The sequence below is a fragment of the Setaria viridis genome, chromosome 9 (assembly GCF_005286985.2).
Source record: "Setaria viridis chromosome 9, Setaria_viridis_v4.0, whole genome shotgun sequence".
Taxonomy (NCBI): domain Eukaryota; kingdom Viridiplantae; phylum Streptophyta; class Magnoliopsida; order Poales; family Poaceae; genus Setaria; species Setaria viridis.
Window position 1 is genome coordinate 29,881,306 of NC_048271.2, and position 71,375 is coordinate 29,952,680.

At 45.7% G+C, this 71,375-nt stretch overlaps 3 protein-coding genes across 7 annotated transcripts; all 3 read right to left on the reverse strand.

Moving 5' to 3' along the window:
* Positions 1 to 41,316: 41,316 nt before the first annotated feature.
* LOC117836377 (uncharacterized) lies at positions 41,317 to 47,404 on the reverse strand. Of its 5 annotated transcripts, none has more exons than XM_072290839.1 (11): positions 46,027 to 47,404; positions 44,459 to 44,508; positions 44,301 to 44,372; positions 44,161 to 44,216; positions 43,884 to 43,958; positions 42,695 to 42,784; positions 42,446 to 42,598; positions 42,262 to 42,363; positions 42,093 to 42,185; positions 41,702 to 41,885; positions 41,317 to 41,608 (listed from the first exon to the last, which is right to left on the reverse strand). In XM_072290839.1, the coding sequence occupies exons 6-10, from the start codon at positions 42,759 to 42,761 to the stop codon at positions 41,707 to 41,709; spliced, it is 594 nt and encodes a 197-aa protein (XP_072146940.1). In that variant the 5' UTR covers positions 42,762 to 42,784; positions 43,884 to 43,958; positions 44,161 to 44,216; positions 44,301 to 44,372; positions 44,459 to 44,508; positions 46,027 to 47,404; the 3' UTR covers positions 41,317 to 41,608; positions 41,702 to 41,706. The 5 variants fall into 5 exon arrangements, with proteins under 5 accessions (XP_072146940.1, XP_072146938.1, XP_072146941.1 ...); XM_072290837.1 differs by having other exon boundaries at positions 42,446 to 42,622; XM_072290840.1 differs by having other exon boundaries at positions 41,702 to 41,935; positions 42,446 to 42,622.
* A 769-nt stretch (positions 47,405 to 48,173) lies between these two features.
* LOC117835813 (putative F-box protein At3g25750) lies at positions 48,174 to 49,831 on the reverse strand. The gene has a single exon (XM_034715131.2). It carries the CDS (start codon positions 49,671 to 49,673, stop codon positions 48,588 to 48,590), a length of 1,086 nt encoding a protein of 361 aa, XP_034571022.1. The 5' UTR covers positions 49,674 to 49,831; the 3' UTR covers positions 48,174 to 48,587.
* A 10,643-nt stretch (positions 49,832 to 60,474) lies between these two features.
* On the reverse strand, positions 60,475 to 62,856 carry LOC117835017 (glucan endo-1,3-beta-glucosidase 11). Its single transcript, XM_034714366.2, has 2 exons — positions 61,553 to 62,856; positions 60,475 to 60,889 (listed from the first exon to the last, which is right to left on the reverse strand). Exons 1-2 carry the CDS (start codon positions 62,735 to 62,737, stop codon positions 60,824 to 60,826), a joined length of 1,251 nt encoding a protein of 416 aa, XP_034570257.1. The 5' UTR covers positions 62,738 to 62,856; the 3' UTR covers positions 60,475 to 60,823.
* Between the last annotated feature and the right edge of the window lie 8,519 nt (positions 62,857 to 71,375).

The following is a 71,375-nucleotide window of genomic DNA, read 5'->3' on the forward strand; positions in this document are numbered from 1 at the left end:
TGTGGGATGCCAGGGTGATGTGCTCGTACCTTGGTGGTTGAGCAATGTCGGGAGATATCCATCTTGTCGTGGTTAAGGACCGAGTTGATGTGTCATCTTGCCTAATTCAACCATCGTGCAACCACTCGACCGTTGTATTGGCAACGCCTTAGCATAAATCCCACTAGCTGAACTGTTAGTCTTCAGTGGTGCTGGTGAGCAACGGGGGCCCATGGAAAAGGAGTAAGATCTTGGTGACTTAGGTTCCGGTTACAGTCTCGTGGATGAGCCATCAACCCCTTGGGTGCTCCTGTGATGGCTAGCCAGTCTTAGCTAAGGTGGGTAATGGCTTTGTTAGGTTCCGCACCAGCACTAAGGTGATCGTACTGCGGTATCTTACTTGTGGGAAAAGTGTACAACCTCTGCAGAGTTAAAACCTATCCGGGTAGCCGTGTCCAGGGCATTGGACGAGTTACGGCTTGGTCACATAACTAGCACTTGGGAATGGATGTCGCGCGCGTGTGTGTGTGTGTGTGTGTGTTGGATTTTGGAAGTGTCCGGTAGTTGTGCAGTGGGCTATGGCGGACGGGGTGTCCGATAGCAATAAAAACTTGGATCCTTTGTGTAGGATCAACCCCACTTAATGTTTCGGTTACTAAAGAAAAGCTTTACGAAAACTTGTTTGAAAACGAGCCCATGCATGTGTTGAAAATCTAGCCTTATTGCAAATAAACCCTAGCCTATCCTTGATATATCCTGTGCATATACTTTCTTGTATCCCCCTCCGTGGATGGGGTTGGACTTGTTGAGTATGTTCGTACTCACCCTTGCTTCGTTACTACAGAGGAAGACCCGGACTTCATCGCCGAAGACCTTGAGTAGAGGTTGTGTCCGCACCCAACGCTGCCTGTGGTGCCGGCCTTTCCAAGATGCTTCTGCTGCCGTGTAGTCCCGAGTGCTGTCTTTTGGTAGTCGCTTGGTTAGCCGCTGTTGTTTATTTATTTCTTATCGCTGCGTGGCTTTCACGCCCACTCCCTTGGGAGTTGTACGGTAACTGAATTATCTGTCGAATAAATGTGTTATCAGCCTCCTGGGACTGATATTTGTATTACATTTAGTCTCTACTTATGTGGGGATGCTTCATCTCCGTCATCCACTCTTTCTTTTTCCTCTCCGCAAGTCACGCCACGTGTCAATCAGAAGATAGCCGCAGCCGCTCCTGCAAAATCCATTGTCTCCCTCTCTATCTCTTTAACCTGTCAAACCGATTAAATTCTACCTTTTTGCTCCGGCATTTTCCTTTTTTACCTTAACCCCTTTTTTTCCTTTTACCCCATTCCCTTTTTCCTCTGTTTTTCTTCCTCCCTTTTTCCTCTTTCTTTTTCCTCTTCCTTCTTCCTTCTCTTTTATTTTTCCCTTTGTTCTTCTTCCTTCCTCCTTCTTTCTTCCTCCTCCTTTCTTCCTAGCGCCCAGCACCACCCTCCTGGCCAGCCCCAATGCATGCTACCCCCTGCGCCCAGCACCTCTCCCTGGCCCCTGCCGCGCGCGCCTCGACCCCCCTCCTCCATTGCCTCCTGCCACGCGCTCGCCTGATGCCCCCCCTCTCTGGCACCCCCCAGGACCCTCCTGCCCACGCAGCGCCATCTGCCCGTGCAGCGCGCCCGGCGCCGGCGCCGGCGCGCTGGCTCGCCGCGACGCCACTCGCTCCCCCACCGGCCAGCACGCCGCCCGCCCTCCGTCGCCCGACCCCGCCCCCTCTCTAGCACCGGCCCTTACTCCACCACTGCGTCGAGCCCCGCCAGCATCCCCTCCCGTCGCCGGCCCCTACCCACACTGCCGGTCATCCTCCTTGCACCGGCTATAAAAGGAGGTGCCACTCCGGCCTCCGTTGCCACTCATCTCCCCAGCTCGCCACCCAATCTCCAAACCACCACTACCACCAGAGCGCCGCGCGCCGCCGCCGCCCATCCACCACTGGCCGTCCCCTTCCCAACACCAAATCCCCAAGGTAAGGGGCAAAACGGGTTCCCCTCACCCTCCTCCACCTTGCCCCGCTGCCCAATCTCGCCGCCGGCGAGCCATGGCCGGCCGGCCCCCACCGGATTCCCCTCCTCTGTAACACCTGGTGTTTCAATAACCAAAGGTGACTAAGAAATGTTAAAGATGCATTATGGAGAAAAAAGGGAAGAAATTGAATAAAAGTCAAATTCAAGTCAAATTTGACCAAAATTTGAATTTTTGAATCTAAATTCAGAAAAATTTGGCAAAAATATGAAATGGAGGCTTGAGAGTGTTTAGAACTTCAGGGATCAAGATTGGAGACTAAACCTAGTCCTAAACATCTCAAGAAATGCAATTGAAAGATAAAAATAGAAGGATACTATTCACTATCCAAAAATACAGTTTCAGAAAAACAGTGCAAGTACCCATTTTGGAAATTGATTTCTGCCAAATTTCCCAAATAAGTGGGTAAAAACAACTACACATCGATGAAGTATGAACTTTGGACAAGTATAATAGGGTGTTGTTGGTTAAGAAAAGTAAAGGGATCAAATTTAAATTGGGGCCCAAAGTCAGCACTTTGCCACGTTTGACCTAGCTGCTGAAATGAACCTTTTTTTAAGTCTGAAAACAACAATCAGTAGCTAAGTTTGGAGCGAAATTTAGAAGGATGGAGTGCAAAAGGTATAAGTGTTTATGAGCAAAATGGGATCTCTGATAGTTGTAGAGCATAAATGGTTAGTAGTTGGACTAAGAGAAAGGAGTTTGGGCCACTGAAAATGATTCAAAAGATGGGTAAATGACCATGCTCGGGTGACTGTCGAACTGAATCAGTAATTCAGAAACTTTTCAGTTGGCCCGAGCTAGAAGCTCAAAAATGTCGGTGTTGGGATGATTATCTCGAGTAAGATCCAAAATATAAATTGAAGGGTTCAAGTTTATCTCCAAGTTTGCCTAAGGACCTTGGGACCGTCAGATGCAAAATCGGCCGTGGGAAGGATCTGAATTTTCTGACGCAAGAAAGAAAGGGGGACAAAGGAAACAGAGGTGGCGAGACGTGTCACCGCCGGCGCCCTTGCCCGCTGTCCAGCTCAACATCTAGGCCACCTCCTCACAACGCCAGCCTACGACTAGGCCACGGTGTCACCCATGCGCGCGGTAAGACCTTCGAATAACTACCGCTCCCGCCGCCGCTTCTTACCGTACTGCTTTTACCGCGACCCGTGAGTCCTCTGCACAGCTGCCGCCACCGACCAAATTCCACCGCCACAACACCTCCCCCGTCGATTCCTTCCATCCACACCTCCACTCACACTCTACCAACAGCCCTGTCAAATTGTTGTCCAGCTTCTCTGCCGACGCGTCCTTAACCGCCGCCGTTTCCGTCCGCCGCCGTCAGACCTCCTGCTCACGGTGAGCTTCACTTTGCCATCGTTGTCCTTCCTTGTGGTAAGCCATATGTAAGCGTTTGGGGTACTAGGAAGCTGAAGGGGTAGTTGGAGAGGTGAGTTACGCCATCGCCGTGCTTGCCCACGGCCGGCCGTCAGTCCCGCCGCCCGCCGTCGTGGACAGGGTAGCTCCGGCCATCTCCCGGGGAGCCGCCGCCGCGCACGGGTGCGCTATGGCATGGGGATGCTTCCCCAGCTCGGCCCCGTCGCCAGTGGGGCACCGGCCGGCGAGCCGTGCCGCCCCCTGTCGCGCTCGGTTTCTGCGCGAGGAGGAAGACGGTGCTGGCGTCGGGGGCCCGCGCGTCAGAAGAAAGGCCGGCCAGAGGAGGGGTTAAGGCCGGTGGGTCGGAGTCCAGTAGGCCCAAGCGCCGGTGTGGAAAAAGGCCATCAAGCCGTTTTGGCAGGCCAGGTGCCGCGGAAAAAAAGAAAGGGAGAAGGGTGGGCCGTTAGGCCGGCAGGGAGTAAAGAAAGGAAGAGAGAAGGAAATCGGCCCAGTGGGCCCAGTGGCCAGCGAGTAGAAGGAATAGGAGGGGGAAGTGAACCCGAGTCACGGGCCCAGCGCGAGTGAGAGAGGGTAGAGAGGGGGCGAGTGAGAAAAGTTGGGCTGAGGGTTTTGGGTTAAAATTTAGATTTTCTTTTGTTAGAATAATAGATTAAATTCGTATATCATCATTTAAATCACAGAAATTTCTAGGAGTGTCCAAAATTAGTGAAACCAATTTTGTTAGGATTGTTTTATTTGTTTAATAAAAACTTAGGTATTTGTTTAATGCCTTATTCATTAAGGTATTTAAATAAATACTTAACCTTTATTAAATGCATAAAATATGGAATAATGTTTTCATGTTCACAAATTATTATTAACCCATAGGAAATTAGGTTTTGAGACTAGAAAATAATTATAATGTTTTCTAAAAATAAAAGAAAAGGCCTAAGGTAGGATTAGTAAAGGAAATAAAAATGGTGGGTTAATCTTTTCGGGTTTTCGTGTGTTGGCTTGCAACTTTATCATGATAAATTGTGTAGTCACTTGTTGGCTTGCAACTTTATCATGAAGAAAAGTTGTATAGTCTTGTATTCAAAAGGTTGCATCACTAACCCATGCATATGCTATATCGTAGAAACCAAAGTACCCGAAGAGGATTTCTTGGAATTACCAGAAGGATCTTCGGAGTTTGAAGAGATCGTTGAATTGATCCCCTGCGAAGCCAATCCGTCGGACAGTGCTAACATTTTTATAGAACAAGGCAAGCTGCGGTGCATTTATACCTATCTACTTTGGAATTATTATTTCATGTGTCCAATTATCCGTTATTTTCTATATGAATGCATTAAGTCTAGGAGTTGATTGAAACCCATTCTTGTGCATGATCTTACCTTGTTTAAGGACGTCTTTGCCACTTGTTCAAACAATTAGTAAGTAACCCAAGTTTAGAAATGCTTAGATGCTTAAAGTAACTTGGTTACCGAACCTTAAGGTGAAATGTTGAGTCATACATGCTAAGTATGGAATGGTGGCTTGGAAATTTTGAAAGGCAGGCAGAAGCTAGAGATGTTAGCTCTATCTACTAGATTAATCTGGTTAAGGCCCGATCGTTGTCTTAACCTTTGATCAAGTGAATGACACCTGGTTACTTTCTGGGTATGGGACCAGTAAAGCCCGGTAGGTTAGTAGACTCTCTGATCGGGAATATTTCGTACCCGTGCTTGACGTGCTGGAGATTGGCAGGGGCGTAGCCTGAAACTCACATGGAGATCAGGCCAGACGTGGGGTCCCATGTGGGGGTACGTCCCTGGGTTCGGGTAGTCTTATTCCCAATCCTTGGGTTTGCTAATCGAAAGGTCATTACGTACGACCCGGACAGTCGTACATAGCTAGTGATCAGGGTGCTCTCCTGTAGGATGTAAATTGATCCGGATCACTGCAATTCTCGGTTATGAATGCACTTGATGACTGTTGAGCATCGTAGTATAATTTCATGAATGCAATGTCTTTCCAATAATAATTTATTGTATGACTTAAATTCTTACTGCTTGCAAAAGTATCTTTTGTTATCATTTAGATTGGTTAGGTAATAACTTAATTGAGTTAAAAGATATAGCTAAGATCTCACTTTTTAGTAAGCTCTTTTGGCAAAAGGTGAGTCAGCCAGTACACTAAAACAGCTATCATGTAGTTCCAGAAAAACTATTATATTGGTTAGTTGGGTAAGCCTTACTGAGTACCCCGTACTCAGGATTATCCCTTGTGGCTATTTCAGAAGCACTGCAGGAGTCCGCAGAGGAGAAAGCCCCGAAAAACTAGGGTATTTTTACGAGTCTCGCAATACCCTCAAAAGAAAAACTTAAACGTTCATCTCTCACCTGGACCAGTTTATGTTTTAAACTCCTAGAATCTCTCTGACCTGCACTGTTAAGTTTATTTCAAACTATGTTTTGTAATAATTCGTACCCCTGTATGTATGTAAAAATGTAATATATGTTGATGTTTTCCCATCGTGGAAACGATCCTAGTGTATGGCTATGAGACGTGACGTGGATCTTTCGAGGAGTCCTAGGGACACTCGACGGACTACCGGACTTATACTATTTTAAGTGCGGTTCGGATAATTGCTGTCCCGACAGCGATTAGGCACATTTAAACCAGTTTAAGTTGGGCGGTTCCGCTATAGCTGGTATCAGAGCTATAAGCTGGGATAATCAACAGATGTTACTGTTTAAAAACTGAGACTCTATTTTAAATGAAGAAAATATGAGTCATAGGTGGAAGTAGTGTTAACTGGTTGTTTGTTTTGCAGATGCTAACTGTTTGCTGCGTGTCGCTAGTATTCGATAGTATATTATTAGGGAGAGATTACGATGCCACCAATTTTTCTACGAGTGTGTATATGAGTCTGAAAGTATGTAGGAATCGTTGCATCATGTTGCATAAGCATGTTTTAAAAACTTTTGGGTTTGGTGAGTGCCGTTAGACCTAACCCCGTTTCTTTTATAGGATGTTCCAAGAAGGATATACTAATCAGGACGGATGAACCCGGGGGCATTACCTGGACAAGCCTGGGTTTGTATAGCTGTTGTGGAAAACGCTGCAGGAGCTAGGCTTTCATAACCCTCCAGAATATTATTGGAGAAAGGAGACACCTGTCATAAGTAGTGTTGTACTGTTTATGTCCATATCCCAGATGAAGACACAAACCCTAACTGGCGTCTTGATGAAGTTATGGAGTAGGGTTTCAAGTTCAATGATACAATTGAAAGGGTAGCTATGACCGCCCTCAAGGACTTATGCGAGAAACATAAGGTCGAAATAGGATCGAGCTCGGCTCGATTCTATCCCATAAAGCATCAAGATGATGGGATTTGGAAAAGGAGGATTAAAGCATTGAAGAATTCCTCTCACGTGGAGCATGATGTTCTAGTTGCTGCTGCCTCCGACTATATGACTGCTATGTATAACCTGCATCAATCCTGCATCAGGGAATATTATAATGAAAGAAAGAGGAATGAGGATGTCAAGATGGAGGTAATGGGTGCCAGACATGATAAAAGAATTATACAAGAGAGCAGCACTAGCTAGGGAACATGATATGGAAAAGATTATGAGAGAACAATCCAGAAGAATAGATGAATATGAAGAAAAGCTCAGAACAATGAAGGAATTCATGGATGCTAGTAGAAATATGGCAGAAAGGGCAAAGGAAGTGGCTGAATCAAATGTTAATAGACTAGAGGCGGAGAGATTCTAGCAGGTGGACGAAATATTATCTCTTCGTCTGGCTTTAGAAAAAATGCAGGCTCAAGTACCTGCTCAGAACATAGTAAATGTTCCACCGCCTCCACCACTAGAAGAACCACAACCGCCAGTCCTAGAAGAAGCAGTTCAGTTTGTGGATATTGTGGGTGTTGAGGCTAACATAGCTCCACCTGCAGCTTCCGAGATTGACTTGTATGCCCATGAGAATTTAGAAGGGTTTGATATTGACATGGAAGATAATCTAGGGGAAGCTCCAGTGGAAAACCATCAATTTGCATGGGCCGATGCAAATGCAGATGGGTTCGATCCACAAGGCTATGGTCCTATGGAATAGTGGGGTGAAGCTGAGCAAGAAGGCGAGGAAGAAGAAGAGGACCCAGAAGAAATGGAAGGAAATTCTGGTGTTAGCACCTCCGCATCATATTCATCCTATACCTCAAGTGATCCTGGACCAGAGTCAGAGAGTGAGAACTCAGTGAATCAGCCTCCACCTGTCGCTCCTCCAGGACAAACGCTGATGACGGTGGATCAGGATATTCTGCAGGCTGTGATGGCATGACTAGGAATAAATGCTGCAGAGCTGGGCATTTATCCCTATGATGGCTGAGAAAAGATCAGGGCCAGGGAATGTTGTGATGTATTTATGTAAGATAAATGCAGTGGGACGGTGTAGTGAGGTTGCTTTGTAAAAAATTAAACTCCAGTTCATGTAATATAAATAATGATGTATATAAGTGTGGTTTGTATGTAACTTCAATACCTGTGTTGTTATGTGTGAAATATAAGCATGCTCATGGAACTGCTGACAAACTATGGGTTAGATATTAATACTCTGTTTGATTTTTGACAGAATGACGGATCCGAGAGGTCCTCGGGCTTCGGGTTTAGGGGGCCACGAGGAAAGTTTACCTAGGGCCCCAACGCTGGCTGATGCCATAGCCAGCCTCATGAATTCAGGAGCTGAACAAGCCCAACTGCTTCAGATGATTGTGCAGAACACTGGAAATGGTGGGAACAGACGGGACCCAGAACGTGGTGTATCTTACACCCAATTTTTGGAAACTCATCCTCCGATATTTCTGAAAGTCGAGCACCCACTAGAGGTGAATGAATGGCTTCAGACAATGGAGCAGAAATTCCAGGTAATTCCACAATGCACCACCACCCAGAAGGCGGAGTTTGCCGGGCTCCAACTCCAGGGTCCCGCTGGGACCTGGTGGACCAGTTATTTGGCAAGGCAACCTGCTGGAAGGGAGATCACTTGGGAAAATTTCAAAGAAGCGTTTCGAACGCAGTTTGTACCAGAAGGGATTCTGCGGATGAAACTAGAGCAGTTTTTGAGGTTACAACAAGGAAATCGCAGTATTCCGGACTATACCAATGAATTTGATCACCTGTCCCAGTATGCTTCGGAACACGTTAACACGGAATCCAAGAAAAGAGACTGTTATCTACGGGGACTTAATGCACGAATGCAGGAGAAGTTGTCTACCTGCACCTTTGCCGACTATAGTTCTGCGGTAAGCGTGGCTATTACCGCAGAAGAGAAAATGAGAATTTTAGATGAAACTTTGAAGAGAGAAGAATCTATGAAGAGAAATAATACTTCTTTTGGAACCTTCGGGAATGCCCCGCAGAGGATGAAGGTGGTATACCGAGGTCCTCCTCAACCCGCTTATCGGCCTTCTTTTTAGCAGAGGCCGTTTCAGCCCTGGAATATCAGAAATCCTACCAATATTCCTCGTCCTGTAAGTGCGCCGCCTCTTGGGTTTCGCAGTCCTACTCCTCTGGGGAACCCACAAGTTTGTTTTAATTGTGGAAAGCCGGGACACTTTGCGCGGGATTGCCGTTTTCCCAAAGTTGGGGGAAATGTGAATATGAAGGCTCAAACCTCTGGCCAGGGTGTCGGTCAAAAGTTTGTTCGCCGCAAATTTCTGAATACCAAGATGGGACAAGCACACTATATGAATGTAGAGGAGATTCCAGAAGGCAAACCTATTCTGGCAGGTACGTTCCTTGTCAATGACTACCCTGCAATGGTTCTGTTTGATTCGGGTGTATCACATACTTTTATAAGTAGAGAGTTTGTTAAGCAACACCAATTAGAAGTACACACCTTAAACATCAAATATGCTATTCAAGCCACTGGAGCTACTCAAAATACAAATTAGGTAGCTCGCAATGTGATTTTGAATTTAGAAGGAAATAAGGTGGGTGCTTATCCTTTAATTTTGGAAGACCAAGGAATAGATATTATTTTGGGGGTAAATTGGATGAAAGAACATAAAGTTCAAATTGATGTGGATAACCGGATCGTTAGTATGAGGGACAACCAAGGCCACCTTTTTAAGCTTCAATTACCCGCTCGTCCTTGTCTGGACCAGATGGTTAAAAAGACTAGAGCGGTGACTCTAGAATCTATTCTTTTGGTTAATGAGTTTGTAGATGTGTTTCCTGAAGATCTTCCTGGATTACCGCCTGATAGAGCGGTAGAATTTACTATTGAGTTAGAACCTGGCACTGCTCCCATCTCCAGAAGGCCATATCGAATGCCACCTAAAGAGTTAGAATAATTAAAAGTTCAACTCCAAGAATTACTAGATAAAGGTTTTGTCCGGCCTAGCACTTCCCCATGGGGCTGCCCCGCACTGTTTGTTAAAAAGAAAGACGGCACATTGAGGTTGTGTGTGGATTACCGCCCCTTGAATGCGGTAACCATTAAGGACAAGTATCCATTACCACGGATCGACTTGTTATTCGACCAACTAGCTGGAGCCAAGGTCTTTTCAAAAATCGACCTTCCGTCAGGATATCATCAGATTAAGATAAAGCCCGAAGACATACCTAAAACAGCCTTCTCAACCCGATATGGATTATATGAATATTTGGTTATGTCCTTCGGACTGACAAATGCCCCAGCGCATTTTATGTACCTCATGAATTCAGTATTCATGCCAGAATTAGACAAATTCGTGGTCGTCTTTATTGATGATATCCTAGTCTTTCTAAAAATGAGGAGGAACATGCGCAACATCTGTGTATTGTTCTAAGTAGACTCCGGGAACACCAGTTATATGCCAAGTTTAGTAAATGCGAATTCTGGTTAAAGAAAGTTCCATTCCTTGGGCACGTTCTGTCCGAAAAAGGAATTGAAGTAGATCCCGAAAAGGTCAAGAACATATTGGATTGGAAACCACCAACATCTGTCCATGAAGTGAGGAGTTTCTTAGGAATGGTCGGGTATTATCACAGGTTCATTCCCAACTTCTCAAAAATTCCAAGGCAATCACGGAGTTGTTAAAGAAAGAGGTGAAATTTGGATGGAGCTCCAAATGTGAGGAATCATTTCAAACATTAAAAAAGCTATTAACTACAGCCCCAGTACTGGCTCAACCTGATTTAGAGAAACCCTTTGATGTGTACTGTGACGCCTCAGGGACAGGGATAGGTGTGTTCTTATGCAAGAAGGTAGAGTCATTGCTTATGCTTCTCGACAACTGAAGCGACATGAAGAGCATTACCCTACCCATGATTTGGACCTTGTTGCTATAGTCCATGCATTAAAGATATGGCGGCACTACCTTCTAGGTAGTGATTGTCGTATCTTTACAGACCACAAGAGCTTAAAGTACATTTTCACTCAAATGGACTTGAATATGAGGCAGAGACGGTGGTTGGAATTAATTAAAGATTATAAGTTAGAAATCCACTACCATCCTGGTAAGGCTAATGTGGTGGCTGATGCTTTGAGCAGGAAAGCCCAATGCCACTGCACCACTATTCAATCTAGCCTTAAGACCCTGTGTGAAGAATTAGAAGATTTAAGTCTGGAAATAGTAACACAATGTACCCTCCAGAACATTATCGTGCAAGACACTCTAAAGGAAAGAATTATAACAGCCCAGAAGGAAGATCCATGGATAAAGGTACTTCAAAACCAAAAAGCAGAAGGAAAGATTTTTGAACTCACTCAAGAAAAGGATGGAGGGCTATATTTCAAGAAGAGGATAGTAGTTCCTAAGGACGAAAACCTAAGGAAGATGATCTTGGATGAAGTACACTTATCTAGGTTCGCCATTCATCCCGGAAGCAATAAAATGTACCAAGATCTGAAGTAGAGATTTTGGTGGGCCATGATGAAGCCTGAAATTGCAAGATATGTAGCGGAATGCGACACCTGCCGAAGAGTTAAACCGATCTTACAAAAGTCGGCTGGTTTGCTTCAACCTTCAGAAATTCCTGTCTAGAAGTGGGAAGATATTTCCATGGACTTCATAGTTGGGTTGCCTACTACTTCAAAAGGGTATGATTCCATATGGGTTATTGTTGACTGACTCACTAAGTCAGCCCATTTCATTCCGTCAAGACTACATATCCAGTATCAATGTATGCAAAAATCTATATGGCCTGGATTGTATCTCTGCATGGGGTACCCAAGACAATTATTTCCGATCGAGGCTCCCAGTTTGTTTCCAGGTTTTGGGAACAACTGCAAAAATATATGGGGACTACTCTGATTAGAAGCTCTGCCTATCATCCTCAAACAGGGGGACAAACAGAGAGAGTCAACCAAATCTTGGAAGACATGTTACGAGCTTGTGTCCTTACTTTCTCAAAGCTATGGGACGAATGTTTGCCCCTAGCTGAGTTCTCCTATAATAATAGCTATCAAGCTAGTATTAAAATGGCACCTTTCGAAGCCTTGTATGGTCGAAGATGCTGAACCCCCTTGAATTGGTCAGAAGTAGAAGAAAGGACACAATTGGGATCAGATTTGGTTATGGAAACTGAAGAAAGGGTTCGAAAGATTCGTAAACATCTAGAAATAGCCCAGTCTTGACAAAAGAGTTATTCAGATAAAAGAAGACGGTGTTTGGAATTTCATGTCGGAGACTTTGTATACCTGAAGGTATCTCCGATGAAAGGGGTGCAACGTTTTGGAGTGAAAGGTAAACTAGCCCCAAGGTATATTGGTCCTTATGAGATTCTGGAACGAAAAGGTCCAGTGGCATACAAGCTTTCATTGCCAGACCAACTTGCTTCCATACATGATGTATTTCATGTATCCCAGCTTAAGAAGTGCTTAAGAGTTCCAGAAGAAATTTTAGGAGATTCGGAAGTTGAGCCCGAGCAGACCTAACCTATGAGGAAAGGCCTATTAAAATTCTGGATCAAAAGACAAGAGATACACGAACTTGAAGTATTAAGTTTTACAAGGTACAATGGAAGAATCATACTCCACATGAAGCTACTTGGGAACAGGCTGAAGACTTAGAGTCCAAATATCCTGAGTTATTTGAGACTGTCGAAGTCAGATAAACAAGAGCAACCACCCCACCACTTTCTTTATATAGAAAAGAGAAAAATGTTTTATCTGACGCAGTTTCCTTTCCATTCTCCAAACTGAGAGTTTAACCCCTGGAATCTCGGGACGAGATTCTGTTAAGGGGTAGAGGCTGTAACACCTGGTGTTTCAATAACCAAAGGTGACTAAGAAAAGTTAAAGATGCATTATGGAGAAAAAAGGGAAGAAATTGAATAAAAGTCAAATTCAAGTCAAATTTGACCAAAATTTGAATTTTTGAATCTAAATTTAGAAAAAATTTGCAAAAATATGAAATGGAGGCTTAAGAGTGTTTATAACTTTAGGGATCAAGATTGGAGACTAAACCTAGTCCTAAACATCTCAAGAAATGCAATTGAAAGATAAAAAAAGAAGGATACTGTTTACGCCAGATTTTGACACGTATGGAATCGACGTCAAGAAAGGAAGAAATCAGGAGATGTGGCAAGACACAGAGGTCACGGTTGGAAATCGGCCGATTGGTGCTACAGTTGAGGATCGGCCGATTGGTGCTACAGTGTTTCCGCGAATGGAGTTGGTAGAAATCGGCCGATTAGGAGGCTGGAGCAATTGGGCCGGTATGGGCTTAAAGTGAACTATGAAGATAAAGAGGGAGTCAGCCCATGAGAGCATGATGATCAACTCCAGTACGAATCATACTTGTAAATATTCGTTTTCGTTTAAAATTAGAGATAGAGTTCTAGTCGGTTAAGGAATCGTTTGTAACAGGCTATAAATAGCCGCCTTCATAGATCTGTAATCACGACCAAAAGCAATACAACAAACTACTATTTCCTCGCACTTACTTTCGAGCAGGCGACTTCGCCAATACTTTTCTTCTTTTCACGAGTTCATACGGGTTGGCGGGGCTGAATCAAATTGACCTCCGGCCGATTCTGTAAGTTCCGTCTATCGAGTAATATCTAAGATTTAACTTCGGGCGCATCGCTGTCGTTTCGTTTAGATTTATTCACTAGTTATCGATATTCAGTATAATCCTAGGTCTTGCCTGTTGTTCTAGTTTTATCACCAGTTATCCAGCTAGGAATTGGAACTTTTGGCTTTCTTGTACTTTGTCACTCAATCTATTGTTTTCTGCATAGCCGATTCAGATCTGTTCCTAGTGTTGTTTCTGTAGCGTCATTTAGATTACTCTAGCAGTTTTCTTTACTAACGTTGCCCGGTAATCGACCGCATTATAGCCAATTTCTTTATTGCAGCAAATCGGCCGATTCGCTGATAAGCTCTCTCGAGATCGAAACCTTAGCCGATCGCAACCTCTGGGATCTGACACGTTTCTTTCCTTGCCAATCAACAGGTCAGATTGGCTGGCACGCCGCGTGAACCGCACCAGGGCGATCACCCGAACAGGAGTTAAGCAGATTCTCCTGGGTCGTGTGTCTGACGCTGGAGATTCGATCAGCCGATTTCTAGCGCCAACAGATACTATTCACTGTCTGAAAATAGAGTTTCAGAAAAACAGTGCAAGTACCCATTTTGGAAATTGATTTCTGCCAAATTTTCCAAATAAGTGGGTAAAAACAACTACACAGCGATGAAGTATGAACTTTGGAGAAGTATAATAGGGTGTTGTTGGTCAAGAACAGTAAAGGGATAAAATTTAAATTGGGGCCCAAAGTCAGCACTTTGCCACGTTTGACCTAGCTGCTGAACTGAACCTTTTTCTAAGTCTGAAAACAGCAATCAGTAGCTAAGTTTGGAGCAAAATTTAGAAGGATGGAGTGCAAAAGGTATAAGTGTTTATGAGCAAAATGGGATCTCTGATAGTTGTAGAGCATAAATGGTTAGTAGTTGGAGTAAGAGAAAGGAGTTTGGGCCACTAAAAATGATTCAAAAGATGGGTAAATGACCATGCTCGGGTGACTGTCGAACTGAATCAGTAATTCAGAACTTTTTAGTTGGCCCAAGCTAGAAGCTCAAAAATGTCAGTGTTGGGATGATTATCTCGAGTAAGAGCCAAAATATAAATTGAAGGGTTCAAGTTTATCTCCACGTTTGCCTAAGGGACCTTGGGACCGTCGGATGCAAAATCGGCCATGGGGAGGATCTGAATTTTCTGACGCAAGAAAGAAAGGGGGAGAAAGGAAACAGAGGTGGCGAGACATGTCGCCACCGGCGCCCTTGCCCGCTGTCCAGCTCAACATCTAAGCCACCTCCTCACCACGCCAGCCTACGACTAGGCCACGGTGTCGCCCATGCGCGTGGTAAGACCTTCGAATAACTACCGCTCCCGCCGCCGCTTCTTACCACACTGCTTTTACCGCCGCCCGTGAATCCTCTGCACAGCTGCCGCCGCTGACCAAATTCCACCGCCACAACGCCTCTCCCGTTGATTTCTTCCGTCCACACCTCCGCTCACACCCTACCAACAGCCCTGTCAACTTGTTGTCCAGCTTCTCCGCCGGCGCGTCCTTAATCGCTGCCGTTTCCGTCTACCGTCATCAGACCTCCTGCTCACGGTGAGCTTCACTTTGCCGTCATTGTCCTTCCTTGTGGTAAGCCGTAGGTAAGCGTTTGGGGTACTAGGAAGCTATAGGGGTAGTTGGAGAGGTGACTTACGCCGTTGCCGTGCTTAGCCACGGCCGGCCGTCAGTCCCGCCACCCGCCGCCGTGGAGAAGGTAGCTCCGGCCATCTCCCGGGGAGCCCGGCCCCGTCACCGGTTGGGCGCCCGCCGGCGAGCCGCACTGTCCCCTGTCATGCTCGGTTTTGGCGCGAGGAGGAAGACGGTGCTGGCGTCGGGGGCCCGCGCATCAGAAGAAAGGCCGGCCAGAGGAGGGGTTAAGGCCGGTGGGCCGGAGTCCAGTAGGCCCAAGCGCCGGTGTGGAGACAAGCCAACAGGCCATTTTGGCAGGCCAGGTGCCGCGGAAAAAAAAGAAAGGGAGAAGGGTGGGCCGTTGGGCTGGCAGGGAGTAAAGAAAGGAAGAGAGAAGGAATTCAGCACAGTGGGCCCAGTGGCCGGCGAGTAGAAGGAATAGGAGGGGGAAGTGGACCCGAGTCGTGGGCCCAGCGCGAGTGAGAGAGGGTAGAGAGGGGGCGAGTGAGAAAAGTTGGGCCGAGGGTTTTGGGTTAAAATTTAGCTTTTCTTTTGTTAGAATAATAGATTAAATTCGTATATCACCATTTAAATCACAGAAATTTCTACAAGTGTCCAAAATTAGTGAAACCAATTTTGTTAGGATGGTTTTATTTTCCTTTATACATTAAAATTCTTATACCTTAGGAAAAATAATAAAAACTTAGGTATTTGTTTAATGCCTTATTCATTAAGGTATTTAAATAAATACTTAACCTTTATTAAATGCATAAAATATGGAATAATGTTTTCATGTTCACAAATTATTATTAACCCATAGTAAATTAGGTTTTGAGACTAGAAAATAATTATAATGTTTTCTAAAAATAAAAGAAAAGGCCTAAGGTAGGATTAGTAAAGGAAATAAAAATGGTGGGTTAATCTTTTCGGGTTTTCGTGTGTTGGCTTGCAACTTTATCATGATAAATTGTGTAGTCACTTGTTGGCTTGCAACTTTATCATGAAGGAAAGTTGTATAGTCTTGTATTCAAAAGGTTGCATCACTAACCCATGCATGTGCTATATCATAGACACCGAAGCACCTGAAGAGGATTTCTTGGAATTACCATAAGGATCTTCGGAGTTTGAAGAGATCGTTGAATTGATCCCCTGCGAAGCAAATCCGTCGGACAGTGCTAACATTTTTATAGAACAAGTCAAGCCTCAGTGCATTTATACCTATCTACTTTGGAATTATTATTTCATGTGTCCAATTATCGGTTATTTTCTATATGAATGCATTAAGTCTAGGAGTTGATTGAAACCCATTCTTGTGCATGATCTTACCTTGTTTAAGGACGTCTTTGCCACTTGTTCAAACAATTAGTAAGTAACCCAAGTTTAGAAATGCTTAGATGCTTAAAGTAACTTGGTTACCGAACCTTAAGGTGAAATGTTGGGTCATACATGCGAAGTATGGAATGGTGGCTTGGAAATTTTGAAAGGCAGGTAGAAGCTAAAGATGTTAGTTCTGTCTGCTAGATTAATCTGGTTAAGGCCCGATCGTTGTCTTAACCTTTGATCAAGTGAATGACACCTGGTTACTTACTGGGTATGGGACCAGTAAAGCCCAGTAGGTTAGTAGACTCTCTGATCGGGAATATTTCGTACCCGTGCTTGACGTGCTGGAGATTGGCAGGGGTGTAGCCTGAAACTCACATGGAGATCAGGACAGACGTGGGGTCCCATGTGGGGGTGCGTCCCTGGGTTCGGGTAGTCTTATTCCCAATCCTTGGGTTTGCTAATCGAAAGCTCGTTACGTACGACCTGGATAGTCGTACATAGCTGGTGATCAGGGTGCTCTCCTGCAGGATGTAAATTGATCCGGATCGCCGCAATTCTCAGTTATGAATGCACTTGATCACTGTTGAGTATCGTAGTATAATTTCATGAATGCAATGTCTTTCCAATATTAATTTATTGTATGACTTAAATTCTTACTGCTTGCAAAAGTATCTTTTGTTATCTTTTAGATTGGTTAGGTAATAAATTAATTGAGTTAAAAGATAAAGCTAAGGTCTCACTTTTTAGTAAGATCTTTTGGCAAAAGGTGAGTCAGCCAATACACTAAAACAGCTATCATGTAGTTCCAGAAAAACTATTATATTGGTTAGTCGGGTAAGCCTTGCTGAGTACCCTGTACTCAGGGTTATCCCATGTGGCTATTTCAGAAGTACCGCAGGAGTCCGCAGAGGAGGAAGCCCCGAAAAGTTAGGGTATTGTTACGAGTCTCGCAATACCCTCAAAAGAAAAACTTAAACGTTCATCTCTCACCTAGACCAGTTTATGTTTTAAACTCCTAGAATCTGTCTGACCTGCGCTGTTAAGTTTATTTCAAACTATGTTCTGTAATAATTCGTACCCCTGTATGTATGTAAAAATGTAATATATGTTGACGTTTTCCTATCGTGGAAACGATCCTGGTGTATGGCTATGAGACGTGACGTGGATCTTTCGAGGAGTCCTAGGGACACTCGACGGACTACCGGACTTATACTGTTTTAAGTGCGGTTCGGATAATTGCTGTCCTGACAGCGATTAGGCGCATTTAAACCAGTTTAAGTTGGGCGGTTCCACCACAGCCTCTCTCCTCTCCAAGTCACGGTTCAAAGGAGGAAGAAGAAAGCCTCCTCCTTTTCCATCTAACCCCTTGTTATCCCCTATTCGCAAAATAACCCTCCCACCTCTCTCAAAGATTGTCTCACAGATATGCCCTTCCACCTCCCAAGAATCTTTACAAACAAGTCCTTGGTTCCGCAGTTAAGCCCCTAAGCCCTGCTTTAACCCCTAAACACACAGTTATCTCGTCATTTCATGCGCCAAACTTCCTCCAATTAATCCGAAATTCAACCACGTCATCCTCCAATATACTTTCGCTGAGTCATATCCAAATCTCATGAGAATACTCATTCCTTCTATTTTCCGTTCACGTTCTCTGTTCGAAGCTCAACGGGTCAAATCTTATTTTCTTTTATTTATTGTGTGCCTGATTGTGTGTGCCATAGATCGTGGAGTACCTGAGGAGGAGCACGAGGAGGAGTTTGACCATGAGCCCGAGCCTGAGGACCAACACCGTGAGCAAGAACTCCCAGCCAACTACGAGGACGGCAAGTCCAATCTCACCCTTTGATGTATATTTATTCCTAGTTTTTCAAACACAACCTATTAGCCTCTTTTACAAAATTGCATATTGTTTTCCTGCTGAAATACGGTTGGATAGCCACCCCTTGATTGTTATGAACATTCCTTGTTTGTCTTATAATTATCTCTAAATATGATTTGCTCTGTTTGGATGATAAATACTGCTAGAATGCTTAGGACCTTGTTACTCAAATCCAATCATGGCTACAATGGTTTATTTAAAGGATAAATGTGTGAGTGTTTTTGTTGACGCCAGATTTTGACACGTATGGAATCGACGTCAAGGGAAGAAAAGATTGGCCGATGCGGTAGATTAAAAGGTCACGACTGGGAATCGGCCGAATTGTGCTACAGCTGGGAATCGGCCGATTAGCGTTACAGTGTTTTGGCGGACGGAGTTGGTGGAGATCGACCGATTGGAAGGTTGGAGCGATTAGGCCAATATGGGCTTAAAGTAGGTCAGAGAAAGAAGATGGAGAAAGATTGGCCCGTGGGAGTACAATAACCAACTCCGATACAAGTTGTGTTTGTAAATATTCGTTTTCGTTTAAAATTAGAGATAGATCCTAGTCGGTTAGGAAATTGGTTGTAACAGGCTATAAATAGCCATCTTTAGAGATTTGTAAACAACACATCAATCAATACAACAATCTACTATTTCCTTGTATTTTACATTCAAGTCGGTGACTTCGCCAATACTTTTCTTCTTTCACGAGTTCGACGGGTTGGCAGGGCTGCATCGACACGATCTCCGGCCGATTCTGTAAGTTTCGTTTACCAAGTAATATCTAAGCTTTAACTTCGGGCGCATCGCTATCGTTTCATTTAGATTTATTCACAAGTTATCGATATTTACTAGAATCATAGGCTTTATCTATTGTTCTAGTTTTATCAGCAGTTATCCAGCTTGAGATTTGAACTATCGGCTCTATTGTTGTTATTCTCATTCATCATTATCGCATAGCCGATTAGATCTATTTCAAGTGTTGCTTTCGTAGCTTTGTCTAGTTTACTCTAGTAGTTTTCTTCACAATCGCTACATGATTGTCGGTTGTATCATAACACATTATCTTTATATAGCAAATCGGCTGATTCACTGATACGCTTTTCGAGATCGGAACCTTAGCCGATCGGAACCCCTGGAATTTGACACGTTTTCTTCCTTGCCAATCAATAGGTCAGATTGCCTGGCACGCCGCGCGAACCGAACCAGGGCGATTACCCGAACAGGAGCTAAGCAGATTCTCCCGGGTCGTGTGTCCGACGCTGAGGGTCAATCGACTGACTTTTAGCGCCAACAGTTTTCAAATGGGAAAATGGGTTTTTTGAAATAAAGAAAGGAAATGCTTAGATGAGATGGATGCATGTTTCCTGTGTGAAATGCCAATAAGTTGAGCTTGTACCTTTGTGGTTGAATAAGGTTGGGAGATATCCATCTTGTCACAGTTAAGGATCGAGTTGATGTGCCATCTTGCCCTATCGTGCAACCAATCGACCGTTGTGTGGGCGGTGGCTTAGCATAAACGCCACTAGCTGGTCTGTTAGCTATCAGGAGAGCTGGTGAGCAACGGGAGACCATGGAGAAGGACTAAAAACTTTGTGAACTTAGACCCCGGTTAAGACCTTGTTGGAAGGTCACTAACCCCTTGGTTGCTTCCGTGTTGGCTAGTCAGTCTTAGCTAAGATGGGTAATGGCTTTGATAGGATCTGCACCGACACTAAGGTGATCGTGCTGCGGTACCCTACTTGTGGGTAAAGTGTACAACCTCTGCAGAGTTAAAACCTATCCGGGTAGCCGTGTCCACGGTATTGGACGAGTTACGGCTTGGACACATAACTAGTGTTTGGGTGATGAATGGTTTCCATGGTGTGAGTTGAATTTTGGAAGGTGTCCGGTAGTTGTTCCATGAGCTACTGTGGATGGGGAGTCCAGTAGCATTAAAAATTGGATCCTTCATGTAGGATCAACCCCTCTTATTGGTTTTGGAAAACACTTTTGAAAATGTTTTGGAAAACCCTTTTGAAAATGAACCCTGCATGTGTTGAAAAACCTAGCTTTATGGCAAATAAACCTTAGCCTTATCCTTGTTATATCCTGTGCATATTCTTGATTGTATCCCCCTCTGTGGATGGGGTTGGACTTGTTGAGTACTTTTGTACTCACCCTTGTTTTGTTGCTCCAGAGGAAGACCCGGACTTCGTCGCTGAGGATTTTGAGTAGGAGGCCGCTTCCGCATCCAACGCTGCCTGTGGTGTTGGCCTTTGCAGAATGCTTTCGCTGCCATGTAGTCCCGAGTGTTGTCTCTTGATAGTAGCTTGGCTCGTTACTGTGATTTATTTGCTTATCATTTCGGCGTGGCTTTCGCGCCCACTCCCTCGGGAGTTGTACGGTATTTGAACTATCTGTTGAATAAATGTGTTATCAGCCTCTTGGGACTGATATTTGTATCACATTTAGTCTCCGCTGATGTGGGGACGCTTCACCCTAGGAGTAAGAGTAATGTAGCTTCTCAACGAGTTCCTTCTAGCAAGCTGGGCTGCATCGACTTTGATCTCTGACAAGCTGCAAGTTCTGTCACCAAGTGTTGTAGGCTTTAACTATCGGGCGCATCGCTGTGGTTTCATCTAGTTTCATCTACAAGTTATCGAATATCTTGGATCTTTGACTTACGGCGCATCCCTTCTATCTTGATCTACGGTATTCACTAGTTATCCTGCTTTGATTAAGTTTGCATCGGCTGATATTTATCTGTTCTATCGTCTTGCCGTTCAGTTTGCTTTAATTAGCTTTAGATCGGTTCATCATAGATGATAGATCGCTTAATAGCATGTTGCATTTTAATCTTGGCTACCCTTCGAGTGCTGTTGGAATTAAGTTCCACTATGATTGGATTCATCGGCTGGCGGGGTTCAGATTGACATCCTGCTGAGTGTTTATAGGCTGCAACTATCGAGCGCATCGCTGTGGTTTCACCTAGACATATTGGTAGCGACATTAGTTTGAATCTCATCAGCTTGTGGCTCTGGCTATGGTGGAGCAAAGAGCTCAACGATGCTCCGTCTCCTATCGGCTTTCTAGCCTATGGTTATTGCTAAATTATGTTGAATCGGCTTGAATAGCTGATGAGCCACTTGCATTCATCAGGATGTTGGAATCGGCCTCATGGCTGATATATTTATTTATTAAGATTTATTTTGCTATGTCATTGTCACCGGAGTGAAGCAAATCTCCCAAGCCTTTCGTGTGTTAGTACATGAAGGTCACCGCCTAATTTTTGTGTCAACAGTTTGAAATTGTCTAAAGTGTTAAAGTGCTTCATTTTAACCTTTCGAAGGCCAATAAAATTTTAATTTTACTAAACACTCAACGTTTGCCCACATGAAAGTTGTACTATGAGGTATTTATTTCAACATAGGTATGTTGTGGATCTGTGAAATTAGTGTTTGAGTGCTCAAATTGATAGTTAAACTTCGGTCAAACCCCTGTTTCCAAACCATCCTTGAAATTTTCCAATTCTGGTTGAAAACATGTTTTTCCCTAAACTTTGACCGCCCCGATCTACTTTCTGTGCACTAAATCAAAAATATTTGAATACAATAACTATAGTTGTTGACGCCAGATTTTGACACGTGTTTTGAATTGGCGTCAAGGAAGGAAAAGATTGGCTGATGCGGCAAGCTAAAGGCTACAGTTGGGAATGGGCCGATTGAAGCTACAGTGTTTCGGCCGATTTGCAAAAGGAGTCAGCAAGGATTGGCCGATTGGGAGCTGGAGCGGCTTGGCGAGTATGGGCCTAAAGTGGGCCGGAGAAAAGATTAGCTAGAGAAGAAGGTTGGCCCGTGGGATATGATAACCAACTCCGATACGAGTTGTGTTTGTAAATATTTATTGTTATTTAAAATTAGGGATAGATCCTAGTCGGTTAGGAAATCAGTTGTAACAGGCTATGAATAGTCACCTCTAGAGGTTTGTAAAGAACACATCAATCAATACAACAAATTTACTTATTCCTCGCACTTTACTTTCAAGTCGGCGACTTCGCCAAAAAACCTTTTCTTGTCACGAAAACGTACGGGTTGGTAGGGCTGCATCGACACGATCTCCGGCTGATTTGTAAGTTCCGTTTATCGAGTAATATCTAAGCTTTAACTTCGGGCGCATCACTGTTGTTTCGTTTTGATTTATTCACCAGTTATCGATATTAACTAGAATTATAGGTTTTATCTATTGCTCTAGTTTTATCACCAGTTATCCAGCTTGAGATTCGAACTATCGGCTTCATTACTGTTATTCTTATTTATTGCCATATAGCCGATTAGATCTGTTTCAAGTGTTGCATTTGTAGCGTTGTTTAAATTACTCTAGTAGTTTCTTTACAATCGCTACGTGATCATTGGCTGCTCTATAGCCGGTCATCTCTATAGTAAATCGGCCGATTCGCTGATACGCTTCTCAAGACAGATTGGAACTTTAGCCAATCGAAGCCCCTGGAATTTAATACTTTTCTTTCCTTGTCAATCAACAGGTCAGATTGACTGGCACGCCACGCGAACCGCATCAGGGCAATAACCCGAACAGGAGTTAAGCAGATTCTCCCGGGTCGTGTGTCCGACGCTGAGAGTCATCGGCCGATTTTCAGTGCCAACAATAGTATTATGATTCTATGAGATGTAGTCCAAAAGTTTTTGAACTTAGAATTTGAAATCACGAGTAAGATTGATTTGAAGCTTGGCACCTCGGGCTGTTTTGGAACTGAAACAAGCTTCAGTAGCGGTCATGGCCAACCAGGGCAGAAACTCGACGCCACGTGCTCGTCGCCCTCCGGCCAACGCCGTGCTCCCCCAACTGGTGAGCCGCTCGCCACGCCAGCACGCTCCTCCCCTGAGCCTTATCTCCTAAGCCCGGCGCCTCCCTGCTCCTTCATCCTCCCCATCTCTTGTTCTTCCCTATAGAACCGCGCACCGAGCACCCATAGCCGTCGGCCAAAATCCTCCAGCCGTGCGCCGCCTCAACCCAATAGCCGCAGCCCTCAACTCCAGAACCCCCTGCGCAACCTTCCTTGCCCCTCCTCGATGCGCCCTGGCGACTGAACCACCGGGAAATCAAAGTTCCCCGCCCGCCAGTTCCACGCCGCCCCGAGCTCAACCTCGCCGTGGAGCTCTACCATCCCGGCCACCTCTTCTCTATGGGACGACACAAACCGACTCAAGGTGATGCCCTAATGCTCCCGCGCTTGTTTCCCCGTGCTACCACCGGCGTAGTCGCCGAAAATCCGGCCAAATGCCGCTGCCGTTGCCCGTCACCGGCTGTGCTCCGGTCGTCGTCCGGCCCTAGCGACTAGGCACGTGGATGCGCCTCGCCGTAGTGGTCACGTAGACATAGGCCCCCTCGCCGGAGACCTCAACTCCGGTGAGGAATCGTCGGTCAAAGTCCGGCGGCGCTTGGTTTGACCCAGCCAAGGTCAAGTGGACCTTCGGCCCATTTTGTCAGTGATGCTTCTAGGAAGTGGCATTTTTTTTATTTTTAACCTTTTTTTTATTTATTTTTAAAAATAACCTCAGCGGGACTTTATTTGAGCAAATAACCCTTTTGGCCGCGCCAGACCGCCTGGCGCGGCAGGAAGCCTCTGCCGCGCCGCATGCACTGGCGCGGCGGGCCCCTGCCACGCTGGCGCGGCAAGTCGCGGCGCCAGGTGCGCTGACATGGCAGGCGCTCGCCGCCCCAGCCCACCTGGCGCGGCAGCGGTGCCGCGCCACACCGCCTGGCGCGGCAGAGCCTTCACTACAGCCGCGCGCTGGCTCCCTTCCTCCTCCCTCCCTCCTTTCTTCCTCCTCCAGACACACCAGCGCCCTTAGCTTGTTGCGCCGCCCCCCGCCGCCCCACCCCCAAATCCACCCAAAATCCGGCGATTTCGGTGGGGGAAAGTAGTGGAAATCGATCCCTGCTTCGTATGGAAGGTATCCCCATACTTTTTCTCGTGTTTTACCATTGCATTTGGTAGATCGGAGAATGTTTAGGTGACTTAGGGTTAGGTTGATGATTTCAATTTTGAATGAAATGCAATGGTGTTTTGTGTTAGATGATACGTAGTTCATATGCAATTGAGTCTCTGCCCGCGATATTGACGTGTAGAACTTGTTGAATGCTTCGATTTAGGTATATATTCATCCAATTGTGTGGTTTACATGACATGTATTTTTTTATATGTTCAATTAATTAGTCTCATATTTTTGTTCCTTAATATAGTTGCTATAGTTGATATGTTTCAGTGTTTGTATTTTGTAGATGGAGTGTTTACATTTTATCGAAATGATGTATATAGCTCGTATGAATTATGTGTGTAAAGTTTATTTGTGTATTAAATTTGTGGCACTTGATGTCCAGGTGAGATGACGTCGTTTGGTTGTGAATACAAGCGGCGTAGGTGGTATGTGCGTTATGTGGGCAAGTCCAATGGTGCTGGTCCCGTACCTCCTGCCCTTCCGGTACCTCTTTGTAGATGTGGCGTGCAAGTAGAGGTGAAACAATCAAGGCATCCAAAGACAGCCGGAAGAGCCTTCTATGTATGCAAGTGGACTTTTGATCCAATGCCTGCCGCACCTTGTGATTTCTTTCAGTGGATCGATGGACCTGACAAATATGATCCTAGGATCCGCCTATTCCCATATCATAGCACAGTGCTTAAACCGTACCATCAGTTTAGGCGTTGGGTTCCTCCTCCACCAAACCCACCTAGGATGACAGAGGAGGAGAAGCAGGAGGCTGCTTGTAGGCGTGTAAGGGATCCTCCCATGTGCAAGTGTGGTGTTCCTGCTAAGCTTATGCGTCCTAACTTAGGGGATCCACCTAAGTTTACTCCATTCTTTCGATGCTCGCTAAAGACTCATGTAAGTATATTATGAGAATATAGTATGTCGTTTAGCTAGCAGTTATAATTTTGTAGTATATTGTTCATACTTTTACTTGATGTTATTGCTTGGAAGTTGGACCAGCGTTTTCTAGTTACTTTATGTATGAGTAGTTCACGTCACCATTTTTTTGCAGGATGGGTGGCCGTTGTGTGATTTCAATGAGTATATATACGGCCCAATGGCAATGTGGCCAACGGAGGAGCAAGTGTGGGAGTTCGAGAGTGGAAAGGCACCGTGGCCATGTGTGTCCTCTCCTAGTGATAGATGCAAGTGTGGTATATTGGCAACAGAAGGTGTGGTGCCTTCTGAACTTGGATATAGTTTGTTCTGTGGAAATGCACATGGCGATTACTGGGTTAGTAACTACTCGTCTCTTGTGTGTTATTAAGGTTGGAACTTGTTTCAAATTTGTAAGAATATGAAATTGTTGTTGCAGGAGGGAAGGACATGTGATTGGTAAGATTTTTCTGGTCGTTATGATTTGTTATTAAAGTTGGGTAATACATCAGAACCATGGAAGTCCAGGAAACAACAAGAAATTAAAGAAAAGATTAGGAAGGAGTATGATGTGCCTATTCTTGACAACGACTTGCTTTGGGGGAAAATATATCAAGATATGGTGCATGAGACTGGAGTGGATCCTGAAGGACTTTATGCAAGGGAAACTATTATTAAGTATTGGAGGCAAAATAGATCCAAGTATCCACGACCTCTAACTGAAAATGAGAAGAGAGAAAATAGGAGGAAGTTGTAGGAGGAGAGGGAGTTGGAGAAACAAAGGTTGAGGGAGGAAAGAGATCGCTTAGGTTATGTGGTTGATCCGAATGCGAAATACCCTAAGGGTTTATGGGAAGAATATTTGCAGCAAGTTAGGGCAAGAAAGAGAAGGATTGAAATGGAAGAGTTACAACAAAAAGCAGAAGAGGCACAGATGGAGACCATGAAGGCTCTTGTTGCCGATTTACCTGTTGGTAAGGTTAATGTCGGTAAGAAAGGGAAGGGAGTTGTTGTTGTCAGAAATGATGATGATGATGAGTTACTATATGAAGGTGACTCGGACTAGATGAACGTGGTGATGTAGCTGGATCATGTTTCTCTTTAGTTGTGAAAATTATGTTTATTTATGAGAAAACTATGTTTATGTTTATTCTGAGAACTATGATTAGTTGTCAAAAACTATTTTCATTTATGAGAGAACTATGTCGAAACGCATCAAAGTTTCCTCTCTGAGCTAGTAGTCAACGCTAGAGTGTGAAAGAAATAGTAGTAGCTTCGATCAAAATTTCTAGCATACTCGCAAGTCACGTGAGAACTGGTCTGATATAATCCCATTGTAGAACACTCCGTGGGCATCTTGTTAGTACCCTCTGCCTTGTGTTAAATGTAGTCAGAATTACCGGGCCTACTACTAAACATTATTTTCTATCCTAACCACGGGCTTGCCGTGCCACTCCGCCTGGCAAAGCAGAAATGGGAGGGGGCTTGCCTTCAGCCCTTGCCGCGCCACTCCGCCTGGCGCGGCAGGAGTGCGTTCCCGCGCTAAACGAACCGAACTTTCAGTAGGTTTTAGCCGGGAGGGGCCTTGCCGCGCCACTCCGCCTGGCGCGGCAGGAGTGCGCTGCCGTGCCAAACGAACTGAACTTTCAGTAGGTTTTAGCGGGGCGGGGGAGCCTTGCCGCGCCACTCCGCCTGGCGCGGCAGGAGTGCACTGCCGCGCCAAACGAACCAAACTTTTAGTAGGTTTCGCCGGGGGCGGGCCTTGCCGCGCCACTCCGCCTGGCGCGGCAGGAGTGCGCTGCCGCGCCAAGCGAACCAAATTTTCAGTAGGTTTGGGGGGGTGCTAGAGTTCCGCTGATGAAACTTAAATAGCTTTTTTTGTTCTGATTTTTTTAAAACTAGTTTGAACCACGAATACGCGATAGCCTACCAGTGCGAACATTTACGAAAAAATACACAAAACACAAGTATATCATGGAGCAAACATATAACATTGTACGGACAGAAATAAACCTAACATCCAACTTAGTCTTTTACACACGTGACAGAAATAAACCTAACAACCAACTTAGTCTTTTATACACGTGATGGTTCCAAAAGTCTTGCACGCACATATAATATAAATTGCACACCTAGTGCATCACACTTGAGACATGCAACGTTCAGTGTCGTGACCGCCGCTCATCCGAAGGGCTAAAAGGATCTCTTGGGCGACGCTCCCTCCTTGGATGCGTGGGCAGCACATTGGCGCTGCCAACGTCGGTGTGGTCCCGAGAACGACGCCGTCGGCGTGGCATCCGGGTATGAGGTCCAGGTTCCTATGGAATAATTGGGCACAAAGCATAAAATTTGTATGACACTTCGGGAGTGAACATTAAAATCTAGAATTGAATTTGGGGAAACTTGTGAATGCACCTGGCTAGACTCTCCCTGCGTCTGAGTCACAGGTGGAGCATCGATCATGGCGGAAATCTCCAGTTCCTCACCATATGTAGGGTCGTCATCCTCAGACTGCTCACCTTCAGAGTCCTCGCTTGCCTGAGGGGATGTGGGTTCCTTGCCTCGTGATCCCCTGCTAGGACCTGCAGCAGTGGACGGTGTTGCAGCCCTGGGGGTAGTCGCCAATGGAGTCCGACGTGATCCCGAAGAAGTACCCTGGCCATTGCCCCCGTGGTGCACATCTGAGGATGACATGCAGTTCATCCTCATGGCCATTCGCTTGCAGCTTTTCTGAACCCTCTGCCACATGTAGTGATGGTTACAAAGGTAGTACGAGTATAAGTGGAAATTAGTTTGGGCTTCTACCTCTGCAAACTGACGAAGTAGACCATCACCTTCTCCGACGGCGTGCTCCATAATCACGCCCGCCTCGTTTGAGAGCCTTGCAAGCTGCTGTCCCTGTACGCATAGTTTTCATTCCATGAGTGATCAATGTCACGATACTATGATTACAAACCGAAATCTTACCATGTAGTCGTGGAGAGGTGCATGCTCAGTCTGTGTCCCATAGCGTGTCACCGTGTCGTACGCGTCAGCTATGTCGGCGTCTGAGTCAGACGGTGCATCCTTAAGGGGCACATTACTCCAAGATGGTTTCACTTTAGTTCTCGTCGAAGTACAGTACCATCGTATGTACTCATTGTTTGGTCGTGGTCGCCAATACGGTCTACCTTCAGGATCGCATCCTTGCTTATTTTGCCACATGACGAGGTACTGACCATGCTTCACCCTCCAATCATTCTCCTTATACCTCTTTCTGTGGTTGATCCTGCATCAGAAATTAGTGAAGTATTAGTATAACATGTTAAGTACGTTAATTGAATAACCTCCAATAGTTATTTATTCCTGCGTACCTGTGCAGCTGCTGCGAAGTCGATAATTCCAAAGGAGGGCACGGTTCCATCCTCCCAAACTGTCGCATCACCCTATGCGGCATATGAAACTCTACGACGTAGTACAATATCATTGGCGTCGTGCACCTCCACAGCTCTCTGTCTCTATAGCATGTCGGTGAAAATACGATCTAGCTTAGCTGCTCACGGTCGTACGGTTTCCATTCAACCTTCAAAAATTTTCACGCAATACTTATTTCATCTATCATTATACAGAAGTGAGTTTAAAAAACTATGGTGAGCAAATTACCTGGTGCTGCGTGAGAACATCAAACTCGTTTGTGTAGGCCCTGTAGCGCCTATCAGGATTGCCACGAATGGGCCACACATGCTTCCACACATGATAGAATGTGGGATGAACATCGTCTCGATGCCATGGCTAAAATTGCAAGTAAGTCCAATTGGTCACATGATACAATAGTTTTCCGAACATTAAAGTAGAAAAAGGAATTAGCCGTTGTGACTGACATCGACACGGAGACGGGAAGGTCAACCCACGGGCACTCGCTCCCAAATCCAAATCTGCAGCATATAAGTGCACCCTCCAACATTGGAATCCCTTGCTGTGCGCCTGCAAGCCTCACATAGATGTCTGTACAGCCAGGCAAGAGCCGCTGAGCCCCAACTATAAAGGGCTATGTTGTCCCAATGCTGACCCAAAATGGGGAGAACCATCCAAGATACTGTTTTCCCAGCTGCATCTGGAAGGAGGAATGTGCTGACAAAGTGCCATAGCCAAACTCGAGCATAGCGCTGCACAACCTCATCATTTGCTCCCGGAGGACAGACGTTGAAGTGCTCCCTCAACCATGCCGAGCTGACACCGGAGGTCTTCTTCGAGTTTTCTCCGTCCTCTGGCTCTGGCGGCCTAATCCCAATATGCATTTCAACCATATCATGCCAATTCTCATTCTGTATAATTCCCGTCACTGGCTGCCCATCCAGTGAAAGGCCGAGTATTATAGCGACATCCTGCATTGTGATGGCCATCTCTCCGAACGGGAGGTGGAACGTGTGAGTCTCCGGACGCCACCTGTCGACCATAGCGGTCAACAGCGGTCCGTCCATTGGAGGGAGATCCTGACAACCCGAACAGCGAGATCCAAAAAACCTGCTCTCTGCAAGTACTCCGCGTACCGCTCATCCCACCTAAGTGGTGAGTGCACCCTAGCCCTGAGTGGTTTCAAATCCTAGAAAACATTATAAGATTATTAAAAAATGAGAAGTCAATCCATTTGAGAATAACGGGCTACTAAAGTAGTAAGTACAAATGACATTTCCAGTATGAAATTGTTTACATTGTACACAAGCAAATAGTAACGATATGCACATCCTCAATTTATAAGAACATTTCATACGAAAATCTTGCAATTCTCATCCTAAGGTATGCATTCATCAGCAAAAATTAGCAATCATTGTTAATAACTGATGTAGTACCTCATTTAGGTCCGCGAGGTGGTGGGCACGGTGTTGCAAGTCGTAAGCAGACTCAAGAAGAGGGTACACCGGGGCCGCCATCCTAAAGAAACAACAAACAAGATCGTTAGTAAAAAGCTTCATTATATGATAAGTACGGTAACTATGATAATTTACTACTATAAAAAAAGATAAAATGATAACCATGCAAAATACAAGCAACGCGCATACCCTATTGTTCAAAGAACGCGGCCTATTACTGTTCGCCCTAGATTTTGTGCCTTTAGATTTTCTATTGCAGCACGTGCAATTCCTAATGATCTTGTGGCACTTGGAGCAACGATTTTCCGACTTGTCCACATCAAAATCACCAATGTCATAATCTGCAGAAAGCCTCCCTTCCGACACGTCCATGTCGCCTGTGAAACGCTTCTTCTGCATCGTTCCTACTTTATTTCTCATCAAATTGGGGTTAGGCACGTACCCTACCCCTTCATATGCCGGCCATTGTGACGGATCAAGGTAAGGTTGAAAGCTTGATTCCCATATTTTGATGGTGTGCTCCCTTGAGTACAACGGTGACATGTACAAGGGGCTTTCATAGTTAAGACCTCTTGCCTTGCAAGCTGTAATGAAGTGTGAACATGGAAGGTGCAACAATTGAGGAACATTGTAGGTGCACGAAACTTCGTTCAGATCCACTCTGTAGTGTCGGCCTCCATGAGTCTCACCCCCAATGTTAGTCGTATCGTAACTTCTTATAGAATACACCATCCTTTCTGGCCCATACGGTTCTGCTAAGTGGTGCACGGATCTAAGCTCAGCCTCTGATAAATAATAATCTGCAACTTTCCCAATTCTATAGCCTTCATCCAACATTGCACGTGCCTTTTGCCATCGGTTCACAAAGTAGGCATTGCATTTTTTGAATGAGTATTCAATAATTCCAGAGACGGGCCTACTTCGGATGCCTTTGAAAACTGCGTTGAGTGATTCCGAGTAGTTCGTGGTCATAATACCCCAACGCATCCCTCCCTCATCGAAAGCCTGCGCCCATTTATCCTTGTCCTCCATTTCACCCTTCAACCATTCTTTTGCGTCATCGTTCAAGTCCTTCACTAGATCTTCTAACTTCTCACTAAATTCCCTCTCCGTATGAACCTTGCATAAGAACTTCAATTTTCCAATCACACGATTGCTCTTCTGCCGACACGACATGTTGGCAGCAAAGTGCCTCGTGCACCACCTATGCACAAGCGGTGGAAATCCATCCATGTGATCCTTCGCACAATTTAGGAGCCCATGATGCCTATCTGATATCATACACACTATCCGTGAAGGTCCAAGAACATGTAGCCGAACAAGTTTCATAAACCATGACCAACTCTCATTATTCTCACTCTCGGTCAAGGCAAAAGCAAGAGGCACAAGCTGTTGTTCTGGATCTACACCAACTGCCATCATTAATGTATCCTTATACTTGCCAGTCAAGAATGTACCGTCCACAAGTATCACAGGACGGCAATGTTGAAATACCTCACTACATTGAGGGAAGCACCAAAATACCCTTTGCAGTATATGCTTCAAAACACCATTGTCAGGATGCATCATGCCACATGAGTCGATGCACCATTTAACCCCGGGATTGTAGTAGGTTATAGCTGAGAGTACCCTAGGAACCATGCCGTACGACTCCTTCCAGTCGCCCCAAAGCAGGGCAACGGCGTGTTGCTTCGTCCGCCAAGCCTTCGAATACTTCACACGGTAACCACTAAAGGCGAAGATGGACTCCACGAGTGATAGCACCGATGTCTCACTGTCTTTACGGATAATGCCTAGGATACGCCGCCCAAGGTACTTTGCTGTGCACTGTACATGCTCTCGCTTCGGCTGTGACGACCGACAAGTATGCGGTTGCACAACATTTGAAATTCTCCATTGTCCGGTGCTTGATATTAGCCGAGACCATACACGCCAATGGAATCCTTGCTTGCACATCACATTGTATCTTAAGTTCTTGTCAGAGTGAACTACGCTAAAAGGTCTATGCAACCTCACTGCGTAGTCAGCCAAGAAAAACTTCAGCTCCTCAAGACTATTGAACTTCATCCCCTTCTTAATCACTGGACTCTCACCAACGGACGTCCCTTCGGCATTCACCATACTAGATTCACATATTACTTTGTGAAGCATACTGATGTCCTTATCATTGGGAACGGATGGCAGTTCGACATCACATTCTTTTAACAACCGCAACTCGTACTGGGTGTAAGAAAAACAATCATCCATACGACGAATGCCTTCTACATCATGCATGGTTGCGGTGTCAAATTGCAGTCCATCCTCTTCATTTTCTACCCCGTCGTTCTCATATTCATGCCCACCACTCTCAAATAGTGATTCCTCCTCTACCTCCACACCTACTACCCCATCTTCCTCCAATTCACAATCTTCGGAACCCATAGAGACATTATCAACATCTATATTTGCTTCATCCCTCTCAAAAATGTTATTGGGAAAATCATCATTGGCAATAGCCAAGTCAAAATCACGTTCTGTTTCACCTAACACGTGATGCAATATTTCTGACTCCTGGGTACCATTATGGTTCACTACCGCCACTTCCTCCCTCATGACAACATTTGGGCCAGGCATACGAACAATTTCGACTATAACCTCCAAACATGCAACATTAGCTTCGTGCACTACATCCTTATAGTGCTTCCAATTCGCATCGGATGCTAACTTCATGAGAACATAATGAGCTCTAGCTTTCCCACAATCAAAACGACCTCTCAAACTGATCTCATCCACTCTACATCCATACTTCCTCATTACACGGTCAACTAAATCACTAAAACTTGGAGGACCCTCGAAGAATTCAATTGACTCATTCATATTCTCTAACTCCCCATTTTGTTTCACAACACCACCATCAAAAAATCGAACTAAACGATCCATCTACAAAATACAAATATTTCACCATGTCATATACACTACACATTGCACATATTCGACATATCAACTAGACACATTACATATATTGGACAAATTGCAAACAAAAAATATACATGTCATATTAACTATACAATTCAATGAATATATACCTAAATCGACAAGTTCTACACGTCAATATCGCGGGCAGAGACTCAATTGCGTATGAACTACGTATCATCTAACACAAAACACCATTGCATTTCATTCAAAATGGAAATCATCAACCTAACCCTAAGTCACCTAAACATCCTCCGATCTACCAAATGCAATGGTAAAACACGACAAAAGTAGGAGAATACCTTCCACACGAAGCAGGGATCGATTTCCACTACTTTCCCCCACCGAAAACACCGGATTTTGGGTGGATTTGGGGGTGGGGCGGCGGGGGGCGGCACAGGAGCTTCGGGCTCGGGCGGGTCTGGAGGAAGAAGAAAGGAGGGAGGGAGGAGGAAGGGAGTCGGCGCGTGGCTGTAGAGTAGGCCCTGCCGCGCCAGGCGGGCTGGCGCGGCAAGCGCCCGCCCACGTCAGCGCCCACCTGGCGCGGCGAGTCGTTGCGCCTACGTGGCAGGGGCCCACCGCACCAGTGCATGCGGCGCGGCAGAGGCTGCCTGCCGCGCCAGCCGGTCTGGCGCGGCCAAAAGGGTTACACGCTGCAAATTAAATCCCGCTGAGGTTATTTTTAAAAATAAAAAAAAAGGTTAAAAATAAAAAAAATTCGGGAGTGGTTGGGGTAGAACTAAGTAGAAGAAGTTTTAGGGGGAGCTTTTCGGATTTTGTTTTCTGGTAATTGTTTAAATCGACTGATAAATTGAAAAAGGCATAGAAAAATGTACAAAAATTTTAAAAATATAAAGCCATTTTGTTGGCTCTGTCGTGAGTAGATCTACGCAGGAAAAATACTAGATCTGGTGACATTTCCATTTTGCCCTTGGTAAAAATCAGAGCTTGTTATAGTGTATTTAAAATACGTTAATACTTGTGCTTGCTGAAAAATCTTGGAAAATTCACAGTAGGATGATTAGATACCTTTTTAGCTTCTGTGAATTTATCATGACCATATAGCATAGTTTGGTTTTGTTATAATTTTGTTCCTCTATTAAGTGGTTTATGATTTAATAAATGGTTTCTATCAGCATTAAATCTTGGTAAAATCATGAAAAATACTTTATCAGTTGTAAAGTCATGATAGTTTCCTACCTTTAATAGAATGTGTTCACAAAATTAATTAAGTGTTTTGTTTGTTCCTAGCTTTAAAAAACATGTTATAAAGAAATGCCTTTAATATGTTTTCAGTTAATTAAAATCCTGAGAGTTCAACTTTGCAAAATATGGAATCTAATGGATCAGTTCTGGAACTGAGAGTTGGCAAGTGTAAACTTTTCAATTTATTTCAGTTTTGCACATCATAACTTGTTAATAAAAGAAATTCTTTCTTTAGCATCTTGTTTGTGTAATCAAGTATAGTTGGAAGTACTTCAGATTAAATAAAGTCCAAATCTGAATACACTCTTGTGAACCCATGATTGTTTGTGAAGATGTTTAAGTATGCTCATACTCGTCTAATGTATCATTTTGATTTTTTGCATTCTTTGATATTGCATCGCATCCTCGCATTCATGTAGAGCTCGCAGCAGAGGACGTAGTGTACGAGCTGGTTGCAGAGGAGCAGCGGCAGCAGGAGTTGCAGCAGGAGTCGTTAGAAGACCCGACCCAAGGCCTTGATAGTGCTAACATCGAGTTGTAGAAAGGCAAGCCACGGAGCATGACCATTTAAGTATTATGCATTAAGTTCCTAGGTGTTGATTGAAACCTTAGATGCATGATCCCTAGGTTCCCTCAGTTGATCTACTAGTATGTGTAGGTCGTTAGAACTACCATGCTTAATTAAGATTCAGTAGAAGTCGAGTGATTTCCTGTCACTCGTGAGATATAGAACCATTGTTACTTATGCCAAGTTCTTGATAATGAATCATTGTGAGAAGGAACAAATGGAGACCGGGCGGAGATGAATTGGTTAAGTTACAATATGGATTGAAAGTAAACCTCCACCTGCGTTAGTTAAGGCTCGAACCGTTGTGTCACATTGATCGGGGATTGAACAGTACTAACCACATGCCAGGAGTAGGAGGTAGTCAAAACCAGTAAACCTGGTACCTTCGTGCGCGAAACTGGATTGAGCTTGATATCGTACGTCTGATCAAGGCTAGACTGGAATCCATGCCTGGCCCTTGGTGGTACCGGTGGATTCATGAAACTCATGGCTAACCCTAGGAGGTATATTACTGGGGACTAGTACTTGAGGAGCTGCGAGGCAGTTCAAATGCTAGCGTTCATGTAGAGAACCGTTGACATGTGTAGCCCGATGGGGCAACATATATCGTGTGTGTTAGGTTTACCTTGCAACGGATAAAATCGGATCGATTTGCCATCCTCTCAGAAAAGGGAACCTTGATCTCTCTATCTCATCGTAATAAGAAGTGAAACATGTGGATGAAGATGTGAAATATGGTGATGGTTATTACTGTTGTTTATCCAATCAATTATTTTTCCACACTGAATTGTTGTGATTATGCAAACCTAAAGAATAGCTCCTCTCATTTAAAATTTGGCTAAAATATTGAAAGTAACGACCCACTCCTAGTCGCTCTTTGGCAAAACAAACCCAGCAACCAAAAAGCCTTGCATGCTAGGAGTCGGCTAAGTATATACCTAGTCAAGTAAGTCTTGCTGAGTATTAGTATACTCAAGGTTGTTGTTGTGACCCTATTTCAGGTGGAGTTGCTTCGCTTTGATGGCACATCGGTGGGCTCGATGTGTTGTCCTTCCTCGTCGTCCTTTCTAGTTTCCGTCTAGCTTATTTTATTCCTAGTTCCTGTTTCCTTTCCACTTTGTAACCTTTAAGCTCTGAATCATTCTTGTATTTAAACTCAATTTGTAAAGGTTAATTATTGTATCTTAATTCTTGTAAAATTTTGTGATGTTTGTACTATCTGCGCTCACCTTCGCGTGAGATTACTGGTGGGTTTCGATCGGTTTTATTGGTTTTGACGCGAATTGCCTTGTTAAACGGTTAAGTTAATGTGACTGATGTGTTCAAATGATGGCCATTAGAGTTAATCACTGTTTAATGGGGCATTTCTACCACAAGCAACAAGCTCATAACCATAAGAAAGTATTAGTATTTTCAAATGCCAACCCAGTACCACTCCTCAGGTCTTGGGTTCGACTTCCCATGGGAGTGAATTCCAGGCTGCGGTTAAAAAATCCCCTCGTTTGTCACTACACCAAACACAGGTCAAGGCCCGACCTAGGTCACAGCTGTGGTTGGTTTGGACCCTTCTACCTAGGGTAGTTGCAGTGGTCGCCTGCCTGGTGGTAGTCTCACAATGGGTTACACGCCCCTATGTAAGGGTGGGGCAAAGGTTCGGGGGTTTTGTCAACTTGCGCAAGGTCCTTCTCTTAGCAAAAACCCAAGGGTTGTCTTACCCCCGCAGATCGAGTTTTTTATTACAAAATTTATATCATGTAAGGCTAATTGTTACTTGAAAAATACAATGTTTTAATCTTAAAATGCATGTGCACATTCTAAAAATAAATAGAGGAATAAATTTGACAAACATCATTATAAAAGTTGACAGCAGCTTGTATGAAAAAATGGCACACTTTTGGAATTTAAAAGTTTGGCTCAAGTCTTCTGAAAAGACAAATGCTTTAATGCTTTTGATGCTTCTGTTTAGTACATAATAGAGTCGGTCAAAAGCAATTTGCCTATATTAAATGAATATTGGTAACATAAATATAAGAAATTTTGGTGCTGGAGTGCTTATCTACTATACAGCAAACTAACAAAAACATCAAGAACAAACATTTGTCAACACAAGTACACAAGCAATTTTGGTGGCAGACTTGTAGTAGAAGATGTATCTAAACTTGTGTAGGGCAAGTAATATGGAGTGTCATACTACTTTTTCCTACTTGGTGTTGCAGAGCAAATTATGACACTTGAAGTAGGTAGGTCAGAGAAAATCTATTAGGTATCCACGTCTCAGAATTCCTTCGAGCCATGATGCCATGAAATAAGCCTATCTCTTGTATCATGGTAGCAACTGAGTCGGTCAATTCTACCATTGCCCGGTAAACAAGATATACCAACCATGTGTTGACACCGGTTTTTTTACCAGGGTCAACCACTGAGGATAAGGTTCTCACAGGCGATGAAGGAGAGAGAAACACGTTGCCGATGAAGCCACGTGGATCAAGACTAACTGTTGCTGACCACGATTCCAGAAGCTGATGGAAAACTAGGTGGGGCCCAGTTCGAAGCAAAATCGACTCCACCAAATAAGGAAAAGCATGGAGACTTATTTTTAGTAGTTTTCAGAAATAGCTGTAATAGTTCATATCGTATTTGACTAGGGTTTTAGCTCGCTCTAGAGTATAAATATAAACACGTGAGCCTTGTAAGAATAATCCTCAATCAATCAAACACAACCTTTCGGCGCTACGCCGCCAAAACCATAGGAGTAGGAGTTGAGTAGTTTCGACGAGTTCCTTCCTGTGCGCACGGCTGCATCGGCTTTGATCTCAGACGAGCTTGTAAGTACCGTCACCCGGTCATTACGACCTCTATCAGAACGTTCTAAGTTAAGTCTCATATTCTGATATTGTTGTGTGGCTATGATAGGAACCCGTTAGGGTTGATTCCCGATCTTTCGATGAGAGGGTGTGGAATACTTCGATTGGTGGATGGAGACAACGTTCACAGCCCAACTATAGCCTTCCAAGGATGCTGCGCCTTAGCAACCGATAGACCACCTCCAATGGCTGCCGCGATCTTGTAGGCCGCGTCACCCGACCACAAGGGCACTCAGCCTGCAAGCAATCGAAGAACTAGCAAGAACAAGTATAACAAATACTAAATTACTAGATGTAAATGAAGGTTTCAAACTCAATCTCAATTATGGTGGGGTTCCGAAGACAAGAAGATGAGCGGCTGATCCAGCACGCGCGCTTACAAGCAAGTAACAAAAGCTAAACTTAATCTAAACAAAACCCAACTGTTCTTGGTGGCGGCTAAGGGTTATATTAACTTGTGAAGATGACCACTAGGATGTTGGGGTCATGCTCCAACCCTAGGACGCGTCCCTAATGGACCCAACTTGATACACGGTCCATTGGGCCAAAATAAGACGACACAACACCTTTGGATAGAAAAACCTCTCGGTAGTAATTCGATCATTGCGGCCGTCTCAGAACAGATATGGACTTGAGTCTGGATCTATATGAAAATAGACTTCATAAGGATTCCATGAAGTATTTGAACGCTCCAATCCGAGTCCGTATGCGACCGTAGTAACCGTCACAAGTTGGTGTTGTTCTGCAGTCCAAATCAAGCCTGCGCGAATCCTTTTTGCTTTCAGTCTTCTCCCTAGTTCCTAACCAAAACAAGAGTGCATGTGTCTCCATGATCTAAATATGATGGATATGAACTCACCTGATGATTAAGTTGACGAGCACGGACGCGAGTAATAGGATAAGAAATTGGTACTTGTGTCAGCATGGATGTATCGTTGGTGTTGAGGTCCTCATCATCCTCCCCTTCTTGCATTTGAGTTGTCCTCGACTCAAGTTCTTCTTCCAAATATGGCTTCAAATCTACAATGTTAAATGTGGGACTAACCCCAAAATCTGTAGGCAAATCTAGCTTATATGCATTATCATTAATTTTCTCTAACACTTTAAATGGTCCATCAGCCCTAGGCATCAATTATTTTCTCAATTCAGGAAACCTATCCTTTCTCAAGTGCAACCAAACTAAATCTCCAGGTTCAAAAATTAGTTCCTTTCTACCTTTATCACCAGCAAACTTATATTTAGCATTCAGACGCTCTATGTTTTGTTTAGTTGTTTCATGCAGTTTTAATATCAATTCAGCACTCTTAGTAGCATTAAAATTTAGTTTTTCAGAAGATGGCAAAGGCATCAAATCAATAGGAGCACGAGGCAAGAAACCATAAACAATCTGAAATGAGAACATCTTTATAGTAGAATGCAGCGAACGATTATAAGCAAATTCAATATGAGGCAAATAATCTTCCCACATCTTAAGGTTCTTTAAAACAGCCCTTAACATAGTAGATAAAGTTCTATTTACAACTTCAATTTGACCATCAGCTTGGGGATGACATGTAGTACAAAACAAAAGCTTAGTTCCCAATTTTACCCATAAAGTCTTCCAAAAGTGACAAAGAAATTTAGCATTACGATAAGAAACAATTGTGTTGGACACACCATGCAAATGAACTTCTCAAAAGAACAAATCAGCAATATGAGTAGTATCATCAGTTTTATGACATGGTATGAAATGTGTCATCTTAGAAAATCTAACAACAACTACAAACACACTATCATGTCCATTCCTAGTCCTTGGCAATCTCAACACAAAATTTATAGAAATATCTTCCCAAGGAGCACTAGGAATAGGTAGAGGCAAATACAAACCATGTGGATTTAACCGTGACTTAACCTTTTGACATGTTGTGCAACAAGAAACAAATATTTCCACATCTCTTCTCATCTTTGACCAAAAGAAATGACCAAGAAGTATATCCTCCATTTTTTTAGCTCCAAAATGCTCCATCAAGCCACCTTCATGCACTTTCTGCAACAACAACAAACGAATAGAGCTAGCTGGAATGCATACCTTGTTAGCTCTAAACACAAACACATCACTAACGACGAATTTGTTCCATCCTTTCCCATCTTACAATGCAGCAACACATCTTTAAAATCAGCATCAACAACATATTGATTTTGTAATGCGCCTTAGCAACCGATACACCACCTCCAATGGCTGTCACGATCTTGTGGAGCGCGTCACCCAGCCACTAGGGCACTCGTCCTGCAAGCAATCGAAGAACTAGCAAGAACAAGTATAACAAGTACTGAATTACTAGATGTAGATGAAGGTTTCAAACTCAATCTCAATTACGGTGGGGTTTTGAAGACAAGAAGACGGACGGCTGATCCAGCACGCGCGCTTACAAGCTAGTAGCAAAAGCTAAACTTAATCTAAACAAAACTCAACTGTTCTTGGTGATGGCTAAGGGGTATATGAAGGTGTGAGGACGACCACAAGGGTGTTGGAGTCGTGCTCCAACCCTAGAACGCGTCCCTAATGGACCCAACTTGATACACGGCTCATTGGGCCAAAATAAGGCGACGCAGCACGTTTCGATAGAAAAACCTCTCGGTAGTAATTCGATCATTACGGCCGCCTTAGAACAGATATGGACTTGAGTCCGGATCCATATGAAAATAGACTTCATAACGATTCCATGAAGTACTTAAACGCCCCAATCCGAGTCCATATACGACCATGGTGACCGTCACAAGTTGGTGTTGTTCTGTGGTCCGAATACAACCTGCGCGAATCCTTTTCCCTTTTAGTCTTCTCCCTGGTTCCTAACCAAAACAAGAGTGCACGTATCTCCATGGTCTAAACACGATGCACTTGAACTCAAGAATGAACTCACATGATGATTAAGTTGACGAGCACGGGCGTGAGTAATAGGACTAGAAATTGTTACTAGTACCGACATGGATATATCGTTGGTGTTGATGTCCTCACCAGGCTAATTATCGAGTTATCTTAGATTGCATGTAGAACTTTCTAGGCTTTGTCTAATATTCTGCTTGTCTTCAACGGTTACTCACAGTTATCGAGTTGTTTGATTTTATTAAGTTGTATCATATCGATCTTTTAGTTTAATCAAACGCTCACAGTTATCAAACGGCTTAAATTTGGTTAGGTAGTCCTCATCGGCTCCCTTGCCTTGTTTAAACATTCACTGTTATCATATCGTATCGACTGGTTAGATCTTACATGCTTTTACTGCTTTACATATGCTAGGTCCAATAGATCTTTACCTGGCCCCTCGTATTGCTAATCGTCAGGCCTCTAACATCATCACATTATTGTTGAGAGCCAATGCTTCGATCGGATCTTATTCGTATCTCACAGAAGCATGATGATGTCATTGAACCAATAGGGACGCGTACGAGACCTTGCTGCTACGTGCTTATCTAGTTGAGTTAATGGGTCGAAGTTAATGTCCTCTCACCGTGTTACCTTGTCTAAATTCAATTACACGGTCACGGGTCACGATATTGATTAGGTTTTTATTAGCTTAATTAACTTGTAAGCGGTAGACAAGAGGTCCTTGTTTGCTATGTTCTAATCTTTTAAGTTAACTAGGATCATGCCCGTGCGTTGCTACGGGTAACAAAATTTTTAGCAAGATATTGAATTCAATGGGATAATAAAAATATAAAACATCTATAAATATAAAATAAGTATATCATATAAGATTGGATTCAGCAGGACAATAATTATGTGGAATAAGTACGAATACAAAGGAACGTACAACAAAGCATATCTACTCACTTTTTCGATGTGCACAGGAAACAGAAAAATGTTTGACGAAACATAAATATTGAACTAATTAGCATGTCCCAAACGTCCCAAACGTCATGTATAGTTATGTGATGTAATCCAGTTTTTCAGTATACGTGAAATTTCCCATACAGTTACATCATGTGACAACATTAAGCAATCACTTCAACCTAAATACCTAGCAAGAGCAAGAAACATGGAATTGATGAGTTTAGTATTTTAAAAAAATAAATGAAAAATGTAAGACACGCACAAATAATCATTATATTACCTCGCCTATGGTGTTAGAACCTCCTTGTATACAATATTCTTCGTATACGTGCCATCTATAGTTGGTACCCTTTTCTTCTTCACTGATGTACCTTTTTGTTCATTGTTATTTTGATTACCCTGGCCGTTCACTTTCTTAGAAGCTTTTTTCTTTTCCTTCCTTTTAGTATGTTCCTCGTCTGCCTCTGCGTTAGGTGGGAGGGTGAGGATCTTGATATTCGTTCTAGCTGTAGCTCTAGACATAGCAACATACAACTAACCATGAGAGAACACAGGGGCGGGCAGGTACACACCCACATTTTAGTATATTTGATACAACATTTGATATTCGTTTTAGAGTTAGAAATTCCTGAAATCATAGACATATCATATGATTATTAAGCTCAGGTTACCTCCTTCACACAGAGGGCTGATACAACTCTGATCACATAAATCTTCCATCTCACCACATAGAGCCTCATCATTGATTAAACCAACATCTCCATCTTTAAAAGATCATAAAAATAAAGCACCTTCTGAAACATTCATGTTTTCCAAAACAACAAAAGTGTGCAGGCGCACCTGGTTCAGTTGTCCCCACATAAAGTCTGTATTTATTTTCTCTCAAATCTCCCCTATGGAGCCAGCCATCGTTTTCATCTGCCTCCATGTGTACAGTGTCATCTACGTAAACTTCAGAGTGTCAATATTTTATCATGACAAATAAGGATGCAAGAGTGGAGATAATCAAAGAACACAATAGTACCTTGATGATGGTTTGGAATGTGCTGAATGGCACCCTGTTCAGTTTTTCTCCTCATACGCCTCTCACGGATTGTACGGTTATATTCGATCCTCTTCTCATCAGACATTGTTGCAACCAGGAATTTCTTGCATTCTCTATCACGTTCCTTAGGATCTACATGATGTGGGGTTTGCGTACCTTCATCATATTGGAATGACACAATGAGTAACAATAGTACATCACGAACCAAATGTCCAAATGTATCCTCACCTTGGATTGTTGTGTTGGTGAGATCTGTAAAAGGTTTCCTATCCCGCATTGACCCGGATGATTCCATCAAAACGATAGTCCCTGCACAAACTTCAGAAGAGGCAAAATACCCTTTCACTCTTCTGCCACAAAATTTGCAATTGTTTTCACGATCGAGAAGTCCATATAACATACACTAAGAAGGGGAATTATTGATTAACTGATAATATGTCATATCTAACAAATGAAGATCCATGGTTCACTCAGCTATAAGTAAGAATAAATGCAGATGAAGATCAATCCAAACCTATAATTACTCTTTAAAGTGTATGTTATATCAAGATACACTTTAGTAACTATTTACTGTAGTTGCATCAAGATACACCAGTTCAAGTTCGACTACGCGTCGGATTTGACTTTGCCTCGGACTACTCCAACGTTCCGCTCAGGGGTCGAACACTCCCGACCCCAGGACTCGGGGTCGGGCAAGGCGGAGCTTCACTCGGGGTCGGGCGAGGCGGAGTTCCACCCTCAAGGGGTCGGGCGCATCCGACCCCGGGACCAAGGGGTCGGCCGAGGCGGAGTTCCACCCTCAAGGGGTCGGGCGCATCCGACCCCGGGACCAAGGGTCGGGCGAGGCGGAGTTCCACCCTCAAGGGATCGGGCGCATCCGACCCCGGGACCAAGGGTCCGGCGTATACTCAGAATTGGACTACGGGTTGATATCACGAAATGTCAGGGGTTTTTTTGAAAAATAGCCTCGAACTACTCCAACGTTCCGCTTAGGGGTCGGACACTCCTGACCCCAGGACTCAGGGTCGGGCGACGCGGAGCTTCACTCGGGGTCGGGCGAGGCGGAGTTCCACCCTCAAGGGGTCGGGCGCATCCGACCCCGGGACTAAGGGTCGGGCGAGGCGGAGTTCCACCCTCAAGGGGTCGGGCGCATCCGACCCCGGGACCAAGGGTCGGGCGTATACTCGGAATTGGACCATAGCAGCTGCATTTTCAGAATTTTTGGTTTCCGAACTATATCTACACACATCAACAGTGGCAATTGATTTACACACTAAGCACTAAGTAGGCAATACAAAATCGATTGTCAGACCAAGACAAGTGGGATCAAACAAAGAGCAGTGCTGACAGTGAAAGGATATTCAGTCTTGTAAGGTCCGGCTACTCATTTATATAAAGCAAGAATCAAACTTCTTACATGAGATGATCAAGAACAGGCTGAGTTTCCCCTCACGCTCCTAGCTTGTACCAAAAACAGTTGCTCTTCTGAAGCCTGCACATGACAAATCAGTACCTATTAAAGGATAATAAAACCATCAATTTATATCAGTTGCTCCTTTGAAAGTAGCAAAAAAAATGACTTGTAGTTGTAACTCAAATGATCATGAAGCCTTTTCTTGACAGGAAGGCAAGGCAAATCGAAATTAATAACACAAAATTATTGATTAAAATCGAAAAAACTCTTGTGTGAGCACCTTGTCTGCAAGCGTTTAATGCAGCGTGTCCTTTAGGGCTGATGAACAACCAGCTTCTGTATTGATATTAGTGAAGTTAAACTACAAAATGATATGATCAAATGAAACATTCTCGATGTGAGAAAAGGAATTACTCATACCCAAACTGGTGCCCAAAAGATCTGCTAACCGGAGTCATCAAGCGGCTCTCATCTAATATATGTGTACAACCTCTGCATTTGAACACAAGGCAAATGAATTCACATGTTCTGGATGGAAGAGGAGAATGGCCTCACCTTGATTGGCCTACAGGATTTACCAGGACATGCGGCGACAGGGAGACGACGTGCGGGCGGCAACTGGGAGTTGCTGCAAACAAAACATGAACGTCACACAAAGTTCAGATGCACGACAATCAAAGGAACTAATAAGTACCGTGATCAGACCCGACGAACTGAAGAAGTATAAAAGACCTTTGGCGTGCTGCGGAGATCCGGCCGGCGACTCAGGGAGGGGCGGAGTCGCTTGCGGCGATGCGGCGATACGGCGACTCAGGATGGGGCCGCGGCTTCTAGCGGTGCGGAGGTGAGGAAAGGGAGGGGCGGTGGATGGCGACGGGCGACGGAGGGAGTGGCTGCGCCGGCTGCGGCTTCTGGCGGCGCGGAGGCGAGGAAAGGGAGGGGCGGCGGTGGATGGCAACGGCAGGATGGCGACGGACGACGGAGGAAGTGTTGGCGGCAGCAGCGGCTTCTGGCGGCACGGAGGCGAGGAAAGGGAGGGGCGGGATGGCGATGGGCGACTGAGGGAGAGTTGTGGCGGCGGCGGATGGATCCGCGACTCAGGGAGGGGCGGAGTTGCTTGCGGCGATGCCGGCGACTCAGGATGGGGCCACAGCTTCTAGCGGCGCCGAGGTGAGGAAAGGGAGGGGCGGTGGATGGCGACGGGCGACGGAGGGAGTGGCTGCGCTGGCTGCGGCTTCTGGCGGCGCGGAGGCGAGGAAAGGGAGGGGCGGGATGCCGATGGGCGACTGAGGGAGAGTTGTGGCGGCGGCGGATGGATCCGTGCGGAGGGAAACGGACGGAGGAGGAAGCGCGTGCGCCGCAACTCACAGAATTTCCAGATGAACGGCTCCGCGCGGAGGTTAGTGGAAGCGGACGGCTCAAAATATCCGGAGCGAGGGACATCGTCCGACGGCCTAACGACGGACCGCATTTTTGTGTCCTCTTTGCTTTTTTTATAGTAGAGATAGATTGATTGTAATTCCCTCTTATTCGTGTTACCTTGTCTAAGTTCAATTACACTTATCAAGACATTGACTAGATCTGTTAATCTATCTAATGTTAACACCACGTCTATCTAAAGTCTCAATTGCATTTTTTAGACACATAAATAACAGATATTAGCTGAAAAGCAAGACAACGTATATGTTTTCTTTGTACTTCATACCTCAAAAACCTGATTTGAGTTTGATCTTAAGATTTGGCATGGCACCTATATCTTGTAATTCTAAACTGAGTTTATGAAATCTTCCAAACATTATCTGCAACTTTCAGGGCATTTTCACAGTATATGTCCTGAAATTGACAAAATGATTCTTTTTATGCTTTCTTCAGTTCTAGAAAAAGTTAAAATCATGTATGAATGTTAGCTTCTTTTTTGTTTGCCACTAAGCAGGATAAATTCTATTTTGTGATTGCTCTGCATGATTTTCCTGTGGATGCTTAGTGATAACAGGGAATGATATATGTTAATGTGAAAATCATGACCATGAAATATTTTGCGGGAAAAATCCTCATCAACTAGCTCATGGTCAGTAGTACCACAAGGAATTTACTGAAGCAGATAGCACTAGGAGCTCATGTAGTACCTATTTTGCTATTATCTCACCTTGAAAGCAGAACCTTAACCTTCTGGCAGGTCTGCGACAGTTCCTTGGTGCTCCAACCTCCAAGGTGATCTCCATGATGGACGTATCATGTAAGCTTGTCAGCTCGAAATCATGCTCCAACCTGCTGCAGTTCTCAAAAACAATGCGGTACGTACATGCGGAACCACCAAATAGATACCCTCCTCATAGGTCAATGCTTTAACTTCTGTTGGGGAGGATCAAGAAAAGCTCCGTATAGGAAATATCTCACCTTCCTTTTCACCATGGGCCACAAATCCAACGACTTCTGTGCCATGACTGTTCAATAAAGATTCTATCAATATTGATATTCATCCAATCTACATCCCTCCACTTCTCGTGCTGCAAATGCCAGCTCCAGCCTTCATATAATTGCATCAACTGTTTCCGTATTTCTCTTCCACGATTTTGTACTCCTAATATGTCGTTCTATGGTTTTCTTGGATGATGAACAATGAATTAGATAGCTCAATAGGAGCTGTACAAACCTTGGACTGATGACATTCTGACTAGTGCGATATAATATTGCAGATCTGTCAGAATCTCCACAGAAGGATAACCCAGGCAAAACTGCAGGAGGGCCAGGCCAAGAAATATTAACTAAGGGGGTGTTTGGGAGGCATGTGCTAAATTTTAGCACATGTCACATCGGATGTTTGGACACTAATTAGGAGTATTAAACATAGTCTAATTACAAAACTAATTGCACAACCCCTAGGCTAAATCGCGAGACGAATCTATTAAGCCTAATTAGTCCATGATTTGACAATGTGGTACTACAGTAACCATTCACTAATGATGGATTAATTAGGCTTAATAGATTCGTCTCGCGATTTAGCCTAGGGGTTGTGCATTTAGTTTTGTAATTAGACTATGTTTAATACTCCTAATTAGTGTCCAAATATCCGATATGACAGGTGCTAAAATTTAGCACCTGCTATCCAAACACCCCCTAACTATTTGCTATCCAGCTTTTATTTGTGTTTTAGGGTGCCAAATCTAGCAACTATTCAAGGATTTCTAAGCCTTGCTAAACACTTCAGGGGAACCATAAAATGTTCTCTTTAGCTGTCCAAAAAAAGGGACAGAAGAAAACAAGGATTCCTTCCTACAAAACATAGATGGGACAAAAAATCGATAGCCTCGTTGAAAATTCTTAAGGAAAATTTTCATCTTTACCACCACTTGAGGTGACTTTCATCTATACCACAAGGCTGTCTCAATGACATGTAGAGCCAGACCCCACATGTCATTGATTAGCCTGGTGGCATTGATGAAAAGTGCCCCCTCAAATGTTGGTATAAATGAAAATTCCCTGTGCTTGGAAGAGGTCTGAAAATTCACCTTTGTTTAGATCACTTCACAATAACAATGAAAATCAATAAACACGTAAATACTAGTAGGGTCTAAAATAAATCTTTCGGAAGTGCATCTATTTTCAGGCTAACAAAAAAAAGAAAACAGTGTTAAATCTACCAAGAAAACATCAGAATTTGGGTCATGAAAGCTCGATGGAAACAGTTTGAATAGCCACATAATAATAGTCTTCTTTAAGTGGGAATCATGAACTGAATATTACATCAGGTCATATCATTGCAGCAAGCTTACACAATTTAAGATAAAAAAATGGCCTTGTTTAATAACAAGTGATACAATACATGTCACAAGATAACTTCATGTCTTTAACTGATTACAAGATAAGAAGCAACAGGATTTGTGATTCTACTTGCACAAACCTAGCATGAAGCAACAGGGTTCATACAGAAAAAAAATTATGCATTATTTATAAATCTTAAATTCAACTAATGTCACATCATAATTCTGGGTTAACTCAACATGATATTAATGGGATATTTTATCAAAATGGTAGTATTTTCTAAAGCACTAAAGGATAGTAGTTTCTATTAGCACTAAGGAAAAAAAGAATATTTTCTAACGACACTAAATAACCAACAGCTAAGTAACGACAAATTCTCATATGATATGTCAGCAGGAAGAGTATAGGAACATCTAATGAGTGACAATTCCTTGCACACCCAGTAAAGAAAATTGAAGGACTTGCCATAGCTCGATAATATTGCAGCAATATTAAGCAAGAACAAAAGTAATTAAAGGCATATTTCTCAAGTAAACAAAAACGCTGTTTATCATTTCATTAAAGTAGAAAAAAATTGTATAAGGCTGAAGCCTTACAAAACCTTACAACTTACGTGCCAGACTTTAGTAGGTTTATTTTATTACAGTACTGGATGAACTAAAACCCCAGAGAAACTGTCCATATCTTATTTGAAATGTACACAACCAATCAACAGGCTATTCGATCTTTTGATTCACATTCGCCTATCACTCAACACATTTTTTTAACCATCTCTGCTTCACCAAACAATTGTATGTGTGCCAGCACACAGCAGCATGCATGGGCAATGGTTTCACAACATTGCATTGAAGATTAACACTTATTCCTTACTCAAGCAAACAAGGATCAGCCTTCAAGCACATTGTACAGGTAATGAAAGCTTACCTCGTTCATCCATAGAAAGTGCTAAGACAAGCTCGGCACAAACCAAGTGCAAGCATGCATCCATGGGCCAGGCAGCTCCTCGGTGCGGCCATCCTCCATGCTAAACCTGTAGATGCAAGACCTCTTGACCCTCTCCATCTTGAAGAAATAGATGCAATCCCCCTTAAACCCAGGGAAATCGGCTGTGCTGAACGAGAACCCCTGGAACAGCCCAATAAACAACATCCTATCACCAATGCTCCTCAGCCGAATCCACCGCCACTGTGGCAACTGGTCCTCTTTCTCAATCTCCATCTCCAGACGGTACACCTCCAACCAAGCGCCGCAATCCTCCAGCAACTCTCCATGCCCGTCCCTGGCGAAGTACCGGATCACGCACAGCAACTCATGCCCGGACGGCACCAAGGCCGTGCACTTGAAGGCGTCCCTGCGCGGAGGCGCTGCAGGTGGCGGCGGCGGCGGCACGGCGCCGACCACGGCCAGCGTGGACGCGTCGAAGATAGTGACTTGGCCGCGGTCGTCGCACACGAATAGCTTCCCGTCGTGGTACATGTTCTCGGCGACGAGGTCCTGCACCGGCACCTCCGTCCAACCATCCCTATCCACAGGCTTCGTTGTCGGTTCACCCCCAGCCATGAAATCGAAGTGGAAGAAAAGCTTCCTGGCGCTGTACAGCACCACCGGAGCCGGAGAGTCGCCATCGGCGGCGGTGGGAATGTGGTAGCCCTGGATGACGGGGCTGGAGGTGGGGAAAGGGGAGTCGGGGAGGGGGAGCCGAGCGCCGGTGAGGGGGTTGAGGAGGAGGAGGCGGTGGGAGGTGTCGGAGAAGAGGAGGTGAGAGCGGGTGGGGCCGAGGAGGCGGTGGGAGGACGAGGGGGCGGGGACGGAACGGGCGGCGCCGGAGGCGAGGGAAAAGAAGGAAAGGGAGGAGGTGGGGTGGGCGGTCGGGCGGGCGAGGAGCCAGGGGAGGAAGGGGGGAGGGGGCGTGGATGCAGCGGCGGAGCGCCAGGAGCGGCAGACCGCGCGGAGGTGGAGGAAGTCGAGCGGGTCGTGAAGGTGGCCGGCGACGAGGCGGACCAGATCGGCGGGGAGGGTTGACCAGTCCATGCGATCCGGACTATGGAGTGTGCCCGAGAGTACGAGACCCAGAGACAGGCTTGAAATTTCTCGAGAGAGACAGAGAACAGCTGCGCACCGATTGCACTTAATGATTGATTTTCTTAACGGCAAAGTTGGATAGTGTTGATGGTCAATTGGCAGATTTGCACGAATGTATCTGAACCGATCTTCCCACCGGCTCAAATCGGTTTGGTCAAAGTTCTTCAAATGCAAATTGGACTTCACTGTTATATAGCTCTAATCGAGTAGATCAAAATTCATATAAAACCGGTTTGGTTCTGGTTCTGTAAAGTTCGAGTAGGAGTCGTATTTTGACACGAGATTTGTTAGTGTTTCAACTCCATTAGAAGCCAGATCTCTCCTCCCTGTAAATATAAAGGGTCACGGCCGATTGAGGGTTCCTATCCAATCTATCAAATTTATCTTTTATCTTTTTACCTTTCTTCCTCTTTACCCTACTTTTCCAACCCATGTGTTGTTCTTCTCTTGTCTTCATGGCATGAGGAGGCGCCCTAGCTGACCTGCCGAGCCTAGGGCAACCCAAGGTGCGCTTGCCCTGACAGGGTCCCTCCCAGGCGGGCGTTCGTTGGATCCTCGCCGCGCTCCCCAGCGAGACCGGTTTGACCGGCCTCCACATCGACGCAGCAAGGAGTGTCTTTGCGGGTTGCACGTTCGAGTGCTTTCGTGTGTTAGCCCTAAATTTGCGTCAACACATTTTGACGACTCCGCTGGGGAATGAGAATCTGGCTATCATGGCTGATCCATCAAACTCCAGCAATATGATGGCACTAGAAGGATTATCTAAGAACTACTCAAGGGCGTCAATGAGATATTGTTTCCTCACTGTTATCAAGTAGCAGAACTAGACGTCATCATGATGAAGATATCTGTCATAAACGAGTTGAGGATGTACGATCTACTAAAGCATAGTAAGTTCACAGCTAGTCTTATAAGTGGTTTGTTTAGATTTGTGGATGACTTAATTAATATAAAAAATAGTGTAGATTTGATTCCTGTTAATCAAGAGTTGGTTACTGAAAAGCCAGCTATTGTTATGCCTAATCCTTGCAAAAATTCGCCAACTTGTGATGTTATTTGTCAAGATAAAGTTCGCCCATCTCAAGTCGAAATTGTTGACCCAAAATCCTCTAGCAAGAGCATAAAAGCTGTATCTAGTACTTCCATGATCGGGGGGCAACAAAACAAAGGCGAAGGTGCCGGTTGTGCCGAAACCGGTCTAAACGTTTCTTCTAGGGTTTCACAAAATAAATCAAAATTAAATATGGTTAAACCAACAAGTCCGAGATTAGTGTTTAGAAAACCATTGAATCCAAAGGCAGTAGCAAGCGTCAAAAGGAAAAGCTGAAGACGAATACAAAGCTTCCAGCTAAGTCCCAAAGACAAAAAGATGTCAATGATGCTAGTTGGCCTAAAAATTCCAAACATTCAAAATCTATTCCAAAATAGAAGTTCCATGACAAGAATCAGCAATGGAGTAATTCTCACATATCAATATTGTTTCCATCATATGGATCACCTTTACATGTGCCATGGAAGCTTATTTTAATATGCATTATTCTTGTCCTCCATAGTCTCATAATTCATATATGTCGTCTCTTCCTAAATATTTGTGTTTAGATTACATCACCTATAGGGAGCCGGTAATTAATGAACCACCACCTGTACATAATGACCGTTTTGATAAAAGGAATCGATCTATGCATAAAGAGAAGCATAAGGTGATCAAGCAGGTTTATCGTGTCAAGAGAGCTGGACGTTTGAACAAAAATTTAGATTTGACACTAGATAAGATAAAGCCAACTATTGAAGATACATCGGCTAGTTCTGTTGATCAAATTGCCCCCAACGATGAGAATGTTTCAAACAATATAGCTGAACAACAATCAAGTTCGGTTGGGGCGCAAGATGACATCGAAGTAACTGGTTTCAGGAAAACCGGTCTGACCGGTGTTGCTAGAAATTCTGGCAAAACTGAAAATTTTAGAACAAGAAGCAAGGTGATGAGGAAGAAGCCAGCTTTGAAGAAATGCTACATAAATATCAGAAGATAGCCGAGCAAAAGCAAAACAATCGGTTAGGAGATCAAAGGAGGAGTTCTTCATCACCAAGAGAAAAGAAGCATCAATGGTCATCATATTGGTCTTCATCATTTATTCCGTCGATGCATATTCGGTATATATAATTACAATCCATGGTTTTGGTATAATACTTGGTCTTCATTTTATAATTATCAACATTATGCTCATGCTTTACCAAGGGCATAACTTATATGTTTGGCCGACATGGCCGCATCAAGATTTCTACTATTAGATATGCTGAGATGCTCAAAAGTTGAAATAGTAGTTTCATACATGTTGTACTTGCTAAGATTTTATTTCAGCTACATTGGTATGCATAATAAGTTTAGGAATCATGTATATGGGTGATGTGTTGTTTATCATTGTATTTAGATAATTTTGATCATTGAGAATGTTTTCTGGTATGCAAGATTTGCCATAAAATAGGGGAGCATGTGTTGCCGATGAAAATTGGCAGATCTAGACGAGCAGGTCTCTGAATCGGTCTTCCAACTGGTCAGAACGGTTTGTTCAAATTCCTCTAAATGCAAATTGGACTTTACCATTGTGTAGCTCTCATTGAGTAGATCAAAATTTATATATAGAACGTCCGATTTGAAGTTCGGATGAGAGAGTTATGACCTTGGGAAGATCTGCCCCTGAGAAAACAGGTCAGACCAGTTTGGGTCTGTAGAGTCTGAATAGGAGTTGTATTTTGGCATGAGAGTTATTAGGGTTTCGACTCCATTAGGAGTAAGACCTTCCCTCCCTATGAATATAAAGGGCCACGGCCGATTGAGGGTATCCCTCAAATCTATCAAATTTATCTTTTTATCTTTTTACCTTTCTTCCTCTTTTCCCCACTTTTCCAACCCATGTGCTGCTCTTCTCCTGTCTCCATGGTATGAGGAGGCACCCTAGCTAGCCTGCCGAGCCTAGGGCAACTCAAGGTGCGTCTGCCCTGATGGGGTCCCTCCCGGGTGGGCGTTCGTTGGATTCTCGTCGGGCTCCTCAGCGAGACCAGTGTGATCGGCCTACCATACCGGTCTGACCGACCTCCGCATCGACGCAACAAGGAGCGTCTTTGTGGGCTGCACGTTCGAGTACTTTCCTGTGTTGATCCTAAATTTGCATCAACAGATATCTACTATTAAAAGAACATATCTTTAGCTATTTACCATCAAAAGAACTAGTCTTAGATATTTAACATCCAAAAATTGCACGTTACATATATGTAGCACTCCATTTGTTTCCACTGTCATCCCTGGTCGGCCGACATCGACATCGTGATGAAGATGCTCATGAGCGCCCCTCGAGTACACTGAAGATGTTAGAGTTGAATCTGGAGCACCTCGTTTTCCTCCATGATCTGGCAACACGTCGAGGCCCTCCACAAAATAGCTCGTGAAGGCCCGCCGCCAGTGATAACAAGATCCTTGGAGGACATGGGCTCAAAGGTCAACGATGAGCACATCTACCATTGGCTTCCCCTTTGTCTCCATGCGTGAGATCTGCTGGCACAAAATCATCTCAAATGAAGGCTAGCAGATAATGAATCATGCTTCCTCATAAATTGATCCTCTCAAGTCTCATCCGAGAAAAACAAAGCTGCACTAAAATAACGAATCGAAGCTAGAGCATCTCAAATTCAACTCACACGGCCTCATGTGCTCAACGCCAATGGCAGGGTGTGGTGTTCACCTCCAGCCTCAGGCATTGGCGGTGCACACGCTGCAGGTGTGGCGTCTTCCTTTCGGAAAACTTGCTGATTACCTGTATCAGTCCCTGGATCAGTAGCTGATACAGTCCTCACTACAATTTAGTGTCAAAACAATAAAAGACGTAGAAAATTATAGAAAATAGCTTTCACCTTGACATGGCGGAGAGTGGTGCGGTTACCCATTCCACAAGCAGAATGAAGTTAGAGCACCATAGTTCTTAAACCTGCACAATGAAAGCAAGTCTGAGTACACTTATGCATGGTACTCAGCAAATCCTTGCGTTGAAATTATAGAAAATGCAAGGGTGATCAAAAAAAGGATATGTGGTTTGTTTTACCTAGAAGTCTATTTTATGCATGGTAAGGTGAATTTTGGAAAAAGAAAAGAAGGAAGCACTTTCATTGAGTTGTTGGCCCTAGAGGGGGCCCTAGAGACTAATTGGGTCCCTCTGGCCCTGCTTACACCTTGTTCCAAAATTACTCTCTTAGAGCCTCGGCCCTATCTCACAAGCACTCAAGTTATAGAACACATGATTCTCTAATCAACGGGAACTTTGACTATGTGGGCTCATGACCATGAGTCTCGGCTAGCCCATACCTTTGCACTAGGTGGTACTGACCTATAAGATCTATATCCGCTGGTAATCTCTAGACAATATCCCCTAAGCCCATCCACAGATATACTGGGGTCTAAATAGGGGAGACTATCATCCTCTATGCGGATATCCTCTCGAAAAAGTGTGCACAAGCAAATAAATGGGGCCTCTGCGCCAGGGTCTCTGAGTCAGCCCGTGCCGACTACACCTAGGACTATGCGAAGGTCTTGTTCCAAAAAATCTGTTGCCCACTGTGACCCCTTTGATGGATTCTAGGTTCAACTAGCGGGGTGTGAACCAGGACCTCACATAAATAGGTACTCCCGAAGGCTGTACCTTTTTCGGATCACATTTTATAACATCTTAAGCTGTGGATAGCCGGATATGGTCCTTCTCTTGGTACGGTCAATGTTAGTGCATACAGTAATCTCTAAAAGCAAAGATAGCTTGTACGAAACAAGCGAAGTGAATTAAATCGGCGTATTGGCATTCTGCTTGAAAATAAAATAATACATAGATCTCATTGAGTCCACTTCTACCGAAATCAAACATGAAAACAGCAATGCGCAGTCGTTGAAGAAAAAGAAACAAGATCATAATCCATTTTGAGCAGCGAAGATCAAGAGTTAGATGTTTCAGACTCTAGGTCCTATTTGGCAGAGCTCCCAGAGTTGATTCTTTGTTGAGCTCTGCCAAACAGTTTTTCAAAGAAAGTGATTCTTTGGTGATTTTGTGAAGTGATTGTGTAAAATGAACTAAGGGCCCATTTGTTTAGTTGGAATTGGGTGGAATTGGAATTAGTTTTCAATGTTGGCATGTTTGGCTCCACCGGAATTAGAAACAGTCTTTCCTCAAGTTTCCAGCATCTGAATGATTAGCCTGCGACCACCTACTGGGTAATTTTCTTAGAGAGCATCTTGGTGAGGAAAACTCTAGGTTTGTGGATTTGGTTTAGAGATTTTTGGTGCAACAAAATGTACCGGTGGTTCGCGAAGCATCTGGCTTACTGGTCATCTCCCATTCCCGTCGTCGAGAGACTAAAAGAACTATAGCATGCCAGAAACGGGTCGACAAGAGCTGACGACAGCCATGCAGCACCTTTATGAAAGTCAGTACCATCCCGTTAAGGACATGTTTTGTTGCCCCAGGGCTCAACCCTGGATAGGCGGTGGAAACTACCAAGTTGGAGTACGGCAGGGGTAGAGGGAATTTAGAAAATAAAATAAAATAAAAATAAATAAGTAGAGGCACTTCTCTAACATGCATGTTGATCGCTTTTGTATAAGTGGCCCTATAGCCCTTTTTATAGCCCCCTAGGGGGACAGGTCTGTCAGTGAGGATTGTGAGAAGATGCAAGCTATGACACGGGATTTCTTTTAGAACTTGTATACGTCGAAGGGCAATGCTAATATGTCAGCGGTGCTAGATCACGTCCTATCAAAGGTCTGTTTCTATTGTTGCTTCCTATGGGGGTACATTACAACAAATCTTCTTTTTCTGCAGCATTGCTTCCCTAAGGAGAGAGAGGGATTATTAGTCCGAGCTATGGTTCCTGCATCGAAAGGATTCAAATAACGTACCAAAGGATCTATCTATAGAAAGATCTAGATCTCTATCATCATCTATCTCTATATCTAAATACTATAGAAATCGAAGCCTGTCCCCGACGACAGGACCCAGCGCAACACTACTATGCCCTATTGAAAGCGTTGTCAACAATACATTAGGAATGTGAGGCATTTTTCGACACCAATTGGGCTCTACCTTCCTTCTTTACCTCCTCGACCTCCGCCTCTGCCGGATCGAGATAGACGAAAAAGGGGCAATGATTGTTCATTGCGTTGGTATTCCTAGAGGATTTCCTCTGTCCCCTATCTTGATGAACCGGAAGTGAGAAGGGGTAGGTGAATTAAGGGGTTCTTATGTGTTGCCATCAATTGGATTACCCTGATCCCAAAAGAAATTTGTTTGTGCTTAAGCCGAGTGCTTTATCAAGGCAAGCTTCTCTTTCTTTCGCTAATGAAGTTCATAGAAAGTGGAAAAGTAATTCAGTTTCGAGGGTAAACCACTCACTAGCGTAGAAATCTATATACTAGAAGCAGTGGCGGATCCAGAAACGGGCTTCGCCCCGGGCTAACTAATATAAGGCTTAAAATCTTACTAGCCATGCACTACTAGATATAACATATTTTTCAAAGAGCACAAATAATTATATAATTCTTTAGATTCCAGTGTTGAACCAATAGACTCAAACAATACATAGAACATTGAAGGTAGAAAAGTACCAAATTAAGAGTCTTCCATGAAAAGAAAGAACCATACATGTCTTTATGAATTAACACCACTTCCACTTGTTTCGATGTCCTCAATTCTACATAAGACTCAATCACTCAAAGTTATTTCTCCATTCTAATCAAGTTCAATCCGTGGTCTTTTTTGCTCAACCCGGCTCTCTACACTTTCGGCACTACTCTTTTTAGCATAGTATTTCTCCATTCTAAGTTATGATTATGAAATGTTGCAATTGCAAACTAAGACCCAATCACTCAAATACTTCCTGCTCAAATCAATGAAATGAAATATTCATTATCATTACTTTGCATAGAAATAGCAATTTCAAAAAAAAATGCATACCGGAGGGAGAAATTTGAACAGGTGAACAGGGGCCGGCCGGCGGCTGCCGGCGTGGCCTGGGGGCGCCGGGCGTGGGCGGCTGGGCGCGCCACGCGCCGCCAGCGGGGGCCCGGGGGGGGGGGGGGGGGTGACGCCGGGCGTGGGCGCGCCGCGCGCGGCCGGCGAGGCAGCGGCCAGCGGGGGCCGGGGGGCGGGCCGGCGGGCGGCGGCCTACCGGCGGGGGCGTGGCCGCGCGGGGCCGCAAGTGACGGCGCACGGGTGGCCGGCGGGGGCACGGCCAAGCGGGGCCGCGGGTGGCGGCGCGCGGGCGGCCAGCGGGGGTGCGGCCGTGGGTGGCGGCGTGCGGGGGGCCGGCGGCGGGGCCGCGGGTGGCGGCGCGTAGGCGGCCGGCGGGGGCGCGGGGCGCCGGGTGGCGGCGCGCCGGGGCCGCGGGGGCGCGGGGCGTGGCCGACGGCGAGCTGGGCGGGCGCTGCCTGGCGGCGAGTCGGGCAACACTGGAGTCGGGGGAGGGCGCACCGTGCACGCGCACAGGGGCCGGCCGGAGGCAGTGCTAGGGTAACGGGGAGTTGCTGGCCCGCCTGAGCGCCTGGGCTAACTTCTCTTCGGGGTGGGCTAATGGGCCAAAAAGCCTTTTTATACTATTTTTATGAAGAAGTTTTCCACTGCTCTTGGGCCTCACCCCGGGCTGCAGCCCGGGGCCCAGATCCGCCCCTGACTAGAAGCGTGGGGACATTCCGACCCAAAAAAACAGAAATCGTTTCTCCCCCGACCCCCGACTCGCCTCTCTCCTATGCCGCCATCCCCCGACTCCTCCCCCCTGTGCCGCCGCCTCCTGCGCCATGGCCCCCTCCTCCGACGCCCTCTCCGGCGCCTCCTCCGGTGCCGCATGGGGTGTGCCAGCATCCCCTGGCGCCGCACCCGAGAAGCAGCCCGCTCTTGGGCGCCGCGACGGATGCCTGGCTGATGTAGAGGAACTACAACACGAGGACAAGCACCTCGTAGCGGATGGAGCTGATGGGGATGACGAGCTCTAGCACAGCCCCCGCGGCACAGGCGGCGCCGGGGGAGCCGAGTGCCACCGCCAGCGGCGGGGGCGACTGGTGGTTGGGGTCGAGGCCACAGAAGAGCTTGCGGAAGAAGAGGCTGTGGGTGGCGAGGATGCAGCGGTAGGCATGAACGAGGCGGCCCTCGACGCTGAAGGCAACATCGCTGAAGGCCTGCCCATTGATGAGCAACGGATTTTGGAGAGATTTGTCGGGAGAAGCATGCAGCGCGCAGGATGGCAAGAAAGGAGGCCGGCCGGGCAACTGTGGAGGGAGGAAGACGATGAAAAAGCTAGCTAGGGAGAGGGGAGGGTGGAGAGGCGTGCGCTCACTGCCACCAGCCTCGGTCCCTTTCGCGCTACAGGGAAGGAACGTTGTGGCGTTGTGGTTCGTGGGCGGGGCCATGGCAGTGGTTGCGATGGCGGCCATGGTGGCAGCGCCACCTCACCGTGCGGCGGCAGTCGCTGTCAGCTCCACGCTTGTGGCAGCGTCCATGATAGGCTTGGTCTGTCCTTTGCATGGTGGTGCTGGTAGCCGCGCAACAAGGTTGCGGCGGCGAGCAGATTACAGCCACGGCGAGCAGGCTTCAGGCACTCGGCGTTGCCGTATGCCAAGAGAGACGTGGCCGACGACGGCAAGTGGTGGCTGCCCGAGGCAGAGTTAGGAAGAGTGAGAGAGAGGTGAGAGTTCGGATGAGAGAGAAAGTAGCTTAGAAGGATGAAAGAGAGAAAGCTTGGATGGTGGAAACTTCATATATTACTAATAATGCATCCAAACAACATTTGGAATTTAATTCTAAGAAAAACTTTCTCGATATATTCAAACAAGAAAATTCAATTCAATCAAATTCTATGGAATTCCATTTCCCATGGAATCTAATTGCTAGAATAAGATTCATGGAATGAGATTCAATTCCAGGGAAACAAACAGGCCCTAAGAGGATTTGAGTTGAGAAAAGTAGCTTCGTCTGATTCTGTGGAGTGATTCACCATCCTGATTTTAAGAGTTTATGCTAGAGAATTACTTTCAGCCACATGATCAATTCTCTCAGAGAATCAGCTCCCATAAAAAATCAAAATCAGATTGGACTCTACCAAACAGCCACTAAAGATGTTAGCATGTGAATTCAGGTGGTGTTTGGATGTGGATTTGGAATAGGAAAGGGATAGACTCCCTCTATTCCATAATGTTTGATGTTGGTTAGTTTAATTTCAAACAAACCAATGTCAAATAATAAGAAACAGAGGTGGCATCATATACGAGCATTGGGTTTAAGATGTGGGTTGTGGTTCAGGAAATTATCTTTCTTATCCTCCTTTTCCCATGTTTCTAACACCACCTCATTGTGCTCAAGGATGTGACTTGCCTTTTCGTTCGTTCGTTGGCGGTCAAAGTTATTACTTGTCAGTGGAACCATCTAGGTTTCTCCCTAGTGGCCTAGTAGTGTGTGATGATGTCTTGTGAAACTCCAGCACTTTACGCCTCAGCTCATGCTGCAGATGAGTTAGGGGGGTGTTTGATACCAACCGCTAAAGTTTAACACCTGTCACATCGGATATTTGATACTAATTAGGAGTATTAAATATAGGCTAATTACAAAACTAATTACACAGATGGAGTCTAATTCGCGAGATGAATCTATTAAGCCTAATTAGTCCATGATTTGACAACGTGGTGCTACAGTAACCATTTGCTAATGATGGATTAATTAGGCTTAATAGAATCGTTCGCGAATTAGTCCAGAGGTCTGCCATTAGTTTTATAATTAGCTCATATTTAGTCCTCCTAATTAGCATCCGAACATCCGATGTGATACTGTTAAAGTTTAGTAATTAGTATCAAACACTCCCTAAATAACTTCAGCTCAGGCAGGCATAGATTACTGCAGATATTACGACTCCGCAGCACATCCGCAGAGGTTACCCGTCATGGCACGCACGCAGTGAGCACGGCCTGCACCTGCAAGGCTGCAGTGCAAGAGAGATCCAGGTTGATTTGTGCTGGTACGCAGTGAGGTACATCATCATCAGTAACCGCGACTGCAATGTCCGTAGGCGCCCCACAAAGCTACGATCCGCAGCAGAGAGGACAGGAGCAGTGTGCCATGGGGATTTGAAAAAGGGAAAGCCGCCGCAGACAGCGCACGTGAAGGGCCATCTCATCCCAAAGATTCACTCGGCCGCCTTTACGAAACCGGCGCCCCTTCTTCGTCGGCAACTCTCTAGATGACCGTTGTCCGGATCCAAAGTTGCCAAACAACTAGCTCCCTTTCTTGGCTTTCGTTCAGCACAAGCACCAAACGATGAGATTTTATCCGTAGTATATGTAATAAGGCACGCTCCTGATGAGCAGAGGTTCATTTTCCTGCTGACGAGCAAAAGGCACTACTGCATCAGAGCATCTATTCCTCCAGTTCAGTTCAGGCTACACATCAAAAGCATTATCATCTTTTTATACATGGATGCGTTTAAAACAAAAGGATGGCACGCTTTCCATATTATACTGATGTCTTTTTTCCCCTATTCAGCTAGTTTGCGAAGTTAAATCTCACACACCCTTTATGAGAAGTACAAAAAGATTCGCTTCATAGCTGATAAGCAAAAGGCACAGAATCGATTCCATCGCTTCAATTTAGCCTACATCAAAGCCTCCTTTTCGGGGGAAAGGTTCATAAGCTCTTTACATGGAGGTGTTTGGAACAAAAGACTAGTTAACACATGTTCTCCAAATGAACCATTTTTCATTGAGCCAATTACCAACTCACTTTGAGACAGTTCCAAGCGGAATACTTCGTTCCACTCGTATTAATGTCCCACTGTAAAAGAGAGTAGTTTAACGACTACAGCCAAGCGCATTAGCTTTACCACCAACTACAAGAGCACCTCAATTACAACAACATGGGAGTGAGGAACAAGAAAAAAAAAATGAAGTACAGTACATCACCATGATCAATGCCTTTGTCTACAGCAGCAGTTCTTCACTCTATCAGCCCCACTTCATGCTCCATTAGAAACCAGAGGCTTCCATCCATCCAAGCACATCCCTTGATCTTCTCACAGCCTCACAATCACAATGCCATCACCAGGACAGCCACACATGCTGCCACAGCTCCCTGTGTCCATCTCCACCAACCCTAGCAAGAGCAAGCACAAGCACAGACAAGGGGTACACCTCAGCAGATGAGCAAAGTTCCAGTTGGAAGGGCATCAGAGAAGATAGGCAGGCCACTGGAGAATCGTTCTCCACATTCATGATTGCAGGGGTATCTGACTGATGATCGCTCAGCAAACAGGTTATGCTTGCCAGCTGCGATTTATGGGCGATCCCGCATTTTAGCGACTGTTAATGGCTATTTACTCATATATTTGTTTGGTTTGTGCTTTTTAAAAGAAGACCAGAGAATCGTGTCGATAGCGATGCAGAGTGTCACATCTAATCACCTTAAGGCCATATTCGTTCTATGGTTGGTCGTTACAGAATATGCAAAATCTCAAATTACTGTTCAAGTTTTCAATCACACAATGTTCGAACTCGTGGAATGTTCCTTTATGTAATGACATTCGCTAGTGCTACGTGAAGCATTAGGCATGACGCGATCCTTTCAAAGTTGCTCAAACACTTTTTTTTAAAAAAAAACCAACATTTCAGTAAAATCAAGTCAATGTCATCCTAATGCAAGAACCTTTCCAACAAATTCACGATAAACCTTTTCCTTAAAATGAGTATTGATACCGAAGCAACCATGTAAAAACTATATGATTAACAAGAGAGCAGAGTACAGCAATGCAGAGCTCACCATTGTCGCCTTGCCGGCGGCCGAGATGCTGTAGTACCCGCCGTTGTCCGATCCGTAGCCGTGGGCATTGTACACGCCACCGCCGGTAATGCCACCACCACCGGAGGAGGAGGGGGTGTTGTCCTGCGGCAGGCGGTAGGAAAGCTCGTACGCCGGCGTGCCGTCGGGCCTGAAGAGTCCGTAGTTCCGCTCGGAGGTGGGCCCGGGCTTCATGTTCTCATTGAAGAGCGCGAACATGTAGACGCGCATCGGCGTCGCCGGCCGCAGTGGCGTGCCCTTCCCCTGCGCCACGAGCCGCATCACGTTGCCGTTGTACCTCGCGGCGTTCTGCGGCGTGGCACCGGTCTCGTTGGCGTCGCCTGCCGACGGCCACCCGGTCTCGGACACGCGCACCTCCACCGCCCGCGCCGCCGCGCTGTTGGCTGCCGCGATGGCGTGGTACACGGCGTCCACCTGCGCGGCTAGCATGTTGGTGTAGTGCAGCCCGGACCCCGGGTCAGCGACGCCGGCGTGGCCGGGCTCCAGCAGCGCGTACTCTAGGTCCACGCCGGTGGGCTCCTCGGCGTAGGCGAAGTAGGGGTAGGCATTGACGAGGAACGGCGAGCCCGCGCGTGCGTGGAAGTCGAGGATGGGGCAGAGCGTCGGGAGGAGGTCCTTGCGGAAGTAGGCCGACGAGGGCGGGTACGATGTCGCCAGCACGCCCAGGTTGTGCGCGGTGGTGACGGCGATCTGCTTGTCCAGGCCGGCCTGCGCGAGCGCGTCGTGGAGGCACTGCATCGCCGGGAGGAGGTACCTGGTCAGCGAGGAGCTGTTGGCGCCGGTGAGCACCTCGTTGCCGACGGTGAGGAAGGCGATCTTGGTGGCCGGGAGCGCCGGGGCGATGTTGGAGCGGACCCAGGAGGCGGCGCCGGCGGGGGTGGAGACCGTCGCGAGGCACTCGTCCGGGACGCCGACGACGAGCTCGACGCCCGTGTTGGCGAAGGCGCGGGTGGTGGCAGGGTCGGCATCGTAGAGGCGGACGCGGCCGACGCCAAGGGAGGCGAGGATGTGCGGCACCGAGGTGGCCGGCGGGAGGTTGTTGCCGACGCGGCCGTAGCTGATGCCCAGCAGCGCCGAGGACGTGGCCTCAGGGGTGGACGGGAGCAGGAGGAGCAGGGCTGCCAGGAGATGGAGGAGCGCCGCCATTGCGCGTGACGGCACTGAGCGTGCAGAGAGAAGCTTGAGCTTTAGCTGGAGTGCGTGCTGCTGAGTGGTGGAGTGGGGACTGCGGAGAGTGAGAGCGTGCGAGTGAGCTGGAGAGATTTGGCTTGGAGCGGCTGAAGCGTTGCGGGTTTGGGTCTTGTTTAGTTGCTAAAGTTTAGAGGTGCCAAATTATTGTTACAGTACTGTAGCACACTGTAGCGTTTTGTTTGTATTTGTAAATTATTGTCCAAATATTGACTAATTAGGCTCAAAAGATTTGTCTCGCAAAGTATAACAAAACTGTGCAATTAATTTTTAATTTCGTCTACATTTAGTACTCCATGCATGTACCGTAAATTTGATGTGATGGGGAATCTTCTTTTACATAGTGCCAAAGTTGGGAGTTGGGGGTGAACTAAACAAGGGCGGGCTTGGTGGTGGGAGCTAATGGAGTCCGACTGGTCGGAAGACATCCGCGGCCGACCCGCTGACCTGTTTTAATTAGAGCATCTGGAATCACCTCATAAATATTTCCCAATAATTAACTTATGAAATATCTTAATATCTTTTTCATCGTTATTGAAAAAGTTGCTTTCGGAAATGGTCCGAATTCAACTACTGTATAACCATATGCTGTTATAGTTGATGCAATAGCCCACTTGCTTTGTTTGGAAATGGACTCGATATACAGAGTATTGGGTAGCGAGGGGTGCTAGGCCTTTCTTCGCAAGCGTGGATCAGGGATGGCTTGGATGGTGAAATTTTCAATGGTTGAGTGCAAATCAGGGATAGATCACCACCTATTAGGTAATTTATTGGGAGAGTCACAACTTCTACTTTATTTGGAGAAAGTTATGGTGACTTCTTGATTTGTTTCAATAATAATTAGGAAAAGGGAAAAGTAAAGGGCTACTGCTAGAGTACGATTTTTTCACCAACTCTCCGAATATGGTAGTTGAATTGGGGGATGGAGAATCGCTGAAGATGCTCTTTTTTACTTCCTGCGCCTTATTAAAAATAATTGGGTCTGCTGGGCTGGAAGCAAACAGGCTCCTGGCCCATCGTACTTATGGAGCGGGCCGTTATTTGTTTCTTTATGATGGACCGAATATTGCTTGCAGGTTGACTGTTTCAGTTTTGCATGGAACCGACTAGTAAAACTGCTGAGAATTGAAACCATCTCATGGTTAAAGAAAGAGTAGTAGGTTATTATACCAAATGACAGTTAACCTTGGAGACATGCTTGCTCAAGCACAACGCTACTAAGCACTGGCGGATCCAGAAACGGACTCCGTCCCGGGCTAACTAATATAAGGCTTAAAATCTTATCAGCCATGCACTACTAGATATAACATATTTTTCAAAGAGTACAAATAATTATATAATTCTCTAGATTCCAGTGTTGAACCAATAGACTCAAACAATATATAGAATATTGAAGGTAGAAAAGTACCAAATTAAGAGTCTTCCAAAAAAAAAGAACCATACATGTCTTTATGAATTAACACCACTTCCACTTGTTTCGACGTCCTCAATTCTACATAAGACTCAATCACTCAAAGTTATTTCTCCATTCTAATCAAGTTCAATCCGTGGTCTTTTTTGCTCAACCCGGCTCTCTACACTTTCGGCACTACTCTTTTTAGCATAGTATTTCTCCATTCTAAGTTATGAGTATGAAATGTTGCAATTGCAAACTAAGACCCAATCACTCAAATACTTCCTGCTCAAATCAATGAAATGAAATATTCATTATCATTACTTTGTATAGAAATAGCAATTTCAAAAAAAAAATGCATACCGGAGGGAGCAATTTGAACAGGTGAACAGGGGTCGGCCGGCGGCCGCCGGCGTGGCCTGGGGGCGCCGGGCGTGGGCGGCTGGGCGCGCTGCGCGCCGCCGGCGGGGGCTCGGGGGGGCAGTGGGGGCCGGGGGGGGGGGCGGTGAGGCAGCGGCCAGCGGGGGCCGGGGGGCGGGCCGGCGGGCGGCGGCCTACCGGCGGGGGCGCGGTCGCGCGGGGCCGCGGGTGGCGGCGCACTGGCGACCGGCGGGGGCACGGCTGCGCGGGGCCGCGGGTGGCGGCGCGTGGGCGGCCAGCGGGGGCGCGGGGCGCCGGGGCCGCGGGGCGCCGGGGCCGCGGGGCGCGGCCGGCGGCGAGCTGGGCGGGTGCTGCCTAGCGCGAGTTAGGCAGGACTGGAGTCGGGGGAGGGCGCACCGTGCACGCGCACAGGGGCCGGCCGGAGGCAGTGCTAGGGTAACGAGGAGTTGCTGGCCCGCCTGAGCGCCTGGGCTAACTTCTCTTCGGGGTGGGCTAATGGGCTAAAAAGCCTTTTTATACTATTTTTATGAAGAAGTTTTCCACTGCTCTTGGGCCTCGCCCCGGGCTGCAGCCCGGGCAGCCCGGGGCCCAAATCCGCCCCTGCGTAGTAAGTGGTGCATTTAAGGACATCCCAGTCCAGCGATGTACTCACGGGTGGAAAACGCGGCTTTAGTTCCGATTGGGTAGGGCCACAGATTCCAAAAAACCAATCGGGACTAAATTTTCAAGATAAAAGGGATCCTTTAGTCCGAAGTCATTCACCCGAGACTAAAGACCCTCTTTAATCCCAGAACCAACCGGGACTAAGGGGCGGCCACGCAGGAGGAACATGCGTCCCTTTAGTCCCGTTGGTTTTACCAACCGGGACTAAAGGGGACGTGCATGCGCGCTTGCATACCGCATGCAAGTACCCCTTTAGTACTTAAAACTTTTTTCAAAATTCTTTTCCATATTAATATTGTATGCAAGTCGTATATATAATATATATATATATAGGACTATACTGTACTATATCCTGGGTACGAAATAAGCTATTCCCTACCTGAGCCCATCCATCCAACATGCGTCGCATTGCGTTTTTTTTCTTCCGCATTTTCTTTTTCTCCCGATTGTTTGACCCCGGAACCGATTTAGATCGTGGGAGATCGTGGGCGAACGTCCGTGCGTTTAGTTCCGTCTTCCCCCTTTGTAACAACTCTACCTAAATTAAGTGCTTTTAACTATAAACCGGTGATAAATCCCTAATTAAAGAAGTGAAATGACCTTTATAACCCTAAGAAGCTCTTTTTGGAGTTTGAAATAAACCTTGAAATTTTATATACAAACTTAAGTTTCTGCCCAAATAAGAGTTTTAAAACTTTTTAATTCAAACAACTTTTGTTAAAGACACTTTGACTAATTTGGAGCGGAAGGGAGTCAAAAATAGCAATCCAAAACCGGTTTACTAAGGAACCCTAAAAGCCTCTCGAGTCCTGGAATTCGAGTTTTCCTTCATATTTGCAAGCTTTTATCTCACAAATTCCTATCTAAACTCAAGTCAGGGCCTAAATGAAAGTTGTAGTACCTAGAGTGTGTTCCAACTTTGTTACACAAACCCATGTCCAAATCGGGCCCGAACCTGTTCAAAACCCCGGTCAAAGTGCGGTAAAACAGTCAACTCACCCCTAATGCATTAAAATCCTAAGTCTGGGATTCCAGATTTTTGGCTAACTTTGGCATGAAATATCTTCGAATCCTTTCACAATCTAAACCGACACCTTAAACGAAGTTCAAAGAACGTCTAGAGTTGTGCAAGTTTGTTTAAAGGAGTTTTGGAGGTTGTGTTAAAAAAAATCGGGAGAAAGATCTCCCCAAAGCTGGTCGGGCTGGCTGCCCGAAGGGAGCCTCGACGCCCGTGCGCCAGAGCACGTTCGCTCGCGCGCCGCGCGCCGCGTGGCCGCCGGCCACCGGCAGCTCGCCGGCGCCCTATCACCAGCGCGGCAGCGACAGGACGAAGGCCACGGCGCCCAACCCGCGCCCGCGACAGGACGGGGCGAACACCGGGCTAGCCAACCGCCGGCCGCGCGCGTGTCGCCTTCCGCCTGCCACGGCTCTGCTCCGCCAACCCCGTTCCGCCCGTCCGCCGAGAAAGCTGCCACGCCCACGGCGTCCCGCGCCTCCGCCTGCTCGCCTAATCCCCACGGTAGCCCTCCGCCTCGCCCGCCCGACAGACCGGAAGCCCCAAACGCGCGCTGCCCAAGGCCAATCGCCGCCGAAGACCACCCGGAGCTCCACCTCCTTTGCCCAATGGCGCCGCTGCCCAATGGCCGCCTTGCCCGCGCACTCGCCGCTCCCGGCCTTATCCCTTCCCCACCGGAGCCCCGCCTCGACCCTCCGCCCCACCACGGCTCTATAAAAGGGACCCCCTCACCACCAATGCCACCCCTTGCCACCGCCCGCACCCGCGCCACCACTTTCTCCTCTGCGCCACCGCTGAGCTTCCGTGGAGCTCACCCCTTTGCGCCACCCCACACTCCGGCGACTTCGCCGCCACACTCTTAAGGAAGTTCCCCTCTCCGCTCAAGTCGCTTCTCCCAACCCACCAGCTGCCTGTTCCTACGCACGGTGCTAGAGCTTGCTAGTTGTCCACAAGAAGCTCCGCCACTGCCGGAGCACCGTCGAAGCCTCGCCGCTGCCCAAGCCTTAGTGCGTACGACCTTCCACCCAAATCTACTCCTTTTCGACCCCAAGGCTTCATCAGTAGACCTGGAGGTAAGCTGCGGACCCCTTTTGTTTCGGTTCGCCCGACCCCTTTCTGTTCGGTTCGCCCGACCCCTTTTGTTTCGGTTCGCCCGACCCCTTTCTGTTCGGTTCACCCGACCCCTTTCTGTTCAGTTCGCCCGACCCCTTTTGTTTCAGTTCGCCTGACCCCTTTTGTTTCAGTTCGCCCGACCCCTTTCTATTCGGTTCGCCCGACCCCTTTCTGTTCGGTCGCCCGACCCCTTCTGTTTTCATGTCACCCGATCCCTTTTCTTTTCGTCTCACCCGACCCTGTCAGTTTCGCCGACCTTTCTCCGCCTCGCCCGAGGGCTCGGCTGTATCTTTTTCTTTGACCCAAGGGTATCGGTGAAATATTTTCGGGGATTTCTCTATGTTGAGTCTGAGGACCTCGGTACGGTTTTTCCTTAAATCTAAGGGTCAGACCATCAGTTTCTCCAAATCCGACCCGTTTATCCTGTTCTCCACCAACTGAAGTTGGACTCCCCCACCTTTTCTGTAGCTTTGCTACAAGTGTCTGAGTGAAAACATGCGAGTGTGTTGAAATAACAATCTAAAATGTTTAACCCCTGCATTGCATTTCCGTGTAGAGTTAAATCTCGCCGACGGAACTTACGAGCTCCACCCGGCACCGGAAGAACACCCCGCTAAGGAGCTTCACCCCTTCGAAGGAGAGCCCGAACTGGAGCAAAACCCCGAGGACCCACTAGCTTTTCCTGAAGGCAAGCCCCGGTGCATGAATTCCCTGCTTTACTTTTATGCCACTTATTGATGCTTATGATTGTGCATTTACATTGGTAGGAGTTGATTGGAACCGTAGATGCATGAACTTAGTACCTTGATTTGAATACTAGTTGCTAAGGTCGAGTAGTTGCAATGCTTAATAGGTCCCAGTAAAAGTCGAGTGATTTCCTGTCACTCGCGAGTTATAGGAGTTGAATGTTTCAATTATGTCGCAACTATAAGGACGACGGATGGGGTCAGGCTTATGTTCGATACTTGGTGGATTGCCCCGTCTGTCTAAATGAAAATGGACTAAGGTCGAAATGTGTCGGCGTTCGTGATCAAGTGTTTGAAACTAATCTCATACCTAGTATGGGATGGGGAAGCCTAGTACCTGATTGAACTGGGACGTGGCATACCCTCTGGCTGTCCTTGGAACGTCGTTCCCATGGTGCATCATGTGGGTGCAAGTGCGGTCACAGTGCAGCAATAGGCCGGGACTGTGGAGCATTGCACGCCAAAGGCAGTTGGCCCTGACACGTGCCTAAGGGATTGATGGGGACGGCTGACAAATGAAGCGACCCTTCGTGGTGCGCGGATGTCGTGAGATTAGGTTTGCCATGCATGGTTAATAAATTCGAATCGATTCGCCTGCCTCTCACAGTTTGGGACTACTTGATCGCTATTCTGCACTGAGTAAAGATGGAACATGATGATGATATTAATCTTGATGCTTGTTCTTTAATTGCTTGGACATCATGCTTGTTTAGTATAAGTTGCTAATCTAGACTGGATAAAGAACGTAGAACATGAGCTAAAATGTTGAAAGTAAGGACTGACTTTAGACGCTTTTGGCAAAGAAAACCCTAGAGCCAGAAAGCCTTGCATGTCTAGGTCTTGGTCGTGTTTTTCCCCGACGGGTCAGTCTTGCTGAGTACTAGTTGCTCAGCCTTGTTGTGGCTAATCTTTTTATGGTAATGTCAATAGTTTGGTTGCTGGTACCACTTGGCCTACCCAGCTCCCTCAAGGCTGGACAGTCGAGTGGGATCCCTCCTCGGACGGCGAAGGAAGGAATTTTTGATGTCATGATCGGCTTCGTCATGATGTCATGTATCGACATTTAGCTTCCGCTGGTTTTATTTGACTTTCGAACCTCGCATTTCGGTCTGAATTTCGAAAACTCTGATGTAATAAAATGTTGAACTATGTTGTCGTGATAGAATGTTGTAACCTCTGTGCTACTCACCTTCACGTGAGCGATGCTTCTCGATCCTGTTTATGTGGTTAATCGGATGAAATCTGACGGTTGACCAAGTTGACTTGCTTAAAGTGCATAATCGCGTGTCAGGCGACTTCAATGCATTTTAGTCAGGTTAATTTGGGCGGTTCCGCCACAGCTGGCATCAGAGCTCGAAGCACGGTACGGAGAACAAGAAACCTTCAAACACTTTTTTTTCTGACTAGAATTTGCAAGAAGTAAATCGAGAAGTTCGTAAGTTCGTTAAGGATGAGTTTAGTTCGAGGAGCCCTAGGGGATTTTGGGGTTGTTTTTAAGGTGGCTAATAGTTATTGGTTATCTTCTAACTTCCAGCACTTGTTGCCACGTCTATCATACGTGTGCCGAAATCCGCATCGTGAGTATGCAAAGGGTGATGGGAATTCGATTCCAACGAGCCTATCATCACGGTTGTTTCGCCCACGTCTATTATACGTGCGCAGGTTCCGTATGTTAATGCATGCGAAGGATGGTATGGTTCGATTTCAACGAGCCTATCATCACGGTTGTTCGCCCATGTTTATTATACGTGTGCATGATTCCGCATCACGAGAATGCGAAGGGTTATAGGATTCCATTCGAAGGAACCTATTTCCACGGTTGTTGCGCTGTCCATGCAGCGTTAAACGCATGAGTGCCGTTTCTATAGTGAACGGTAATAATTGTGGACGCTTTCGTGAGTGCTGGCACGGAAGGTTCAAGCTGTGTTATGTTTTTCTACAGGTACACTAACAACGTTGCGTTCGAAACGACGCCTAGTAACTCGACTAGTTATTATAGTGAGAGCCATATTGTTGCCTTGCCACCGGCACTAACCACGTAAGTCCAAAGGTTTTTGGCAATTATTTTTGGTTGAGAGGATGACTAGGACGTGCATGCATTAAGAAATAAAAATCGCAACCTAAGGAAATAAAAACTAAACTCGAGTGCGTCGCAAAAGAGATGCACCGCGTTAGGGATGGTCTAGCTGTCCCTTTTTCCGCCATGCACGGTAAAATGAATCTTTCAGGTGGATCCGCATGATAACTCTAGAAACTTTATATAAGAAAGTTGTGTTAAATCTCCCAAGTAAACTGCTGAAAATTTTTCACAAGGTACTACCAATTGGGTTGAGAGTTGTGATCAGTTTTGTGACCCCCTGTTGGCTGTTAGGCCTAAGTGCACACCAGCGGAGTTTCTGCTGTTTCGACCATCTTAAGGACCTTTTCTGCAAGGAGTCCTTTAAGCAAATTTTTTCAGAACTTAGTAAAGGACTTACTGGTAGAATTTCAGCTTTATTAGGTCTCTGGTTTGGAAGATATGTTCAGTTTATCTTGACTCGGTCTGAAAAATTCCAGCATGTACACTTAATGGGAATCTGAGATTATCACCTTGTTAGGTTCTGTTCTAGCCCTACCTTTGAATACCAAACTTGTTACACACTATCTAAAGAACATGCTGGTAAAATTTGAGAAATTTTGGAGGAATACTTGCTGAGTTATGAGCTTTTCTCTAACTCCTAGAAACCTGTTTTGATTTCCAAGTGTTAACTCCGTTTCTCACTTGACCTTTGGTTACAGATGGCGCAGCCCGTGCACGTTGCAGTCGGTACGGATGGCATCACCTACTCACGGTGCCTTCACTACAAAGGTTTCCCAGCCGTGTTGTGGGACACCCTGCGCTCTTTCGGGTACCAGTCGCCGCCGATCTATGCGGGACGTGCGTACCAGGACCGAGGGATTCCGTGGAGCTGCGTGCACGTGCGGGTACCCCCGCCTCCGGATCAGCCACAGTGGCCACTGTTGGAGGTGGTGGCCGAGGGACACACGCTCCCCGACACCTGGGAGTTTGTAGCCTTGCAGACCTTGACACAGTTCTGCCGGGCACACCCTCTTGAGATCGCGCTGGAACCGATTGGGTTGTTCCCTTCCTGGGATACGAGGGACCCGGACTGGTTGGATCGTATGGAGCATATGGACTTGCTCGGGCTTATGGATCCACAGCGCATGATTTTTGTTTCAGCTTGTTGCCTGAACGTGTTCTACAGGATGGTTGAGCTGCAGAGCCGAGCGATGGCTACGGTGATC

What these genes read in the sequence shown, in the direction of transcription:
- LOC117835813 (XM_034715131.2), bottom strand. Translation starts at nt 49,673, where the DNA reads ATGGACTGGTCAACCCTCCCCGCCGATCTGGTCCGCCTCGTCGCCGGC.
- LOC117835017 (XM_034714366.2), bottom strand. Translation starts at nt 62,737, where the DNA reads ATGGCGGCGCTCCTCCATCTCCTGGCAGCCCTGCTCCTCCTGCTCCCG. An exon ending in CCGCCGGCAAGGCGACAATG is followed by an intron (nt 60,890 to 61,552) that starts GTGAGCTCTGCA and finishes TGCTCTTGCTAG; the next exon opens with GGTTGGTGGAGATGGACACA.
- LOC117836377 (XM_072290838.1), bottom strand. Translation starts at nt 42,761, where the DNA reads ATGGAATCATCCGGGTCAATGCGGGATAGGAAACCTTTTACAGATCTC. An exon ending in CACCAACACAACAATCCAAG is followed by an intron (nt 42,623 to 42,694) that starts GTGAGGATACAT and finishes AATATGATGAAG; the next exon opens with GTACGCAAACCCCACATCAT. An exon ending in TGTGGGGACAACTGAACCAG is followed by an intron (nt 42,186 to 42,261) that starts GTGCGCCTGCAC and finishes GATCTTTTAAAG; the next exon opens with ATGGAGATGTTGGTTTAATC.